The 72,089-nt window shown below is 36.1% G+C and overlaps 1 long non-coding RNA gene and 1 pseudogene across 1 annotated transcript; one reads left to right on the forward strand and one right to left on the reverse strand.

Moving 5' to 3' along the window:
* The first annotated feature begins 12,285 nt into the window (after positions 1-12,285).
* LOC105488618 (uncharacterized) lies at positions 12,286-28,377 on the forward strand. The gene is made up of 4 exons (XR_011620503.1): positions 12,286-12,376; positions 14,072-14,149; positions 27,558-27,756; positions 28,191-28,377. It is a non-coding gene; the product is annotated as an uncharacterized lncRNA (long non-coding RNA).
* A 20,136-nt stretch (positions 28,378-48,513) lies between these two features.
* On the reverse strand, positions 48,514-52,097 carry LOC139362244 (uncharacterized; annotated as a pseudogene).
* Positions 52,098-72,089: the final 19,992 nt, after the last annotated feature.

Consider the following 72,089-nt stretch of genomic DNA (forward strand, 5'->3'; position numbering starts at 1 on the left):
AAGTTGCTGAGTCTAAGGACACTTTGGCCACTCAAAGTGGTGGGATTCCAGGTGCCAGCTGCCACTCCCAGCCAAATATGTATTAAATGAGCAAATTACCTTCCAACAGAATAAATTCCATAGTTTGACCTCCAAAATCTTCCAGGAACAATGACTACCTGAACCTTTAATTTATTTCGATTAAATTCAATGCAATTATATTCAATTTAATCTAGGTTTATTGAGTGTCTATAATTTTCAAGGCTTAATTCTCTTCTGTGATACTTTCCATTATTTACTCCTAATTAAACCATTTTTTCCAATGAGCCTTTTTTTTTTTTTTTTTTTGTCTGTACTATAAGGCCGTCTGTGAAATATACTTACCGGCATCTCTCCTCTTCAAATCCATCATATCTGCTAAGGCTCAGATTAACTACAACCTCCTCCAGGAAGGCTGATTTGATTATTAGTCCATAGCAATGTCTTGATCTTTCTACTATAATAGTTCTATACTAGGGATTTTCTTAAATTTCTTGGTATCTTTTGAGCTGTACTTTATTATTTGTGGTCTTTGTCTTTTATTTCTTACTAGATACTCACTGATTTCTCAATTTTCCTCATTATCGAATTCAATGCCTTGTGCATTTATTGAACTGAATATTAATTTGTGTTTAAGATGAAAAATTAAGAATGTAGCATGGTCTTTAAAATCCAAATGGGCAGTGCAAATGTCTGTGCCCACTGAACATGAAATTATTGTGCTACAGACCATCTGCTGAGAAGTAGGAAGATTCAAAAGCATTTCGCTGTTATTCTCCTAGATAGAAATTAATAAATTTCTCCTAGAGGTCACTAAATGCAATGGCAGCAAGCTTTTCCTTACGTGTTTCAAAGAATAATTTATACAGAAAACTATTTTATTTCATAATTTAGTGACTAAAAGTCAAATATGCTTCTTTTGAATTTAAAATTGTCTTAGCTTATTAAGTTCCTGTACTCTCTTTTATAAACTGTTGCCATGGAAACAGCATTTTAGATGTTTTGTGTTCCCCTAAATGTCACATCTGCTATCATGCTATATATAACAACATCTCAGGCACTGATACAGATACAGACATCTTTACTGCTTATGAAATCCAAATTAATATTTTATAATATGAATATGCTATCCTTTATACTGGTGACTAATATTTGGAAATCATTTGAGAAACAGTAAGACATTTTTGATTTAACGGATTTAATGCAGATATCTCACATTCTGAAAAACTGAATTATTTTGAATTATTTTTGTTTTACTAAACTGTTATTTTCAAGTATTCAGCAAGTTGCCACATAGTTCTGTTATTTTGAAGTGTCTTGTGAACTGACACTTGTCTTTTAAATTTACTCATATAAATAACTGCTCCTTCAAGTTATGTCAGTTCTGTTAAGGGCCTTCACTCTTCCTTAAATTCCTACTTTAGACTTTGTACTTTTCACCTACACAGTGAGATGATGGAATCCATCCATTCACCCCCATTCTGCCATATAATTATGTTCTTAATCCCTTTCAGAAAGACATTGACTTAGCTGTTTATTTTTCTTTCAGACAAAGAGTATGTCATCATCACCAGGTAAAATGAATAGGAGCCAGAGATTAGATGTGAAGAATCCTGACTGGCAGTGGTTGTGTTGAAATATGAGTTTTCACCATTCAGAGATATCAGCAAGAATGAATACCTGCAGGGCCTTTTCTTTAAAATCAATTATGTGGCCAATAGCACAGATTCATATTTTCAACCTGGGTCAGCAAATCTGTTATTATTCAAAATCCTTCTTTTAACCTGGTGTCTGCCCTGGAGTGAATCTTCTGGAATGTGAGAACTGCACCTTTCCCTGCAGCTAGTTCTGACTGCAGGGTCCACATGATCGTAGGTATTTTAGGAAAGACTGTGCATTTAAACTAGTCCAGAATTAATTATTCCTTCTATGAGTGGCTTTCTGAGTGAACAGAATTAATTATAAAATACATTTACTTAGTAACAATCATCATATGAATACTTTTGGGGAAACTCTGCGTTTGAAAAAAATATGATATTAGACAAGTTTTTAGCATAGTAAGGTATGTAAGATGAAGCCAAATAGCAGAGTAAATCAAAACTTGATAAGCATCACAAAAATATTCAAAAAAGTTCTTGGGAATTCGGTGGCTTATTTCTGACTGAGACATCATGGAATAGCATGAGCATTGAGGTAGAGTAATGGATAGCCTTGAGGCTTGAGAAGATATTGATGTGAATTACCGACTTGACAAGTCAAGAATTTATGATTAAGAGGATATCCTTTTAGATGTCCTTTTTGTCATGTTAAGTTTGATTTGCTCATGAAACATTCAGGGAGAGCTCCCCAGCCTGCAGTTATAAAGTAAAGCCGGATCTCAAGAAAAAAAAATTAGGAAAAAATATAAAAATGTGATGGTAAGCTACACTGACACATGGTTGAAACTTTGGAGACCATTAGATCCTGAAAAAGTGGTATCAAGATTGATGAGAAGATAGTGTGATGGTTTTTAAGGAAACAGAGAACAAGCAAGCAGCCAAAAAAAAAAAAACAACAGAAACAAAACCAAAACTGAAAACCCACACAAATTTTGGAAATGTATAATAAAGAGAAGGTGAAGAAATTAGAATGAAAACAATGAGAGTGTATAAGATATTAACAAGAGATGTGGAACCTTATAGAAAGGAAAGGGTTTGTCAATCATATCAGTTGGAGGATAAGGATTAAGACATGACTAGTAATACATTTGGATGTTTGGTGATGTTTCACATATCAGATTTCCTGCAGTTCAGGTGAGAAAATATTGTATAGAGCTATAGTTTAAGTAGAAGGTAGTTTAAGGAGAATGTATACATTATCATTTGAAAAAGTATCAAAGTAAAGAGAGAAATATAATAGACTTGTGTGAGTAGCAGAAATTGGAAGGCCATGGGGTTCAAGACAAAACTGAAGAAGGCAGTCTTATATTTTAAATTTCTGACTTCTCTTCTAGCTGTAGTATATAAATATGGCCTAGTTTGTGACTTTCTTGTGATCTGTGTCATTCTGGTATGGTTATTCTTTTGTAAGGGTAGAGTTTACGTGATCTCATATAATGGTGCATTCTTAACAGACCAAAAGAGATCTTAATTCCAGACCTATGGCTGCAAAGAGAGACAAGTTCTCCAAGTGTGTCTAATATAAGAAATTTTAATATGGCCTTAAGTAGCTAAGGGTGTGATAACACTCACGACCCCTGTACTTTATTGAATATTATCTCTTGAGAGCTATTTCTTTAATTAATGCTTAGAAGAATTTATCTTCTTGTTTCTATGCTCAGCTTTCAATTATAAGAATTCAAGATATTTTTCAATGGGAATCCAGCAAATATCTCTACCAGAGACATATTTTTGATGTTAAGAAATCCATGCAATGCAGCACACACAAACACATAAAAAGCATATTCAGGGAATATGCGCAGAAAAAGGAAGGGAAACTTCCCATCAGACTTTTTTCCTGTTTTGCTGATAAAACATATAAGGTTTTAATTAAAATCAAGTAAAATTTTCTTCCCAGACTTCAGGCACCTTAGAGAATCATGAAAATCTTTAGAACTTTGGTGAAGAATTTGTTTAAAAGCTTAGAAAAATGGCTTTATGAAGTCAGCTTGTCCTCTCTGCAACCTGAACGCAGCTCCTTCCCTCTTTGAAGCTTCCATCAGGCTCACAGCCAGGTGTGACACAGACCTCATTCCTCTTGCTGAGATCTGCTCTCTTTGTGTTTGTGCTGCAGGGCATGTTTCAAAACTGATAGATACACCAAGTTCTTGGTTCAGCCTGTTTTTAAAAAACAGAAAATTTATAAATGAGCTATCTGTCTCAGTCCTGAGGAAAAAAATGCTTGTTGGATCATTACTGATGGAATGTTCCCACCTTCAGTTTTCTATAGAATATATTTTGCCCACTTCCAGAACCTTGACTCATGAACTGGATTTTATAAAAAAGGAAAAAGAATGAGCAATTAGCTAAAATTGTTGCTTTGATTTATCCAGTCTGTTAAAGAAAGTATTGGAGACCTTTGAAAATCTACGTTTGGAGAAAGGACTTTAAAAAGTGTCATTCAAAATCCATCCTGTATACATGCATTACATAAATTCTAACAGTCCTCTGTTGCGTGAGACTCAAGAGGAAGAAAGGCCATGTTATAAAATACTCTACACTTCTGCTTTTCAATATACCAGAAAGAAGGTTCCAGGAAAGTGTTTAAAGGTTAAAATGCGCATAAACTGAAAATCAAGAAACATAAAATGAGCTTTGCAAAAAATTTAAATAATATTTTGTTTGAAATGCTTTCTAAAATGGAAAAAAATTATACAGCTTTTTTTTTTTTTTTTACTTTAAAAGGAATGAAATGAGATGGATATACTTTAGACCATTTATGGTAAGAAGCAGGTTAAGTCACAGCTAACTACTACTGAGTTTTACTAAATCTCTTGAATTATAGAAAATTAGAATAGCTTTAAAACTCTGGTTACCTTGCCTAATACGACTGCCATGAGAACTATAGATTTGTTTGCTTCAACAAACTGATACATTGTTAATTTATTTTCAAATATGTTTTTCTAATATTATCTATTATAATTAAAATCTAAGTTTTATTTTTACATAGAAACAAGACCTCAAATGGAGCAGGGTTAATTCCGTGGAACTTCAAGAATTATTTTTAGAATGGCTTCTACACTGTTATCCAGAGTGTTTTTTATATGAATGTTTAGACAATGTTATTGTTGCAGAGGCAGAATTGTTGCTTTTGAGCAGTGGCTCTACATGATTCTGTTGTGAGACATGTTCCAATCACATAAATGTGCATTATGAGGCAGAATCTTATCACTGTAGAAAACGTTATTCAAACCCAAATATTGTTAAGGAAAACAAAAAACCTCTTTCAAATATACCACAGTGTAATGAATGTGTCATCTATAAACTCCAACCACTACCTAATCTCACTTATCTTTGTTAGAAGCTCATTATTATAATTATCTAAAATGTTTAACTGCTTGAAACTTCCAAAACTTTTGAAATGAAAGATGGTATTTTGATTCTAGTCATTGGAAACTTTGTCATGGACATTAATTTAGGGAATGCATCTAAGATTAGTTATGAAGTTTTAAGATTCTAAATAAATTTCTGACCATAAACAGCACAGACTTTCTTGACAAGTTTAACATATGATCTATAAAAGAAAAAAAGTAAAAACAGAAATCATTGTCTAAATTTCCTGTGTTTTTAATTTTTAATTTCTCTCTTGCTAACATTGAAAATCTATTAGAGGCAAAAAAAAAAAATCCAGTAACAATTTTAAAGAAAGATGTTTTTCTCACTTCAAAACTTTCTTTTGTTAAGCACGTTTTCTGCCTTTCAGATATTTATATTTTGGAGTCTCTTTCAATTCGTTTTGTTCATGAGATTTCTTCTTGGATTCTTAACTGTCTTAATACATCTTCACATGATTTAAGTTTATTTAAAAAGTTTACAGTGCTTTGTTAACTAAATATATCCCAACTTTGTTACCCAAAGTTTCTGAAACTAAATTCCAGTTTTGAATATCATAATTTGAGTGAATAAAGTAAAAGATTTGTGAATTCAACAAAGATGTACTGAGTAACTATTGTGTTCAACATTTTTTGTTTAATGCCACAAGTGCAAATAAAAAAAATAGTCACACAAGAAGCTTATGAGGTATGTAGTTGGGGCATTGTATCAGAGAAACAAGTCAGAATAAGCTAACTGCCATCGTATAAGGGTTTTTAAATGATTGAAAGGATTAGGAAAGACAAATCTGAAGGAAGTGAAATTTGAACTGGTGGTCTTTAGAAATAAGTAGAATTTTGACATGATGTCTGGGAAGGATAAAGAGGTAGCAGAGATTCCTGGGAGTGGACGAAGCATGAGTAATATCTCAGAGGAGGAAAATGATGGGGCACACTGGTAGTCGAGCCTAACTGGATTACTGGATATTCATTGGGGAGCATCGGGATATAAAGCTGGAAGGGGAGATGAAGTCCACCTAGTAGAGGACTTAAATATTCAATTATATGTACTCAAAGATGTAATTGAGTGTCATTAAGGAGAGACCTAGTAACTTCCAAAAAAATAAAAATAACTGGGCACTGGTGCTTTCAGTGGATTAGAGCAGAAAGGCCTGCAGGCAAAAGGGCAATTGATGAGGATTTGCAGTAAGCATTGTAGTTTAAGTGGGATTGAAAAGCATTGTGGACATACCCTCTACAGACTTCTCAATTATGTGAACACGGTCGACGATGGACAAGTCAAAAATGACAGTGTTTTGACTGGGTGAATGAACAAATAGGGGCATCTTTAAAAGAAGCAGATTAGAAGGAGGAGCTCCTCTCTGAGGGAGGAAGTGCAGTTTTCTTTGGTCACGTTCAGTTGTGGTTGCAATGGAGGCATCCAGGAGACAAGGAGTAGCACTCTCTTTAAATTGTATATTTAGAACTTGGGAAAGAGGACATCTGGACCAGACCCATGGATGAGGGGGTCATTTTTGTAGATAAGATTACTAAAGGCAATAAAAATAGATGAGAACCTAAGAGCTAGGGCAAGGAGTGAAAAACACGCATACTGAGAGAGTAAACTCTGAGAAATATGTTTAAATGGAGGTGGGGTGAGAAAAAGTGAACTTACACAGCACTCAGAAAAGAAATGGCAGGCCAGGCACAGTGGCTCATGCCTGTAATCCCAGCGCTTTGGGAGGCCAATGCAGGAGAATAACTTGAGGTCAGAGTTTAAGACCAGCCTGGGCAACATAGTAAGACCCCCTCTCTACAAAAAATAGAAAGAAATTAGCCAGGTGTGTTGGCATGCACCTGTAGTCTCAGCTGTTCAGGAGGCTGAGGTGAGAGGATTGCTTTAGCCCAGGAGCTCAAGACTGCAGTGAGCTATGATCATGCCACTGCATTCCAGCCTGGGTGACAGAGTGAGACCTTGTCCCCAATTAAAACAAATAAAAACAAAATACAAAAAGGAAATGCTAAAATTGTTTGGAAAAAAAAAAAACAAAATGATCTTCTGTCATAGAGGCCAGGGAAAGATAAACCATAGAGAGAATAAGGTTGGAAAGAACTGTTAAAATCTTTATGGCTTGGAGATTTGGAAGCTGTAGGTACATTAGCAGGAAGAGCTTTACTAGATAAACAGAGAAGAAGACAGAGCATAGGAAAGTAATGGAAAGAGGGAGTGGTGTGGTGCCAGGAGTATTGGAGGTCAATACCTTTCAACTAATTTTACCAGGGAGAAAAAGACTGAGAGCTTGAAGAAACAGCAGAGCTGAAGGATTGCATGAATCTATTTATTGGATGAAGATACCTGAGCATTTAGGAAGACAATGCATAAGAAAGTCACAGAGTTAGAAGATATAAGAGAAAGTATAGTTGAATAACAAAGTTCTCAAACAGTGAGAGACACAGAGTACAGGAAGATGAACTACATATTAGAATACCATTTCTTTTTCATAAAGTGAATATACAGAGGTGTGTGTGTGTGTTTGTGTGTGTGTATTTGTAAATTAAATGGGTAGTTTTTTTCTTTGTTAGTTGATGGCCCTATGTAAGAGACCCCAATCTCAGTAAAGTAGGGCATAAGGTCCTGCTGATTTTATTGTGATCTGCATAAGGCTGATGATTTGTGGACAAGATTTTTAAAGGTGATATAAGAAGCATCAGCCCAGGGCCACACTGAAGATATGTTGTTTCTCGATTTTTATTATTATTATTTTCCACTTCATTAGGGTTACAAGCTTTTGATTATGTCACAACATATAAATAGTAAGTTAATTTTTTAGTGAATCCCCTTAGTGAAAACAAAAAGATAAACATTTACTGACAAAACTACTTATTTTTTTCCCTTTTGGTAATTTTGGTTAGACTTTAAAAATATTTTTCACTTGAGTTTGCTTTGTGCATATGTTCTTTATGTAATTATTTAATTCTTAGAATGGATGAAGTCACATATTACCAACATTAAAACAATTAGCCATATAATATATTATGGTTATCCATTTAAATAAATGGTGTGTGTATATGTATATCCATAAACAACATGTCCTTAGACTCTTTTGTAATTATTCGTTCATATTATATGTTGTATCTAAATTAATTTGACTTCCCAAATCAGTTAATTGCTATGATCAAAATGGCCATGATAATTTAAATATTGATAATTGCCATGATAATTTATTGGGTATTTCTAAAGAATGCTATTAGATATGTTATAGTCAAGAAATTTTATTAAAAAGTTTTTAAAATTTGGACTTGAAATTACTATACATGCATACAATATGTTAAAAAGTAATGAGAATATATATAAGATCTAAAAATAATTTCTTCTTGACCTTTGAGTTACAAATGGTTTGATACTGTTACACTTTCCAAAGACAGCATTTACACTTTAAATACTGATTGAACCATAATTTACAGAATCAGCATAAACAATTTTTGTCAATATTTACAAATATCCAGTTCTCTTACACTCCTTAAGTCACAGTAATCTATATTTTCTAGTCTTCCCTGTATCTAAATGGATCAGTGTGATTAGGTTTTGGCCCATGTAACATGAGGAAAAGTGACATACTCCTGCATTTCCATGCCCAGACATGAAACATCCTATATAATCTCCCATGCTTTTTCTCTAGTTTGCTGGGTTCTTAAGCAAAAGTCATCCTATGAAATTTTCCATGCTCTTTCTCTAGTTGATTGGGTTCTTAAGCAAAGAACTCTAAGAAGTTGGAGATAGAAGGATATCAAATCTCTGATACACTGTTTAGAGAAGAGCCACCTACAAGAGACACTGGATGAAGCTCATTGACTTTGGGTTTTGTGCTAACAAGAAATAAACATTTCACATACTAAACCACTGTAATTTTAGGGTTCTTTATTATAACAGCTAGCATTGCTTATCCTGATTTAGACAGAATATCTCAGTAAATGAATTCAATTTATTACAGAAAAAGGGCTTTTTTGTTTTAGTTTTTCTAAACTGAAGACTTTTAAATAATGTTTATCCCTAAAATAAGCCTGGAAATTATGGGAAGAAATAAAGTTAAACATATAGGGCTCCCTGGAATCTAATACTGTAAATTTTCAAGAAGATGGCCATGGAACACTTTGATATAGTGGCATCTTTATTAATATCTATCAGAACAATATCCTCCAAAAACCGGTTTTCAATAAGAAAATGGTGATAAAATAATTTTACCAGGCAAGTTTATGAAAAGGTTAACTGTTTTTAATGGAGCATAATGTTTACTTATACTAAATATACTTTTTTGACATTATTTTAGAAATAATTGTATTGAGAATATCTTTATCATGTATTTAAATGATATACAATACTAAAATATGAAAATATTCCGTTAAGTAAGTTTTATACAGTGCAGCCAGATGACAAAATTTAAAACAAACCAATAATACTAAGACCTAAAGAAGCATGTTATAATCCAGAAGTGGAATGAGCCATCATAGCCAACAATATTCACGCAAAGAACATTCATACCTTCATGTATTCCTCACATTATCCAAGATGTTTTCAGTATTGTTTTGAACAATTTTATTTCTCAGTGATTAAAGAGAAGATAGATAAAAATAACGTAACCATATTTTCTATTTTTAATTTTGTGATTTTTTTTTACTGAACTTTCCTTTGAACAGCAAGATAATACCATTTCTATACTCAACACTGTGTCACCGAATGTGCCCCTTGCCACATGCTGACACCTGCATAGGAGAATAAAGAATCATTCAGCCAATTAAAAGAGACAATTCCCTCCATTCCATTTATAGGCCATGTGCAGTTTTAATGAAAACAGCTAAGAAGTATGCAGATTCATTCCGATTATCTTCTTATCGTCGACTGACTTTTATCTAGAGAAGAAAAATGTTTTACTTTGTAAACTTCCTCTAATGGGATACTTCCTCTGTTGCAGATTCGGGGGAAAATACTATTTCAACTTAAAAATAACACTTTCGCCTCTTCCTTTTAAGGGAACATATTTCTTCTCTGTATTTTATAGGCTTTTCCAAGGATTTTCTTTTTCTGTGAAGTTTTTTCAACTCTCATGTCTTTGAATTCACATGTTAAAACTAATTTATAACTTAAATGGATAAGTCATAATTTAAATGGATAAGTTATACTGAAAGTAAATACTCGCTAAACTTCGTAGTACTTTTCAGTGAGATAAAGACAGAAAGATATGCTAGGGCTGAGGGAGAGAGAAATTGTAAGAATGCTAACCACAGGTAGCTAACTTATACAGCTATCACACAATAATAATTTCAACATTAATTTCAACTTTTCTTCTTCTAATTTGAAAATTTGTGCAGGTTGAATTCATCATGTTGATTTAATCATTAATTGAACATGCACAAATTGTCAAACTACAAGAATAAATGTTTCAGATATACCAGTAGACACTGCAAAGAACACTGATGCAAAATCTGCCTGCAGAACAAGGTCAGTTCAAAGTCTTATTGTAATCAATGTTTCTATTTATAGCTTAGCTCGATCGCAACTTGATGGTGAGATAGCAGTTTCTCATCATTTACACATTACACATCAAACATTTACACATTTTCTGCATAGATTGCTTTTTAAAAAGTCATATTGCATTTTAAATACCAAAAGAGAAACCAAGGGCATGCTGTTCTCCTTAATCAATCACAGTTACTGTTAACCATTATAAATACCAGTATTAATGTCCAATATTTTATTATGCTTCATCATAAACATTTTATTTTAAACCTGATTAGACAATGTACTAAAAAGTTAACAAGTGCAAGACAGATAATAGAGGTAAAATTCTAATTCAAATTAGCAAAGGAATTTATTGACATTCAGTCTAGAACTTAAAACTTAGCTTAAAACCTTAGCTTAAAAATTGCATGATTAAGAGAATTGATGACTTGAATTTCACCACTGTAAAGTTAGAGATTTTTAGAGTTGAAAATAATCTATGAGCACCAATCTCCTAATTAGTAATTGAATCACTCTGTAATGTCTCCCCAAGTGATCAGAGAAACTTCATCAATACCTGAAAGTTTCCTCCTGATACAGTTAGGGCTTGTTTCCCCACCCAAATCTCATCTGAATTGTGATCCTCAGGTGTTTATGGAGAGATCTGGGAAGTGATTGGATTATGCAGGTGGGTGCCCCCATGCGGTTATCATAATAGTCTGTGACTTCTCATGAGTTATGATGGTTTTATAAATGGTAGTTTTTCCTGTACTGACACAAACTTATTCTCTCTTGCCTTCTGTCATAATTATAAGTTTCTAGAGGGCTTCCCAGCCATGTGGAACCATTAGTCAATTAAACCTCTTCTCTTTATAAATTACCCAGTGTTGGGTATGTCTTTAAAGCAGTGTGCAAATAGACAAACACACCTTCATAGGGAAAATACATATATCTATTTCATTGGCGGACAGCTACATTTGTTTAAAAATTTCTTTCTTTTGTTGAACCTAAATTTTGCCCTACTTTTTCAACATTTAATGATTCCCACTTTGACTTGGGGAAAAACTGAGGAATCTAATCCATCTTGGTTAGCATGCCTGAAGACAGATGTATGGTACACTGAAGGCTTCCATTCTCCAGATTAAATCATCTCTTTCTTTAAAACAATTTATCTTGTAACATGCCTTATTGTCTCAGGACAACAACCATTCTCTTGTGTATGCTCTCCTGTTTGCAAAGCACTTTTCAAATGGATGATCTAGAATTTGATCCAACACTCAAAGTATAGTTTGACCCAGGCAATGTTTTATTTGGTGCTTCTCTGGTGCTACAGATGTAGCACTGTCTTCCTTGGGAGATACATTAAATAGAGGAACATTGAGCTTCCAGTTATGTTAAATCTGTACTATTAAGCCATCCATCTTTTTCCAGTACTTATGAAGTTGAATTATTGGCTTGAAATGCAAAAACAAATGTTAAATCTGTTAAATTTCATTTTCATTGATCTAGCCTATTGTGCCAGACCACTGATTCTTTTTGTCCATCTCTGACAACTAATAAAAGGGTTAGAAAACTACGGCCTGTGGACCAAATCCAGTTCACTGCCTGTTCTGTAAACAAAGTTGCATTGTAATACAATCATGCTCATTTGTTTATGAACTATCCACGGTTGCATTTCTGCTGTAACAGGGAAGTACTTATGACAAAGACTGTATGACCCACAAAACTTAAGATATGTACTCTCTTGTCATTTACAGAAAAAAATTGTTTCTCAACTGAACTGGTATATCAGCTGTTTCCTGCAGATTTAGTGATAATTCATCTATCTTCTCATGAAGACTGAGGATTACAAGGTCAGTTCACAAACTGGACATTCATAAACAATAATGAATTCATTAATTTGCATTAATTCATTTCACCTGATGCGATGGCAAATAATCAAACTGTCATCTGCCCAAGTTTCCTGCTGTCATGAAGAAATACTTTGCTGAAATTCAAATGTGCTTTCTGATACTCTAGGCACAACAGTTCAGTAATCTAAAACTAGAAATGGCTTGGCTGAAATGACTTCTTAGTGAAACTATGTTTGCTCTTAGAATGCATCAATTTCCTAAGTGCTTAGCTAGCCTATTTTTCCCTCAAAATGTATTTCTCAGAAATAGTACTTGTAGAATTTGAATAAAGAGTTTCAAAGTCAAATAAGTTGATGAAATGCTACATTCTGCACTTGATATACTTTGTTTGGAGTTACAATACACATTAGCATATTCAAAGGTCTGAGACATTATATAGTAAATATACTGGTTTAAATGATTTCAACACATTCTTTCCCCACATTACTTAACCATAAAACCTCCCTTTCTTATTATTCAGAAACTTTGGTGGAAGAAACTTTAGAAAAATTTGTAAATTGCTATGAGGATGAATATTAACACAGCCTCAGATGCTGAAAACCTATTTCTTGTGGGCTTTTAGACGTTTCTGGAAAATAAGCAGGAATAGTTTGAATTATGAGAATATCTCAGAATTTATAGTTCCATTTTAAGAACAAATGTTGGTTTTGCTCTGTTTTACCTGAATTTACTAGGCTGGATTTACATCTTTATGTTGATACAAAAGTGAGTAATATACTCTGATTTTATAAGAGCAGTTAATTATCATGGAAATAACAGGCATAAACCAAAGGCAAAAAACATAGTAACAATATGAAATTTTCCATGAGGGCCGGAGCTATTTCTGACTTATTTGTATACGTGCAATTCATTACCTTGCAGGTAGTAGGTACTCATTACATTGTTGGATGAATTAACAAGTAAGTAAAGGCTTGCATTTTTAATTATCATCATCCTACTCATTTTCCATTCAATAGACATATTTCTACATTACTGGTATGGTAGGAAAATTTCACTATTTTAAATTGGCTTTTCTATCAAAGATATAAATAAAAACCAGAAATCATCAAATTGAAAAAGCAAAACAATGAGTGTTACTCATTCTTTAAGAAACAAAAAGTCCCATTTGATACAAACAAAGCAGTTATGTTCAGTGTGTCTACACAGTCTTTGGAGGGCTTGAGGATCAATAACCATCAGGCTGTATGATTTTTTGGGGGGGCTGAAATTTAAAATATACATAAATGTGGAGTATAAAATTAGAAACAAATATGCAAATGTCTTAGATAAGGATCTACAGATTTTTATGAAAAGTTGTTTTGGGGAATATAATTTTAGTATTTTACTTTTACTTAAACATTTGATTATACTATTTTAAAAAGCATTTTTAAACATACTGTTTTAAAATATTTATCAATCACCATTATACCTTTTAGAAAACCTCTGTAATAGGGAAATCCATCAAAACGTTTCCCTAATAAATATTATGATTTTTAAGTTCTTTATGAAATGGTACTAACTTTTCAAACCACCTATGGACATTTTAAGTGTCATATTCAAATTTTAATGGGAATTTATTTGTTATTTACTTGAATCTGAATTGTTTAGTGAATATATGTGGTTGAAGAATTTTGTTTGTTTTTGTTTTTATTTCAGAAACTATGCTAGAAGCTGCTATAAGAGGACTGTCCCTTTTGATGGATCATGACATCTGACACTCCATTGGTCCTTAAGGTGAATTTGACTAAGTATTTAGTTAAATCAAAATGCTTGTTATAACATAGCCCTGTTATGATAACTCTTTTCTTAAGATAAAAACCCTTGTTGGCTTCTAGAAATCATCATTTTTCTTCTTTTTTTTTTCCTGAAAAAGACATTATTTTATTATTTTTTATGGCTGAGTAGTATTCCATGATGTATATATACCGTATTTTCTTTATCCACACATTGGTCGATAGGTACTTAGGTTGGTTCCATATATTTACAATTGTGCATTGTGCTGCAATAAACCTATGTGCGCAGGTGTCTTTTTCATAAAATGACTTATTTTCCTTTAGGTAGATACCCAGTAGTGGGATTGCTGGACAGAATGGTGGATCTACTTTTAGTTCTTTAAAAATCTCAGGCTGGGCGCGATGGCTCATGCCTGTAATCCCAGCACTTTGAGAGGCCGAGGTGGGAGGACCACCTCAGGGCGGAGTTGGAGACCAGCCTGACCAACATGGAGAAACCTCGTGTCTACTAAAAATACAGAATTAGCTGGGAGTGGTGGTGTGCGCTGCCTGCAATCCCAGCTACTCAGGAGGCTGAGGCAGGAGAATCACTTGATCCCGTGAGGCGGAGGTTGTGGTGAGCCCAGATTGTGCCACTGCACTCCAGCCTGGGCAACAAGAGCGAAACTCCGTCTCAAAAAAAAAAAAAAAAAAAAAAGAAAAAGAAAAAAGGAAGAAGAAAAAAAAGAAATCTCCATACTGCTTTCCATATAGGTAGTACTAATTCACATTCCTACCAGCACTGTATAAGCGTTCCCTTTTCACCACACCCATGCCAACATCTATTGTTTTTTGACTTTTTAATAATGGCCATTCTTCCCCCCCCCCTTTTTATTTATTTATTTATTTATTTATTTATATTATTATACTTTAAGTTCTAGGGTACCTGTGCACATCATTTTTTCTAAGAATTATTTAGTAACTCTTATTTTTCTTTTTATACCTATATATCATATTTTCCCCCTCAGTACTGGGCTTTGCCGTTTTACTATGGCAAAGATTTTATTTCCACCTTAAATTTTATTGTAAACTCCTTTGACAAATTTTCAACAAATTGGTTAAGGCATGTAATATTATTAGCAGTTTATATGTTGATTTCTGCTCTAGATTACAATCTCCTTCAACTCAGGCCCCATGCTTTATTCATCTTTATTTGTATCAGCATTTTTTCATGGTATCTTGCAAATGGTAGTTTTTCAAAAGTATTTTTTAATGATTAAGAAATAGCACATATACATAAAACCTCCTAAGCTGGAACCTAGCATAGAATAGTCACTCAATAAAAATTTGACGGCAGAAAAGATGCAACCTCGAGCTTTCCACATATCACTGATTCCTTCCTTGCGAGCTCTGAGACCTGGTCGATCATGGGTGTGCCCGCACATGCACGAAACTGTGCTTGGGAGCATGAGCTCTGGAGTGTCTGCATGAGTTTACTTCTTATCTCTTACCATATGCTGTATGAGCTTTGGTAAGTCATCAAACCTATCTGATCTGAGTATCCTAATCTGTAAAAGAACTCTAATTGGATTTCTGTCAGGATTAAATGTTTACAAAGCCCACTGCATGCAATAATGATTTGTAAAAAAAAATTATTATTATAGTTTGTCACCCACCCATATTTTAAATCACATTTATATTCCATGAAAATAGAGCATTCAAATATCATTAGTAATCACATTTTGTAGTGGTACTATGATTCCTTAAAATCCCAGTTGCCTGTAAAAACAAGCCTTGTGTTATGTATTCTGCCTCTGCAAGTCCCTAGACCAAGCACTGGGGCCTCTAATGGAAAGTTTCTTTTCTTCTTCATCTTTATTTTTTTTGAACCATCAGACTTTTGACATTATTCCTTCTGATCTACTCCTCAGATCTTATAACAAACATCCATATTTCTACATCCCAGAATAAATACTTATCAATATTTTACTATATTGTTTTACTAATATTGCTAAAGTCACTTTACCATAGCATCCTTAGTCCCATCATTCCCCCGGATAGTGGCTGGATTCCATAAGAAATAAATAGCATTGTTTTGACTTTGATTTTTTTTTTTTTTTTTTTTTTTTGAGACAGAGTCTCGCTCTGTCGCTCAGGCTGGAGTGCAGTGACGCGATCTCGGCTCACTGCAAGCTCCGCATCCTGGGTTCACGCCATTCTCCTGCCTCAGCCTCCTGAGTAGCTGGGACTACAGGCGCCCGCCACCACTCCCAGCTAATTTTTTGTATTTTTAGTAGAGACGAGGTGATTTTGATTTTTTAAATTACATGAATGAATTATACTGTCTGCACCATCCTTTTGCTTGCTTTTTTCCTCCCGCGTGTTATGTCTTAGCGATTTCCCCATGGGTTCCATAGATATTACTATAATGTTGATACCTACATGAATAGTGTAGCTATGACCATTAATGTCAATACCTATATCACTATCATGCCAGTATCACAGCCAATATTTTATCATTTAACATGTAATGTTTCATCTCATTAATAAATCCCACTTTATATAAAACCTCTTTTTATTGATCTTTTTTATTTATTTATTGGGTTGTTTACAGCTTTATAATTTTGCTAAGAATACTGTAATAACATAATTGCCCCTGGTGTACATGTAAGACAGTTTCTCTAGGTCTAGAGTCTTAAATGCATATTCAGATAGACTATCTGGAGCATATAATATCCCTGTTGTTAATTTTACAAGAAGATTGTCTTATTCTTTATTAACTAGATCACTATACTCTAGGTTACTTTGTTAGATTTTAATATGCCTGAAGCCAAGGCTAAGTTCTCAATCATTTTGTGTCTTCTATAGCACAAAAGCTGGCACAGAAGAGACTCCTTTCAGTGGGCTTTCTTTTTAACTTCTTTGCAGTTAATGGATAGAATTCAGAGAGTACATGTGTTGCATGGGAAAAATTATATCTGTATTTTTCTTAACCTCTAAGTGACACTGATCATTTATTACATCATATATATAATCCAAAAATACGTTCAAGCTATATTATTACTACCTGTGATTTTTGTCACTAACAGAAGTCACAGATACTTTTATATCACATTATTTCTGTGGCAGGTGCCTAAAATATTTCTTATACATACTACCACTTCAAAATTATGGTAATTATTAGAGATGCCACTATATTTTATTATTTGATGTCTTAACAAAAAAGCACACATATTAGAACATCACTATTTAAAAATATATTTTGATGACTGCATTTCAGTGTACTTGAATTCTTTTGTAATCCTCTGCATTTTTATGCATTACCGTGATAAGGAGATCATAGGATTCACTAGAGGTTTATGAAACAAGAAAGGTTAAGAACTTCATTAAATGTTAGTTCTTAATCCTTCTCTTTGCTTTTTTTCTTTCCCTGGCAGGCCTTACTTGAACCTCTTAATGTACTTAGGAATGTCAAGTCTGCAGGGACAATTTGCTAATTGAAAGTGAAGCAATGCCATTTCGTTGTTAGCCTGATGCTTAATGATCTGCTTTTGCTTAAGCCGAGATCTCCTTAGGGATCACAGTTCTGTGCATAGCATAGTCACATAATTCAAAGAGCCACATTACGGCTCTCAAATATAAGTAGAAATAGAAGGACTTAGGAAGATGTATGGTTCAGTTTCCTTAGTAACATCCCACTTAAGAAAACTGTCTCTCATTTTAATCTGTTTCCCCACTTAATGTCTTTAATTCCTCTTTAGTCTGATTATTTCAGGTGGATATTATCACATTCCTGAATTATTCAATAAATTAAGCATTATGTGTGCTTCTAGTAGCAGTGATTCTTTTTAAAGTATATATTTTTCTCCCTTTGCCATGGGAGATGTTTGACCTTCTCACACCAGGACACTATACTTTCTACTGTTAATGCTAAGACAACCAAGATACTGTGTCAGATAATTTAACCAGGAGATGACATCTAGGAAACCAGCTCATCCTTTTAGTACTATCCTATTTAGAACTTTGATGAAGATTAAACTCTGGTTACTCAATAACACTTAGTCTGCAACTAGGACCATGTGCTTAGTGAGCTTAGAAGCTTGCAGAAAGTCAGTCTTAGTAGGCCTCTCATTCTTGGCGCCACATAGTAATGTGACCTCTCATTCATTTTCTTTGATGTACCTCTTTCTCCAGTCTTTCTATCATTGTGCCTTCCATGATGACATCTCCCCATTCCTATTTGTCTGGTTCTTAGAGAAACAGAACCAGTAGTAGAAGTTCCATCATCCGTAGTTGGTATGTTAAGAGACAGGAGCGCTGATGGTGGAGTTCCAGTCTGAATCTGAGTCCAAAGCCAAGACGGATGTCCCAGGTCAAAGACAATGAAGCAGGCAGAGAGAGTGAATTATCCCTTAGTGAGCCCATTGTTTTTTTCTATTCCGGCCTTCAACAAATTGGATAAGGACTACCCACATTAGAAGGACAATCTTCTTTACTCAGTCTACCGATTCAAATGTCAGTCTCATCCAGAAACATCCACATAGGAACATCCAAAATAATGTTTAACCAAATATCTGGGCATCCTGTGACCCAGGAAAGTTGACCCAGAAAATTAACTGTCACAATATTGATGATTAGTGTAAGCCAGGTTCACTGTTAGCACACATTCCTACATTCTTATGTGTCTAGTGTTCTTCAGAGAATATCCAACATCCCCTCTCCTCACTCATTCCTTTTCTATTTTGAAACCTGGATCTTTTTAAATTTGACGACCTTTCCCTTGAAGTCCACTGAAATCAAAGTTGTTGAATCTTTCATACAACACAGGGGAAATATGGGTATCAATCCAACTCTCAATTGAAAATTGCAGATAATTACTTTTCTATCCTTCTTTCTCTGGGGTTCTTGTCATGCTATGTAACACTTCCATCCCATCACTTACCAGCTTCACTCTCCTCTATTCATTTAGAATTTTGGCTTCTAGCATGTATTCTTTTCATTGTTTGATAATGCCTCACTTGTATATGGCTCATGCCGGTTTCAAGTTTACTATGTTCTTTCTGGCATAAAATTTTGCTCATAGTCAATCTTAACTTGGAACCAACTCTCTTGAAGTAAATGTTGTTATTAGTTTAGCTGACCCATTTATGAAGCGTTAAACTCTAGCAAATCAATAATTAATTACATTCTTCTGTCAGTCCATAACTCTCTCCTTTATTCCTTTCATACCTGCTCTTTGTCTTCTATTGTCCTGTACCCATCTTTTTCTCCACTAACATTAGTAGGCATCCCTTCATGACTCTCTGATCCACCTGATAGTCTGGATCATTAATCAATATCTTTCTTGCCAATATCTTCAATGCCTTCACCCTCTAGTTTTCTAGAATACTATCTCTAAAAACTCATAAACTTCAATCATTCTAATTACAAACTTTGCCATTATATATATGGCTATACATATATACACATAAGGTGTGTATATATAAAATGGTTATATATATATGTATATATATAGAGAGAGAGAGAGAGATGTTATGTGATGGTTAAAAATAATATTTCTAATGTGGACTGGTGTTCTAAACACATACACTTTTAATGAACTGAAGAATAAAATTCAACCATTTAGTAAGGATAAAAAGAATCCATGATATGGCCCTTGATTACCTTTTTTCCTAGGCACAGTTCCTAATAAATTTTTGTTTATATTCCTGTCAAAACCTGTGTAGGATCTGAGATTTTACCCTATTTGCAAGCTAAGTTAGCCTGCCACAGTTTCATGGCTACTGAGAGAAAACATGAGAGCCCCAGGCTAGCGTGTACAGTAAAGAATTTAACCTTCTGCAAACGGAGGTCTGGTTTTTCCCTCAGCTCCTGGGAGGTAATCTCTAAACACTTGGAAGGTGCTGCCAGATTAAAGTATCTTCGTTTACCCGGGGGCATCGGAAGATGCCAGACAGTGTAACAACCTACTTTATAGGGGGGATTTGGGGTCATGTTGTATTATCTAAATTTCCACAGGGCCTGGAGACTGAGGCCAACCACATGGACAGTAAACCATATCAACGTGGTGCAACCTCAATAAAGACGTTGGCACTGAGGCTCAGGTTGGCAATAAGTCCATACACATCATTACTGGAGGGGTGAATGCTGTCTGTGACTCCCCTGGTAAAACATAACTGGAAGCCCCACGTTTGGAGTGCTCTTGCACTCTGCCCCATGCATGTCTTCTCTTGGCTGATTCTAACCTCCATTTTTATTTTTGCTGTAATACACCATAATATAACTGCTTTCAGTGAGTTCTGTGAGTCCTTCCAGAAAAGGTTCAAAACTGAGGGTCATCTGAGTGACCCTGAAACTTTACATTGGTGTCAGAAATGAGAATGGTCATGTGGACTCTTTCCTGACTTTATATGAGATAAAGAACTTTATTAGAAATCAAGGCCCAGTGAGCAGTGTGAGTTTCAAGTATGCACCAGCTCCTTTTGTCCCCCAAGTCCCATGGGGATATTATGGAGGGATCCCAGGTGGATGCTGCTCACAGAGTGGGCTTGTAGCATAGCAGAGGAACTCTGAAGCCAGGGAACATGAATCTTTTATACTGGATAATAAGCATGCCTTCCCAGAAGACACTGTCTGTATTTTCCAAAGCTATACACAAACTAGCCATTTGTTCTGGAAGGAATCACAATCTCTATCTTCTAATGTTATTTGCTATAAAAGGATCCTTGAAAAAGTAGTTCTGAAAAAAATGTGCAATTAATGCTTCTTTTGCGTGATGCACAGAAACAGGAGAAGCCCATGGAGAATTGTCTTCCAACAATTCTATGCTTCAATCACCAAACTACCTACACTTGTTTCAAAGTACCTTCCAGGTCATTTTTCTGTGTTGTGTTTACATTCCTTTTTCCTTCCCAAATACACCGATCATTGTAGAGAATATTATTCACATTTTAAGACTCTTTTCAAGGGTATCATACCCAAAGAATTCTTATTAAATTCCCCTTCACACCTTCCCCCTCTATCACTAAGCATCCTGCTCCTCTTTGTTCTCTAAAGTATCCTCTTCAAACTTCTAGCGCCAGAATAACATCACTATTTATCTTGCTTATTTAAATAATTTTTGTTCTTTACCGAAGCATACTGGAGCTACTTTTGATTTGTCCTTTTATACCTTCAGTATTATTGTGCCTGCCACATAGGAACTACTGGGAAATTACTTAAAATAAGAAATGATTCCATATTCTGATGGTAAGAAATTCTATTTGATTCAAAATGTTTAAAGCTTTGGACCACGCACAAGTGAAGTTGGTTTTGATTTTTCCAACAACATTCATGCGATTGACCGCAAAAATAGAATCAGTAACTCAAGGTTCTACTTTGTGTTTATTACGGTCGTCTTTACGAATTCCAAATAATACAATTTTAAAATTTTTTCTCACAACCACTTATTTCCTGGAATCTAGTCATTTCTTACCATCTCCACTTCTACCATCTGAGTTTAAGCCATTATTACCTTTTACCTGCTTTATTTAATGGCTTCCAGCTTGTCATTTTGCTTCTAACTTCCCCTCTAGAGTCTCATTACAGCAACCAAAGTGATCATTTAAAAATGTAAATCAGATAATATCCCTCTCCTACTCAAAACCTTGCAGTGATTTCCTTTTTCCCCCATAGTAAAAGTCAAATTCTGTACAATGACCTCTTAGGGCTTTTGCACTGGCTGTTTTCTCTGCCTGAAATGCTCTCCCACAAGTGAATCCACATCAACTATAACTAACCTTCTTTGACTTACTGATCAAATGTCACCCGCCTACTAAGTACCTGCTGGATTAAAAAGAACTATCCTAAATACACGATTAGGAATTACAAACTGTGCCCATACCACAAGCATTCTCGATCTCTTTTAATTTCATCCTTTTTTTTTTAAAATAATTTACAACTTTCTAACTTACTCTGTAATTTATCTTTATTTATTGCAAGTCTCCTGCAGAATATGAGCTCCATCATGGCATCGACCCTTGGCTACTTTTTCTATTAATGATTACAATGCACTTAGAAAAGTGTTTAGCACATAGTAGGAAGTCTAAGTATTTTTGTGTGAATGAATCAATGAATGATATGGGCAAGTTTATGTTGTTGTTGCTGCTCTGCTACTTTATGTTGCTTTCAGTTGGAAGAAAGGGCAGTGTGAAATGAAGTGAGAAAATGATGGATAAAAATACATAGGGAAGACTAAGTTTTAAGGCACACTCTGAACAATGTGGAACTACAGGCACTCAGCATCCTGACCACTTAATTCCCTTCGAGGACCACTTGATGGAAGTGTGTGTTAACATAGCATTAACTTTGTGATCATGTGAGAACTCGTCTACATTGTACATAGATAACAGTTTCTGGAATAGGATCATTGGTGCAAAGAAGGAAATGAATTTTAAGTACATTAAATATGCCATTATTTTAATGTTCTAATGTTACCAGTGTTACTATCGCTTAGTTATATAAACATACACAATTTTGTATTTATTTCCCTGTAAAGCAGGTTATCTATTTCCCACAATGTTCGAATCTGTTATTTTTTTTCCCTTGGAAACTACATAATCTGATTCTTATCTTTGCTCAGATAACTGTGGGAGAAATCAGAACAGAAAACTGTCCCAAGTTAGCAGTAGCAACACATAAAATAGGGTGTGTTTTTTTCCAGTAGTAGATAATCATGCCTTTGGGTATTACCAAAGCAGGAAGCATGATTCTGAGATCTTGATTTTTGAGGTATGTAGTTTTCTGTTGAAGACACATTTGACAGATGTAGGTATGTGGTAGTGAGAATGGCAAATCATGTTGCGTCTTTAGAAATTTAATTTTAATAGGTAACTAATTCTGAATAAATCATTGTGCTGGAGTATACATAATGTTTTAATATGTTTTTTAAGAGTGAGATTCTTGATATTTCCTTTGTGTGATTTTGATCCAATTACTTTTTTCACTTTTTTTCTCTTTCTTCAAGCAAAAAAAATCAGATTAAGTTTTAATTACTCTAGGAATTTTCTAAAGATAAAATTCTTCCTTTCTTTTACAAAATGCAACTGTAATGTATTTTATTGTTACTGTTAGTTTAACCAGTGGCAGTTTTTATCTATTTTCACATATTACATGAAGAGCTTATAAATGACTAAATAATCAAATTGTTGATTTTCTTCTGTTTATCGTTTTTCTCTGTGTTCCTAAAGGACAAGATAACAAGTTTAATTGCACTATGTTGATATATTGAGTTAATATCTATCAGGGATAAAACTGAAAGGCAATATTGTAAGCAACACCCGAATTAAGACCAGATAGAGATAATGTTCAGCAGTGTTAGGATCAAGTTTGTACATGAACATGTCCTACAAACTACTTGGTATTTGGATCTAATGAATATTTCCTACTTTGAAAGTAAATTGCTAAATATGCTTCCTGGCAATGCCTTCCTGGTGCCAGAACATACCGTGTTTTCTCTTTGAAAGATCATTCATAAAAAGATTGCCTTCAAATCAATTTGAACTAATCCTTACATGCTGGGTTCCATTTTTGCACACTGGAGAAAATAAACATTGAATTTAATACATTCATAAAAACAAGCATCTTCAAGTTCTCTTTTCTTAAATGCTTTTTTTTTTTTTTGCTTTTCCCTTTCCTTCCTGTTTCCCTCCCTCCCTCCCTCCCTCCCTCCCTCCTTCCCTTCCTTCCTTCCTTCCTTCCTTCCTTCCTTCCTTCCTTCCTTCCTTCCTTCCTTCCTTCCTTCCTTCCTTCCTTCCTTCCTTGCTTCTTTCCTTTCTTTTTATTTCTCTCTTCCATGTTTCTGGATTTAAAAGAGTAAAACAAACTCTCATCTTGTTCTGTCCCTCCTATAATTTCTAAAGGACAGGATCCTATTTACACACAGGTATAAATTCCTGCCCTTCCAACAAAGTAGAGTGTTGGGCTTAGTGGTGCTGATTTGTGTTGGAGGCTATACCTCCACGAAATAAAAATGATAAGGGCAATGAGGAAAAGATAATGATAAACCTTTCCTCACTTTATTGTGTTATTCATTAGCTGCACAGGTTAGACTGCTAATTTAGCAGCAGTGAATGGGAGTTCAACAGACTTCCAGAGATTGAAAGAGAATCTCTCAATATATGACCTGAGAATTCATTTCTAAAGAAAGGATGAGGGACCCTTTTGTTGTTATTCTTGTTATTGTTAAATTCTTGCAGTGGCTCAAACACTCAAAATCTTTTAAGTTTCATAACAATTATTTTTAAATAATAATATATTTGATAGAGTGTTGGGTGTCTAAAGAAAAATTTCAGATTATTAAGCATAGTATACACATTCTTACGATTTATATGTACAACCTCTAGTGATCATCATGATATTCTAGTGACAAGTAAGTGATGTGCCCCAGATAAAAGAAGTAGGCAGTGGCAGAAATGGAGCTCTCTCATGGGTCATCTGACCAGGAGTCAGATGTCATCTCCTCACCTTAGAATCTTCTAGAAGAATCTTCACTTCAAAGTAATGATTTCTTCCAAGGCACTGTTGGTCCTCATATTTTATCACCTACAGTGATACACCAAACATACAGGCATTCATTGTCATGTAAGGTGATTCATTTCATTGTAGGGAACCTCTAGTTTTAGAATAATTTTTAAAGTTTAGCTGAAAATACCTTCTTAAAGGAGTCATACTTTTGAGCCCAATTTTCTTACCTAACAAATATTTTCCTAAGTTAATTAAATTCCTAACTAAACACTGTGTTGCACTTTCACCTAGTCTCGGTGTGAGCAATCCTTCATAGTTCTCACCATCTTTGCCTTACACTTGACTTTGCAACCAAGATTTGAATCACTTCATGTCTCTCAACTAGAGTTTCATCCTCTGAGAATTGAGATAGTTGGATTAGATCAATGTTTTTAAATTCAAACTGTACTGCAAAGTAATTATTAAAGATAATAAGTGGGAGAAAGTATGAGGAGATAGTGGAGAAGGAAGGGAACAAAAATCTGGGTCTTGTTGGTTATATATATATAAAATATATATAATATATATATATATAGGCTCACACTTATAATCCCAGAACTTTGGGAGGCCGAGGTGGGCGGATTGCTCGAGCTCAGGAGTTCAAGTCGAGCCTGGGCAACAGGGCAAAACCCCATCTCTACTAAAAATACGAAAAATAGCCCTGCGAGGTGGTGTATGCATAATCCCAGCTACTTGGGTGGCTGAGGCAGGAGAATTGCTTTAACCCCGGGAGGTGGAGGCTTCAGTGAGCTGAAATTGTGCCACTGCACTCCAGTGTGGGTGACAGAGTGAAACCACGTCTCAAAGAAAACCCCAAACTAAACTAAAATTCATATTTTAGAGGGGTTTTATTAAAGAAATCAATGTGGCAAAGTTTCCTATAAATGCTTATTCCTCGTTATTCATTATAGACTTCAGACAAAAGGAAATATTTAGCTCAAATATCCACTCTCAAACTTTTCCTAAGTAGGACCGATCACAGTCTTTTTTCGTGTGCCCAGTGCATTCAGTACCTACTTCTTTTATATTACCTGTATGTTTGTATTGAGTTTTTTTTGGTCTTTTCCAATAGAGAACTTTTAGGAACAAAGACCTGTTGTTTTGTGTATCTTCATTCCTGCCTTATTAGCAATACTACCTACATGTTTCTCTTCCCTCAAACCATAGAAAGAAGATATCTTGAAAGACTGGCAACACATTTTTGGATATACTATATAGATTTTGGTTATGTCATTAGGGAATTACATAATCAAATGTAAAAAGGGAAGTGCATCAGAAACTCTAAAAGCAGTAGCACATGACTCATCAAAGGAAATTTAAAATGAATAATCTCTTCATATGAAGAAAACAAAAAGCAAAACTTTTAAACCTTAAAGCATAAAGGACAGATCAAATGAACAGAGTAGTGTCAATGGGGCTTGAATGGGGAGATGTGGAATGGAATAAAATGAATTGAATTGCAGAAAATGTCTAATTAAACTAATTGTAGTCAATATTTATTTTCAGTTTTGTAATTATTTATTTATGCTGTCCTGCTTCTGAACTCCCTGACTATGTCGGGGGAATACCTCCCTGCATTCACCTTGGTGGAATAGGTCTGGTTTCTGTATATACGAGCAGAAAATCCCAGATATCGAGGCCTCCCCTCTTGAAGCCAGGTTTTGGGCATTTGACCTATTCTTGGCTCATTACCTATTCCCACTTAGACATTTGCACCTAGAGGAAATGAAAGGAGAGACAGTGCAGAGGCAATAGCATTGCCTTTCAGTTGCCAAAGGCAGGAGTGGAATAAAGGCAGCAAATACATCCATGTCATATGGTAACTATGGCATGTATGCCAACCGTGGTGTCTGGGATGCAGTGGACACAGCAAAGTGTCTGGGTGAGCAAAGTCCTCACGCAGATATTCACATGGGCAGGTTTTGGCTATAAGGGTTTCTACTTATTTTTTGAAGTTTTTTTTTTTCCAGTCTTCCTAGTAATTTAATAAGCTACCCAGTTTCCTTTCAAAATATATATTTTTTCAATTAACCAGTCTGTTTTTCTTGAATGCAAGTAAGAACCCTAAGTGTCATTATCAAAGAAGTTCTAGGTAAGTCTAGATATGATTTTCTTGCTCTTAAAATAGCAGCATTTGTATATATTAATATATATTTTATATATATATGTGTGTATGAATGCTATACACAGACATGCACATATATATATTCAGTTACATATATACATATATATGTATATACACATATATACATATATATGTGTATCTATGTGTGTGTGTATATATATACTAGTGTATATATGTGTGTGTGTGTATATATATATACTAGTACAAATAAGATTGTGCCAAACCTCCTCTATGAACGATCTGTGTTTGGCATTGCAAATTGATGTGCAAATAAAAAAATTGTAGATTTCTAAACAATTATGACTCTCCAAAATATTTTTTCTCAATTAAAATAATTTAAGTTTCTCAATTTAAAGAGATGATATTTCAAGACAAATAAAATTCAAGTGCAGAATCATAAGCTAGAATGTAATATCTTATTTATTAGTAAAGATTTAATTGGCTGTACCCTAGGACACTGGTAGGACTAGAGATATCAAGATGAGTAACAAGTGGCTCCTAACAGAGTAAGATATTTATTTACTATAATACTGAAAAGAAATAGGTAATATGTATTGGGTCATTATACTATTCATATTCTTGATCCAGTAATTCTATTATTGGGAGTTTGTTCTAAAGAAATAACAGAAAAAATTATGTGAAAATATTCATTGTAGCACTATGCATGATTGTAGAAAGATTAAAAGAAAATGCAATGTTTAATTATAGGCAGTCTAATCATTAGCACTACTGAAAAAAAACACATGTTCTTCTTCCTTTCCAGGCTTGTGGTAAAATTGCATTTCCTTGCTCCTTTGAAGTTAGGTGGCCAAGCAAATGTGGATGACAGTTCTGTGCTTCACCTGCAAGCAGAGCTTTGAAGCTGTGTGTGAGTCTCCTCTTCCCTCATCCTTTCTCAGTCTGGATCTCTAACTGACAAGCTCTGAAGCAGAGGCTCCCAAAACCTGTAATAGGCATTCAGAGTGAGTGAGAAGTGAACCTTTCTGGTTATAAACTGCTAACATCATGGAGCTAAATGATACCACAGAATCGTCTATTTTGAGTTAATATATAGATTAAATAATGGTTTTTAATGATATAAGTAAAAAAAGCAAAACTTCAGCAAATCATATGTACTTATGAACAAATATGTAATAATTGGATAAAATGAAAATAGTTTGGATATGGCAGATGGGAATGTGAATTACATATTTATCTCTTAAACTTTTACAATAGGTTTGTAAGCTATCCTCTGTCCTTTCAAAATGTTTCAAATGTAAATTTAAAGTTATTTAAACTGGTCAAATAATATTACAGTTGAGTGATTAATTAAAAATATATTTTTGCTTATCTTTTAAAAATGCATATCATAATTTTAATTCATGCCTTGTTAATTATCTTCCTTACCCCAATCTAGGCAGATATCCACTACATTTTCAACAAAAACAAGCTTAGTTTGTGATTCAAATGGGTACTTCAGAAGGATTTCACTCAGAAGACAAAAAAGGACACAGATTTTACTCAGAGCAGCAGAATTTATGGAAATCTTAATTTGGACATGCATGTTTAGCGACAATCAATGGCTTCAAAGAGAGGCCTTATATAATACGGATCATTGCCTTGCATTTGTTATTCTATTAATAAACACCGGATATTGGAATTTGAATCATTAAGTTGTATGTCTAATATTAACTTCTAAAAAATGAAGGCAGGTCCTCTCTGCTGATGAACAAACTAAAATTCTTTCTTGTTTTGAGCATGAATAAGAGTTAGTATAATAATATGTGAGTTACTGAGCGTTAACAATTTTTAATGTGTAAACCAAAGTTAATTTGTTTGTAGAGTTTACCAAAAACTCAACTCAATGTACTGTACTGTACTTGGAAGTCCTGCTGACATATGATACTTGGCAGTGTTACAAAGTGGCTCTCTTGCTTGTGCAGATACAGGCAGTTGGCATTTTTGTTTTGCACAGAACAAACTTCACACAGTACATCCTAAAACCTGCTTCGTGTAGGTTGTGGCTTTCATTTTATTTTTCCTTCCATTATAAATCACTGTTAGTTTAATTTTATCATTATTAATCCAAATTTTTGTGAACTTTTCATTTAACTTATACTTTGATGCTTATTTGTAATAATAGAAATTTTAGACTTTCAGACATTGGCACATAAATGCAAAAATGAATGATTCCACTTTCATATTTTCTTGAACAATGGCACCAGATAGTCACTGACATTTTAAAACTGTAAAATAGGCAGAAAAATGAGCTATATGAGGGAAAAGGTAAAATAAAAGAGGATTAATGTTTGATAATGAAGCTATGTTACACTTTGGAACTCTTTATTATACTTATTTAATCATCATTCGAGTTCTTGATATATAGTAAAAGAGAAATTTAGATCTTGTGATTAGCAGATATTTGGCAATATTTAAAAAAAACAACAAAACAATTATTCCTTGTTAGATTCCACTCTAACACAAATCAAGCAGCTGATTAGCATAATTTTCCATTTGGCCACACTCCAGGTAGTCCTGTGAATGCCTGTGTGCAAGAAGGATAGCATTTGCTCTTCTTACATCTGCCAGGTGCTAACCTCTCAGCACCTCTACAGAGTTCTGGGACTCTCCAATTGGAGTCAGATTTCTGTCATCTCTATTCATACCATACAAGTCCAAATGCAATAAGTACCTACCCCCTAGACATATTTCTTTTTTCTTTCTTTGCTTTTTCCTTTTATGTCCTTTTAAATTTAAGTTCCAGGATACACGTGCAGAACATGCAGGTTTGTTACATAGTTATATGTGTACCATGGTGATTTGCTGTACCTATCGACCCATCCTCTAAGTTCCCTCCCCTTGCCCGCCACTCCCCAACAAGCCTTGGTGAGTATTGTTCCCCTCCCTGTGTCCATGTGTTCTTATAGTTCAACTCCCATTTATGAGTGAGAACATGTGGTGTTTGGTTTTCTGTTCCTGTGTTAAGTTTGCTAAGAAGGATGGCTTCAAGCTTCATCCATATCCCTGCAAAGGACATGATCTCATTCCTTTTTATGGGAGCATAGTACTCCATGGTCTATATGTACTACATTTTCTTTATCTAGCCTATCATTGATGGGCAGTTGGGTTGGTTCCATGACTTTGCTATTGTAAGTAGTGCTGCAACAAACATATGTGTGCATGTGTCTTTATAGTAATATGATTTGCATGCCTTTGGGTATATACCCAGTAATGGGATTTCTGGGTCAAATGGTATTTCTGGTTCTAGATCCTTGGGGAATCACCATATTGCTTCCACAATGGTTGAACTAATTTGCATTCCTACCAACAGTGTAAAAACATTCCTATTTCTCCACAACCTTGCCAGCATCTATTGTTTCTTGACTTTTTAATAATTGCCATTCTGACTGGCTTGAGATGGTATATCATTGTGGTTTTGATTTGTATTTATCAAATGATCAGTGATGTTGAGTTTTTTTCATATGTTTCTTGGCTGCATAAATGTCTTCTTTTGAGAAGTGTCTCTTCCTATCTTTTGCCTACTTTTTAATGGGCTTGGTTTTTTTTCTTGTAAATTTTTTTAAGTTCCTCGTAAATTCTGGATATTAGACTTTGTCAGATGGATAGATTGCAAAAATATTCTCCTGTAGGCTGCCTGTACACTCTGATGATAGCTTATTTTTCTATGCAGAAGCTCTTTGAATTAATTAGATCCCATTTGTCAATTTTTGCTTTTGTTGCAATTGCTTTTTGTGTTTTCCTCATGAAGTCTTTTCCCATGTCTATGTCTTGAATGGTATTGCCTAGGTTTTCTTCTGGAGTTTTATGGTTTTGGGTTTTACAGTTAAGTCTTTAACCCATCTCCAGTTAATTTTTGTATAAGCTGTAAGGAGGGGGTCCAGTTTCAGTTTCCTGCATATGGCCAGCCAGTTTTCCCAGCACCATTTATGGAATAGGAAATCCTTTCCCCATTGCTTTTTTTTGTCAGGTTTGTCGAAGATCAGATGGTTGTAGATGTATGGTGTTATTTCTGAGGTCTCTGTTCTGTTCCATTGATCTGTATGTCTGTTCTGGTAACAGTACCATGCTGTTTTGGTTCCTGTACCCTTGTAGTATAGTTTGAAGTCAGGTAGCATGATGCCTCCAGCTTTGTTCTTTTTGCTTAGGATTTTCTTGGCTATACAGGGTCTTCTTTGACTCCATATGGAATTTAAGGTAGTTTTTTCTAATTCTGTGAAGAATGTCAATAGTAGTTTGATGGGAATAGCAATGAATCTGTAAATTACTTTGGGGTATGGCCATTTTCATGATGGTGAATCTTCCTATCCATAAGGATGGAATGTTTTTCCATTTGTTTGTGTCCTCTCTTATTTTCTTGAGTAATGGTTTGTAGTTCTCCTTGAAGAGGTACTTCATATCCTTTGTTAGCTGTATTCCTAGGTCTTTTATTCTCTTTGTAGAAATTGTGAATGGGAGTTCATTCATGATTTAGCTCTCTGATTGTCTGTTATTGGTGTTAAGAAATGCTTGAGATTTTGCACATTGATTTTGTATCCTGAGACTTTGCTGAAGTTGCTTATCAGTTTAAGGAGTTTGGGGGCTAGGGTGATGGTATTTTCTAAATATAAAATTATGTCATCTGCAAGCAGAGACAATTTGACTTCCTCTCTTCCTGTCTGTGTACACTTTATTGCTTTCTCTTCCCTGATTGCCCTGGCCAGAACTTCCAATACTGTGTTGAATAGGAGTGGTGAGAGAGGGCATCCTTGTCTTATACCGGTTTTCAAAGGGAATGCTTCCAGCTTTTGCTCATTCAGTCTGATACTGGCTGTGGGTTTGCCATAAATAGCTCTTACTATTTTGAGATATATTCCATCAATACCTAGTTTATTGAGAGTTTTTTGTTTGTTTGTTTTGAAACAGCATCTTGGTCCTGTTGCCCAGGTTGGAGTGCAGTGGCAGGATCTGGGCTCACTGCAACCTACACCTCCCAGGTTCAAGCGATTCTCCAGCCTCAACCTCCTGAGCAGCTGGGATTACAGGCGCATGCCACCACACCCTGCTAATTTTTGTGTTTTTAATAGAGATAAGGTTTCACCTTGTTGACCAGACTGGTCTTGAACTACTGACATCAGGGGATCCACCTGCCTTTGCCTCACAAAGTGCTGGAATTACAGGCATGAGCCACCACACCTGGCCTGAGAGTTTTTAACATGAAGGGGTGTGGAATTTTATCAAAGGCCTTTTCTGCATCTACTGAGACAATATTATGGTTTTATTTTTGGTTCTGTTTATGTGATGGATTACATTTATTGATTTGCATATGTTGAACCAGCCTTGTATGCCAGGGTTGAAACCAACTTGATTGTGGCTTCAGTTTTTTTATGTACTGCTGGATTTGGTTTGCCAGTATATTATTGAGGATTATTGCATCAATATTTATCAGGGATACTGGCCTGAAGTTTTCTTTAATTTGTTGTGTTTCTTCCCAGTTTTTATATGAGAATGATGCTGGCTTCATTAAATGAGTTAGAGAGGAGAAACTTCTTTTCAATTGTTTGGAATAGTTTCAGAAGGAATGGTACCAGCCCCTCTTTGTATCTCTGGCAGAATTTGCCTGTGAATCCATTTGGTCCTGGGCTTTTCTTTTTTGGTAGGCTATTAATTACTGCTTCAATTTCAGAACTTGTTATTGCTCTATTCAGGGATTTGACTTTTTCCTGGTTTAGTCTTGGGAGAGTGTATGTGTCCAGGAATTTATTCATTTCTTCTAGATTTTCTAGTTTATTTGCATACAGGTGTTTATAGTATTCTCTGATGGTAGTTTGCATTTCTGTGGGGACAGTGGTGATATCCCATTTATCATTTTTATTATGTCTGTTTCATTCTTCTCTCGTATTTATTAGTCTAGCTAGTGTTCCATCTATTTTGTTAATTTTTTCAAAACAAAAAAACAGCTCCTGAATTCATTGAATTTTTGGAAGGTTTTTCATGTCTCTATCTCCTTCAAATCTGCTCTGATCGTAGTTATTTATTGTCTTCTGCTAGCTTTTGGATTCATTTGCTCTTGTTCCTCTAGCTCTTTTAATTGTGATTTTAGGGCGTCAATTTGAGATCCTTCTAGCCTTCTGATGTGGGCATTTTAGTGCTATAAATTTCCCTCTTAACACTGCTGTAGTTGTGTCCCAGAGATTCTGGTATACTGTCTCTTTGTTCTCATTGGTTTTAAAAACTTCTTGATTTTTGCCTTAATTTCATTATGTACCCAGGGGTACAGGCAAAAATAGCAGGTTGTTCAATTTTCATATAATCGTGTGGTTTTGAGTGAGTTGCTTAATCCTGAGATCTAATTTGATTGCACTGTGGTCTAAAAGACTGTTATTATTTCAGTTCTTTTGCATTTGCTGACTAGTGTTTTACTTTCAATTATGTGGTTAATTTTAGAATAAGTGCCATTTGGCACTTAGAAGAACATATATTCTGTAGATTTGGGGTGGAGAGTTCTGTAGATGTCTATTAGGTTCACTTGATCTGGAGCTGAGTTCAAGTCCTGAATATCCTTGTTAATTTTCTGTCTCATTGATCTAACATTGACAGTGGGGTGTTAAAGTCTCCCACTATTATTGTGTGGGAGTCTAAGTCTCTTTGTAGGTCTCCAAGAATTTCATTTATGAATCTGGGTGCTTCTGCATTGGGTGCACATATATTTAGAATAGTTAGCTCTCCTTGTTGAATTGTTCCCTTTACCATTATGTAATGCCCTTCTATGTCTTTTTTGATCTTTGTTGGCTTAAAGTCTGTTTTGCCAGAGATGATGATTGCAACCTCCCCCGCTTTTTTTTTTTTTTTTTTTTTTTTTTGCTTTCCATTTCCGTGGTAAATTATCCTCCGTTTCTTTATTTTGAGCCTATGTGTGCCTTTGCACATGAGATGGGTCTCCTGAATACAGAGCAAGTAAGGTTCTTGATTCTTTATCCAATTTGCCAATCTATGCCTTTTATTTGGGGCATTTAGCTCATTTACATTTAAGGTTAATATTGTTATGTGTGAATTTGATCCTGTCATCATGATGCTATCTGGTTATTTTGCACACTAGTTGGTGCAGTTTCTTCAGAGTGTCTTTATATTTTGGTGTGTTTTTGCAGTGGTTGGTACCAGATTTTTCTTTCCTTATTTAGTGCTTCTTTCAGGAGCTCTTGCAAGGCAGCCCTGGTGGTAACGAAATCCCTCAGCATTTGCTTGTCTGGAAAGGATTTTATTTCCCCTTCTCTTATGAAGCTTAGTTTGGCTGGATATGAAGTTCTGGGTTGAAAATGCTTTTCTTTAAGAACGTTGAATATTGGCCCCCAATCTCTTCTGGCTTGTGGAGTTTCTTTGGAGAGGGCCGCTGTTAGTCTAATGGACTTCCCTTCGTAGGTGACCTGGCCTTTCTCTCTGGCTACCTTTAACACTTTTTCTTGCATTTCAGCCTTGGGGAATCTGATAATTATGTATCTTGGGATTGATCTTCTCATGGAGTATCTTAGTGGTGTTCTCTATATTTCCTGAATTTGCATGTTGACCTGTCTTGCTATTGTCCAGGGGAAGTTCTCCTGGATAATATCCTGAAGTGTGTTTTCCAGCTTGTTTCCATTCTCCCCATCTCCTTCAGGTACTCTAATCAATGGTAGGTTTGGTCTTTTTATGAGGTCCCATATTTCTTGGAGGCGTTGTTCATTCCTTTTCATTATTTTCTATCTAGTCTTGTTTGCATGCCTTATTTCAGTAAGGTGATCTTCAAACTCTGACATTCTTTCTTCTACTTGGTCAATTCGGCTATCGATTATTGTGTATGCTTCACAAAATTCTCGTGCTGTGTTTTCCAGCTCTGTTGAGTCATTAATTTCCTCTCTAAACTGGTGATTCTAGTTTGCAGCTCCTGTAATCTTTTATTAAGGTTCTTAGCTTATTTGTATTGGCTTAGTTAGCTAGTGTACTTTTTTATTACCCATCTGCTGGAGCCTACTTCTGTCGATTCATCTGTCTCATCCTCTGACCAATGTTGTGCCCTTGCTGGAAAGATTTTGCAATTATCTGCAAGAGAAGAGGCATTCTGGTCTTTTGGGTTTTCAGAATTTTTTTTGTTGATTCTGTCTCATCTTCATGAGTTTGTCTAGTTTCAATCTTTGAGGCTGCTCACCTTGAATGGGGATTTTGTGGGGGCTTTTTTGTTGCTGTTGATGCTGTTGTTGTTGCTTTCTGTTTGCTTGTTTTTCTTTCAATGGCCAGTTCCCTCTTCCGTAGGGCTGCTGTGGTTCGTCGGGGGTTCACTTCAGGCCCTATTCTTCTGGTTTGCTACTGTGCTTAGAGATTCAAGGAGGCAGGAGAACAGCAAAGATGTATATCTGCTCCTTCTGGGACCTCTGACCTCAAGGAGCTCCAACCTGAAGCCAGTAGGATTGCTCCTGTATAGGGTGTCTGACAATCCCTGTTGGAGGGTCTCACCCAGTTGGGTGGCACGGGGATCAGGACCTGTTTAAGAACACACTTTGATTGTCCCTGGTAGAGGGGGTATGCTTCCCTGGGGGAAAACCCACTTGTCTGGCTGCCTGGATTCCTAAGAACCACCAGGAAGAAAGGCTAAGTCTGCTGGTCTGCAGAGACTGTGACCACCCCTCTCCCTACGGGTTCAGACCCAGGGAGATCTGGGTTCCATCCCTGAGCCTCTGGTTGGAGTTATTGGAGTTCCTGCAGGGAAGCCCCACTCAGTGAGGAAGGATGAGTCAGGGTCAGGCCTGAAGTGGTACTCTGGCCCCAGTACACAGCCAGTGTGTTGGGCTGTGGGGCATATGTCTTGGGACCAAGCTGTCTAGCCTTCCTGGCTCCAGCCAGGGGGAAGAAAAGTGACCAGGAGCTATAGAGATGGATGCCACCCTTCCCCCGCCCAAGGAGCTTAGCCTGTTAGGCAGTTGTGAGTCCCAGTGCTGGTTGCTGCCCCTGCCCCTAGGAGTTCAAACTACTTACAGAGCAGGCAGTTACAGCCGTGGTGTGGGTTGTCCCTCCCTTCGGAGCTTGGTAGGCTTAAGCAGATTCCAGCTGAGAGGCTGTTGAGAATCTCTGTGGCTCCGGTGTTGGGATGCCAGGCCCTGGTGGCATGGGTTCGCAAGTGGGATCTTCTAATCCATGGGTTACACAGTTCCGTTGAAAAAGCACTCTTTCCCCATCTGGGTAGCATACTCACTCACGACTTCCCTTGGCTGGGGTCTGGGGGCTCCCCTGCCCCGTGTGGCTCCCAGGTGGGCCGCCACACCACACTGCTCTTGCTTCCTCTCCGTGCATCCCCTCAGTCTCTTAGTCAGTTCTGATAAGAGAACCTGATACATAGGTTGTGGGTGAATGATTCACACGCTTATTATGGTTCTTTTCAATGGGCGCCTCCAAACTCGCTGTTTTTAGTCAGCCATCTTGGCCCTGCCTCCACCCCTAGATATATTTCTTCAGGAAATAAGCACCAGGATGTCAGATAATTTACTTTCATCATTTTATTAAGATGTATATGCAATATGATACTGAAATAGACCTGTAGTATGATATCATTATGATATGATATTGAAATATGTTATTAATAATGAAAAATCCATTACAGGAAATTTATGAATGTCAATTTAGCCATTCTGTGATGGAACAATTTTACTTGTTACTCTTCACAGAACATTAACTGAAACAATGTCTATTGATCATCTTTCAAGTGACAAGCACTTTGCCAGTCACTGGGGACACCGAGGTGCATACACACAAAAAATTTCCCCTGCCACATGGTGCTATTGACTTAGGAGACATGATAGTTAAATAATCACAGACTAATATAAACTTGTAACTGTGAAAGTTTACAAAGAGTGGTACACAGCGCTACAAATAGAACTTAGACTTAGGAAATCTGGCTCGAGGTAAGAACAGAAGGAAAAGTAAAAGTTACCTAAGGAAAAAGAAGTGATGGGAAGATTTTCTAGGAAGAGAGATTAGTGTGCACAACGTCCTCATGAAGAGTAGAAACTTAGAAAGCCTGAGATTCCGCAAGAAAACCAGTGTAGCTGGGCTCAGGAAAATGACATGAACATTGTATCAGTTGAGGTTGGAGAAGTAACTTTAGTTCATATATTACAGAGCTGTGTTGACTCTGTCAAGGAGATTTGTCTTTAAACTGTGAGTAAAGATACATGTCAGACAAAGTTCACAAAACTGTTCTGACATCTCTATTTCAGTCCTCATAGGTGCTTCATAGGTGCTCTAGACTGGAAACATAGAATGAACCATTTTGGTAGGTAGAATGGCCCCCTAGAAATGTCCATGTCCTAACCCCTGGCACCTATGTATATGCTATGTTAGATGGCAGAAGAGACTTTGCAGATGTAGTTAAGATTATGGGCCTTAAAATCGAGATATTATCTTGGATTATATCTTTACATTCAATCTAATCACAAGAGCTTTAAGTGCATAATTTTCCTTGACTGGAGGCAGACAGATACAGCAGAAGGGAAAGTCAGAGGTTCCACCAGGGAGTAGGGATTGACACTTGGTTCTGAGATGTAGGAGCCCACATGCAGGAATGTACTGAGACTTCAAGGAGCTGAAGGTGGCCCTTGGTGGACCATCAGCAAAGAAACAGGGACCCCAGTCCTTCAATCAGAGAAACTAACTTAGTTCAACAACCTGAGTGAGACTGGAAACAGGTTCTTCCCCAAAGTCGTGTCTACACCTTGATATTGATTGTATGAGACCCGGAATACAGGAGCAAGCTGAGCCTTCCTTTGGCCACACTTTTGACCCAGAGAATCTATGAACTAATATATGAGCATTGTTTGAAGCTTCCATCTTTGTGGTAATGTGTTTGGGAGCAATAGAAAAGAAATACAAACATAAATGATTCAAAGTGTGTGGCATAATGAGTGGATGCAGGGAATTACAGTAGACCTACTGGCTAACATTTTTAGAAATATGGATGAGTCATGGCGGTGACTTGTCCTAGAGTGCTGGTGAGGTGATAACAAGTGAAATTGTTTCCAAAATAATTAGAAATCAAATCTATAGAACATGGTAAGGAATTGATCATGAGTGGAGAGGAAGAGGCAGTTTCAAGGTTATATAAAATGTATTAGCTTGTGCAATAGAGTTGTTGGTGGTGTTATCACTCAGGAAATACTAGAGAAATATCAAGATTTTCCTGTGAGAGGAAGGGAGAAGGGAATCCTGAGTCTAGTTTTGGATATGTAATGTTTGAGATATCTTTAAGAGAAACAATAGGAGACTTCATGCAGGCAATTAACGTATATTGATCTGGAATTCAGAAGAGAGGTATGTGATCTATATTTAAATTTTTGAGATCTCTTCTTGTCACTTAAGGAGAGAATATAGCATGATAAGAAGAAAAAGTTTCTCAACTTGAATATTATGGGAGAATGAGATTCAAAACTGTTACATAATAACTGAAGGGCTTGGAGGAAAATTAGATTAGTATGGCTTCATGGAAGTCAAGGAAAGCAGATGCATCAAGAAAAAGGAAGTGAATGACACTGTTGAACATTGCTGAAATGGAGGATAATAACTTCTGAAATACTGATTAACATGCAGATTTTATCAGGAACTTGTTTGGTATAGTAATGAGAGTAAATACCAGACTAAACAGTTTGAAAATAGTGGAAAATGAAAAAATGCAGACATAAACTGTCATGAAACCTAACTAAAATCAGAAGACAAAGGTCTTTCATTGAGACAACATATATTATCCTGCCTAGGTACACTATGTTTGGGTTAAGTAGAGTAAGAATATGTGCCCCTTTTCGTCATGCCCTTCTTTCTCATGTTTGAAGATCTGATCTTTTTTCCCAGTCCCTACATTTTCACATCTTCAGACTTAAAATTTCTAATGCCAATATCTACTTAGCTTTCTTTTCTTTTCTTCTTCTTTTTTTTTTTTTTTTTGTTTTTTGGTTTTTGGTTTTGTTTGTTTGTTTGTTTGTTTTTTGTTTTGTTTTAGACAGAGTCTTGCCCTTGTCGCCCAGACTGGAGTGTAATAGTGCAATCTCGGCTCACTGCAACCTCCACCTCCTGGGTTCAAGCAGTTCTACTGCCTCAGCCTCCTGAGTAGCTGGAATTACAGATGCGCGCCATTACGCCCGGCTACTTTTTGTACTTTTAGTAGAAATGGGGTTTCACCATGTTTGCCAGGCTGGTTTTGAACTCCTGACTTCGTGATCCGCCTACCTCAGCCTTCCAAAGTGCTGGGATTACAGGTATGAGCCACCGTGACCAGCCTTAGCTTTCTTTTACTAACATCTTGGTTATTTACTCAATGGACTCTCTCCAGATTGTCTGTGTGTCCATCAAATTGTAGACCCCTAACCAGGAGTCAGTACTCCATTTGTGGTATGCTAGTTGTAGAATACAGCAGGGTGCTCATTTCTTTTTTTCTGAATGTTCTGTGTGTAGGGCATACTTACAGTAACATTTTCGGCTATTGTTCTACACTGTTGACTCATTTTGACCTTATAATTGATTAAACCCCACAGACCTTCTTTTACTTTTCTTCAGTTTTTTTTTAAAGTAAATATTGCTCTTATGTATGGACAGCATAATCTTTAATTTTTACTATTTTTTCCCCTACTTTGGTGCATTTCTGTATGCTTACCTTTATTATTTTTTTGTTTGTTTGTTTGTTAACTATGGCCCACCATTAAGCTGAGCCAAGTATTTTTGGGTCCTCTGAAATACCGAATGCATGTGGCTACAGTAAATAGAGCACACTTGTCTGTAGCATGAAGCTACATGCTATCAACATAATTGATATCTGTGTTGATGATACCTTATTAAGGAGTGATAAAAGTCTCAAACAGTCAGAACAAGGTAAGGGGCCTCTGGCATACCTCTAGATAATCCTCTTCACATTAAATCTTGAAGAAATTAGAACAAAAATGTACAAAACACAATGTATTTATAATTATACTTCCTTGGACACACATTATTGACACTTCATATTACATCTTTACAAATATATTCAAGGGAATGAAAATCATATGCCTCTATCCTTATACGATAGAGTCAATACCTACATTTTAAATTCTTGCTAGAGACTATCTTTGAAGTCATTGAACAACCATGGTCTACCAAGACTGGTTACAAGAGAAGGATATTTTAAAAGACATTTATTTTATTCTTGATTATTTTGGCAATAGGTGGCTGCATACTCTAGCCTGATTTCTTAGTTCTTCTATTGAATTTATGCTAGTGAGTTGCATTCTTATTCATTGAAGTACATAAGGTATTTATATACACACCGTGCTCTTGTGTTGTCAGAATTTTTTAGAATGGCCATCCACAACATTAATCATAAAAAATTTATAGAAATAAATGAAGGAAAATCTTTATTTTTCTCATGCATCTGATTCATGTTTTAATAATGCAAAATGTGAATTTTAAAACTAATTGACTTTCCTACTTTTCTAGCCAAAAGGCTCAGTGCCAATTTTGTATCAATATTTTGTTACTTTAGGGTATCCTCTGGCTTACATTTCTGTGTTTCTTCTGGTAACCTTGCCTTCATCTAGTTAAATTTCCAGGCCTCTGATTTCATTTTTGGTTTTATCACAACTCACTTCAAATTTTGTTTATGTAGCAGCAGGATATACCTAACAAAATAATTTAAGGGAAACATATAATAGTATAAAACTGGCTCCTCAATAAATACTGAATGATTATTGGCTGAGAAATTCATACATCTCATCATCCTGAGTTTGTTTGAATTTTTGCTGCACTAAGATTCGCATATTTGATCTTTTCCATTGTTCCTCACCCTCATTGTGAAAGATGAAGCCTGGAATACGGGGTATGCTCAAGAAATGTTGGTTCTCATTTCCCTTCTCTTATAGCAGAGGCTGTCCTGGACACACCTGAATTATCCTTTCATTTAGATTTCATTATTATGAGCAGGTTCTAAGGGATATTACATAATCTATGATTTTGCATCTGATCTCATGATTCTTTCATTTTTTAAGATTAAAAAGATATTCTTTCAGTCTAGTAATATATCTTATAACATTAAGAAATATTACTTAACATTTCCCCTACATTTCTCCTACCAATTAGAGCTTTTGATAATGAAGGAAATTCTGAAATAGACAAGAAAAATAGATTGCTAGGTAAAACTATCTGAAGATTCTAGTGTCTATGCAGGTAAGCCCCTGGACATTACTTTTCAACTTAAACTTGGAGAGCTTAATTTCTCCTAATCATAGAATATTATAAAGTTGTAGCTCTAGGAATAATACCGTAGGATACATAAGGGTAAATACCTTAGGAAATAAGAATTCAGAAGACAGAGTAGCAGAGAGAAAAAGGAACTAAGAAGAAAATCAGATGGCTTCAGCACTACTTACAGTGGGGGCCAAATGAATTTTTGGAAGAGAAACAATTAGGTTTAAATTTCAAGTAGTTTGTATTGTTGCAGTCCAACTCATCCCCCACTTTTATATTTTAATAAAGTCTTCTATTTATGCATAGACTTTGTGTATTTATGTACTTGTGAATAAAGGAAAAGATCTAAATTCTATATTTAAGTTGCCTTGGTATAGAAAAAATTAGCTGAGCGTGGTGGCTCATGCCTGTAATCCCAGCACTTTGGGAGGCCAAGGCGAGTGGATCATGAGGTCAGGAGATGGAGACCATCCTGGCTAACACGGTGAAACCTCATCTCTACGAAAAATGCAAAAAAAAAAAAAAAAAAAAAAAAAAATTAGCTGAACGTGGGGGCGGGCGCTTGTAGTCCCAGCTACTCTGGAGACTGAGGCAGGAGAATTGCTTGAACCTGGGAGGAGGCGTAGCTTACAGTGAGCCAAGATCCCGCCACTGCACTCCAGCCTGGGCAACAAAGCCAGACTCCGTCTCAAAAAAAAAAAAAAAAAAAAAGGTGGGGGGGTTCAGTTGTGTTGGGATCTAAGCAATTCAAATCATAGTAATATCTGAAATAAGAGCGCTGGTGTTGGAAGTTGCCACACTGTAACTCTCTGGAGGTGAAATTTCCTAAAAATCAAGCACTGGAGATTCCATCCATTTTGTCAATGATATATTTAAGGTGAACTGTGACCCAGATGATGTTTGGCTTGTACTGGGAAATGGTTTTAGATATTGAAAAATAAGTGTATTCCAGTAATCAACAGTCACTCAGAAGCATTTAGGGAATACTCATTAGCTTCCTAATACTGATAGGATCCTTAACAGTACTAAAGCTGCTTGCCCTTAAGGACCACAGAAAACAATTGGGGACAATATTAATTATTCACTAGAAGCAATTAAAGGATAATTAAGTGGTAAACTGTCGCTATACTTGAATATTTTGTCCCCTTTAAATATGCATGTTGAAACTTAATCCCAAATGTAACGGCATTGAGAGGCACAGCTTTTGAGAGGTGATTGAGCCAGGAAGGCTCCTCTCTTATGAATGGGATTAGGTGCTCTTACAAAAGAATTTGATGGACGGAGTTTGCCACTTTTTTTCCCTTCTGCCTTCTGTCATCTGAAGACCTGGTGTTTCTTCCCTCTGGAAGACACAGCATTTAAGCTTCCATCTTGGAAACAGATACTGGACCCTCAACAGACGGTAAACCAGATGGCACCTTGATCTTGGACTTCTCATGCTCCAGAGCTGTGAGAAATAAATACTTGTCCTTTATATGTTACACAGTTTGTAGTGTTCTGTTATAGAAGCACAAAATGTACTAAGACTAACTGTGTTACATGATTGAAAGTGCAAGGGAAGACAGAAGTGATTTTGTTTATAACATCTCTCACAAAGTTTGACTTCATTATCTATCTGTTGTCTCTAATATTTGGCCTAAGGTTTTAATTTGATGGCCAATGTGAGACTCTTTATATGTGAATATGTTTGTAACATCTCCTGCATTTCACAGTCTTCGAATAGATGTTGAACTAGAGTAAAAGGATTTGCAGGCTAGTGGAAAATAATAACACATTAAAAATGCAAACGTAAGTTGGATATGGTTTTAAATTTGAAAATCTGGCTGACTCAGAATCTTGTATAGTAGTTGTTTTTAAATGAATTGGAGATATTCAGCTTATGTTACCAACATCCTGTGAATTTTATAACTGACAATCTCCAGCCTTACAGCAACACTTGGGAAACCAATAAAACCTTGAAATGTGTGCGTGACGAGGAAGACAATATTTTTTGAAATAGTCCTGAAACAAGGGAAATCGTAGTATTTGAAGAGGTAGCCAGGAAAAACATAACTGGGTCAGGTTAGGTCAGCCAAATCTATGGTTTTGGAATTAAAGCATTGTGGAGTCATTTTCGAACCCTTCATTGTGGGTTCCAGCAAGTTTTCATCAATTCATGGCATGAATTTGGCTCTATGAATAACTTTTTTAGATCTTGAAAAAATATATTTGGGGATTTCTAAATTGCAATGGTATTCAATAAACCGAAATTTAATAAGTGCAGCACTGATGGGAAAAGTTTGCTGGGGATGATATCACACCAGAATATTCTACTGACCTCAAAGACTAGAACAAAACTGCTTCCCTCTAACTCTGGCAACAGAGGCAGCTGTACCTTCCTCCTTTTCCAACTATCTTTTCTTTTCTTCATTTACCATAGCTCTTATTAGCATCACCTTCTCCCATGCATGTTTCTTTATTCTCTCTGTTTCTTTTCTCTGGTTCTGTATGTGTACTGACAAATGACAGTGTAAGTGATAGCTTATTAATCTTAAAATGGTTAAAAGAGAAGACTGTACTGTTTATTCATCCTTCTCCATCCATTTCACACCCTATATTTCTTGTACTAGAAGAATGAGATTGGAAATAGAAGGTTGTAGAAATAGTCAAGGTTTCTGGGTAAAATGATGTAAGATAAAGACACCTCATAATCAATGCTAACAATTGCTAATTATTATTTGATTGCCAAATTGCTATAAGGTAGAAGTGGAAATGTACTACACAACTCAAGAAAGTTATTTTCTACTTGAGGTATCAACTTTAACACCTTTGAAAAATTAATTGAAAATAAATGCTAGATTTCCAAATTTATATGAATTTCTTGCTGTTTGTGTTAATAACAGGAATGGGATCAATGTAGAAGTCTTTTTTTGCTTGGTGAAAGAAGAAAGTCGCTAGTATTTTCACAGGTAAAGTCCTCAGGGCAAATTACATGTTTATTAACTTGCTTCCTTTGTGACGAGGTGGGATCACGTGGAATTGCAACAGACTGTGGCAAAGTTGGACATGACTGCCATAAAAACCTCAGTCTTTCTGCTTCCCACAGTCAAGAAGGAAAAGGTAAACATCATTTCCAATAAATGTCTTTTGTTTTCGAAGTAGAGTTATGTCACCAGTGAGAGAAAAAAAGGATAGATCTACTAGTACTTCTCATTTTGTATCTGTGAACAAGAAGCATGTGTCTTATGTTATTTCATACATAAAAAATGTTTCATGTGCAAATGAAGTATAAATGCTAACGTTTTAGCCACATTCAAAAACATTTATTGGTAGATTAGTGTTGCCAAAACTGCTGCTGTTGAACCCTCACATTTAGCAAGGATAGGGCAGAAAGATAGTTATCTAAGTCTTCTTTTCAGAACCATTAAGAGATAACTATCTTATCTTCTGATTGCCTTGCAAATTATTGCTACATTAAAAGAAAGATTTTAGATAGTATGTGGAGATACAGAAATCGTTGCATTTAAACTTTCAAGACAATGATACTGCACTTGCAGACTAAAAGGTATTTACCACTTCTTAAAGCACGTGATGTTTCTACACTGTGCAGGTAAATAGTGGATAAGTAGCATGTTCTAGGTGTCATTTTAGAAATGAAATCACATTTATGGGTTATATCATCAAAGGGAGTTCCTTACAAATGAGGCACATAGGAGAAATGATGCAGACTGAAAAACATTTCAGAATAAGTTCTCTTTTCAGAGGAAAATTAAGAATACTGTGTGTCAAAATGAATGAAAGTGGAAAATATTACTCAAAGATACTGTTTGATGACTGTCCCAGGGTACACAGTGGCTACAAGAGAAAACATAAAAGAGTAAATTCAATAGTGGTCAAGCTAAAAACTTGTACTAAAAAGACATCTGCCTGCCAAAACACAGAATACTAACTGGTTCACAAAACTCTCCTGGGAAACACAGTGGTTTATTTGTAAAGGAAAAAAACAGGTGAATTCATCTTCTCTAAATTATGCATTTAATCTAAGCAAATATCTTGTAGAAGAAATGTTTCTTTCCTGTTAATGATTATTACTTTTTAAATATATTTATCTATCATATCATAGAATCTTTTAGACTTGTGAATCTATTTAGGTAATATTTTAAACTTCGTTTCTCTTAAAATTACCAGAGGAAAAAGCAAGTATTGTAGGCCAGTATGTGCTTAAGCTTCTTGTAATTCCCAACTTTGGGAGGGACACATATTTTAAAACATTGTGTTCATGAGGAAGTTTGAGAAATAAAACTATTGATGTAGTCTATTTTTAATAGTAGGTTTTTGTAAAATGAAACACACACACACATACACACACACGCACACGCATACACGCTCTTCTTTCCTAATAACAGTGCAGATTTGGAATCTCTTTGAAAGTAGGGACAGTTTTATATATCTCTGCACTTCTCCTACCATTCGTCACAGGGGTAGGTTTTTAATAAACATTTGTGGAATGAATAAATCAGTTATATACTGCAAGCTGTGGCTACAAATGTCCAGTGTAGTGACAAATCACATTGAGTAATTTTCTTCCATTTGGTTTTACTATCAATAGGAATTATACTATCTCTGCTTTGCTGAAGTAATATACCTAGACAAAATACAATTACCTTTTGAAACCTCAGCTTCCGTAAAATGAGAAGTGTTTGGAAAGATATAATACTTTGAAAACTGTAAAAGCAATGCCATTTTTTCCTGCTTAGGTTTAGAATGGTTTGAGGAATGTATGAATTCTGTCATTAATGACTGGTAACTGAAGAAATTAATTTCACAGATTTATTGCATTGCATTTTGATGGACTGAGTAAAGACAGAGCCAAATTAACAAGAAGGCAATTCTGTGAATGTGAATGTCTGTTTCTATCTGAGATTAGAGTTACATGGAATTTGGGACACCATTTCTTCTAGCCCCAATGAGAATCAGATAATGTAGAGCTTCTGTTAACACACTGAGTCAGAATTCCCCTGAAATGAGTTGAGAAAACATTTGGCTGAAGAAGGGGTGTTTATCTCTTCAGTAGTGCCATGGAATCCTTGTACAAATTCGCTTCCAACAATTCAAAAATCAAACATTCATCACAGTAATAATGTTAAATGCAGGACATAATGTATCCTCATAGCCTTGAGAGATCAGATGTGTGTGACTGCACCTGATTATAATAGCGCATAATCTGAGCTAGAATGGAAAGGTAACTCTTTTCACAGGTCATTTAGATATTCGCTCAATGAAGATTGTCTCTTTCCAACATGTGCATGCTTATTACAGATAGTACTTGTGTTTATGTGTGAAGAAGATGAAGTTAAGTGCTACTTGGAATTAATGACTGTCAAGAGTCCCCTTGGAAACTAACAATATCTATTTAAACATTTCAATTTCAATAAATTTTTTTGTATATCTTTCCTATTAATATATGCAATTTCAATGGAATACTTTGGTGAACTTTGCTTTTGATCTCTGTTAGTTCTGAGGGACACTTTAGAGATTTGCTGCCTCAATTCTGCAGATTTTTCAGTGGGAATTTGGATATGATTTTTACTAACTGGGAGAACATCTTGATGACTGTAGGTAAATAATTGTTACTAAAGAGAGATATGTCCTAGAATGATTTACTTCATTGCTGTTTATCATTTAAGACACTATTCTCAGATTCCTGTTATTCTGTTTGCTACACAGATATTATTATTCTATATTACAGTGCCCCCATTGCCAATCATCTGATTTTTCAAAAGTGTAAATTTAGTCATAGAACCTTTTTTTTCTTAGTCTGTGTGACTCTTTTTGAGTTCAAAATTCCAAATTTCTTAGGATATCACATTCAAATCTCCCTCATCTGTCCATAGATAACTTTGCATCTTGTTTTCTGCCATTCTCCTAAGATGCAATCTTCGTAGTCTTTCTGAGCCACTTGCCATCCTCCAAACATAAAATTATCTTATGTTCTGATATATTAAATATATCAAACATTAAGTATATCAGAAATATTTTGCTCTGATATATTAAATATGTCAAAACATAAAAACCCATCTATTTGTTACAAGCAAAAACATAAATAAAATGTAATGTGTCATTAACATCTTTCCAAGATAATATACTGAAATTGGTTTTTCTATGTTTTGTAGAAATTAAAAAAATTTATAACCTCTACCATTTGTTAAGTGCTTATTAATTTCTGTACATACAACTCAATTAATCTTTATAATAACTCTATGATGTTGGTGATTTTTAAATTATTCTGACTTTACAGATGAGGAATTGGAAGTACAGAATCCTTAAGTGACTTTCCCAGTTGGACACAGGACAAGGATGGGTGTAAAGGAGAGACTAAACTATGATTCAGAACCAGGTAGTCTGGTTTGGGAATAGATACTTTCTCTATTCCAAAAGAATATTACAATATACTCCTTAGAAACATTTTGCCTAGAAGACTAGATCTCTAAAAAGAATGTATAATAAATAATAATAATACCATAAAACTTACCTCTCAAAGGTTATATATGTGTTAAAGAAAATTAAAATGTGAAATTTGGTTAGTGAGATATCTTAATAACTAAGCTATACAATTTGATTTCAATTCTTATCATATAGTAACAGACTCTAATAATGGATTTTTAAAATGATTTATTCATTCTTTTGAAGCTCCTTTATTTAAAAAAAAAATTGAAATAAAAATAAAAGACCCAATACATTAATAGTAAAGAGAAAAGAAAAGAATTTGGAATAGTGTACCTTAAGATAAGGTAAAACACTGTATATTAGTCAGGATTATCCAGAGGGACAGAAGTAATAAACTTCCTAGTTTATTAAGTATTAACTCACAAGATCACAGAGTCCCCCAATAGACTTTCAGTGTGAAAGCTGAGGAGCAAGGAGAGCCCGTTTGAGTCCCCAAACTGAAGAACTTGGAGTCTGATGTTCGAGGGCAGGAAGCATCCAGCATGGGAGAATGATGTAGGCTGGGAGGCTACGCACATCTCGTCACTTCATGTTTTTATGTCTGCTTTATATTCACTGGTAGCTGATTAGATGGTGCCCACCCAGATTAAGGGTGAGTCTGGCTTTCCCAGCCCACTGACTCAAATGTTAATCTCCTTTGGCAACACCCTCACAGACACAGCCAGGATCAATATTTTGCATTCTTCAATTCCATCAAGTTGACACTCAGTATTAACCATCACAAGTCCACCCCTTGTCAACGTGAACCCATACACATCTGAGATCATACATAATCTTCAAATAAAGACAATAATAAGGTTTATAATTACACCTAATATAATACAACCATCCTTCTTACAACCAGAAATGTACCAATCCCCAACCCAAATACTATTATATAAAGTTAACAATACTTAAATACTGATGTGGTCAACAAATCTTATGTCACATGATAAAGGAAAAAATAAATAAAATGAAGATATTTTCTTAGTACAAGTGTATACATGCACAAACATGTTTTTAAAAGAGTGAGGAAATACTCATGACAATTATAGCCCTCATTTCTGCAGCTGGTCATGTGGTCACAGCTGGTATTGATGACTACCTTCTTCTTCTACCCATTCTGTATTCCTTTCACTTTCAGCAAGCATCTCAGCAGGTTGTGTTTTTTTACCTGGTGGAGTAACCCAGCCCTTCAATCTGGAAGGGTCTGGGCCATTTATAGTCCTGCCTGGATTGGGCTGTTGTAGTTTCCCATTGACCTTAATCACAGGGCATGGTAATACTAAGAGATGCCCTAATGGATCTCCTGTATTCCATGCATACTCTTCCTTACTTCCATTCTGGAGTAGTAGACTGATTTCAACGTGATAGTCCAGATCCATCACCCCAGTCAACACTGCAACTCCCTTCTTAGCCTGTTAACTTAAAGGTAGGAGGAGTCCAAAGTGTCCAGGTGGCAATCTTAATTTCCAGTTTAATGGAATCATTGTTGTGTCTTCTGCTAGCAACATTCCTCCCTCTGTAACTAAGACCTCTAGGCAGCAGAATGTAATGTCACAGGAACAGGAAGCAAAACTTTTGCTAGTGGATCACTAGTAGTGATGGTGAGTGGTGCCACTTCCACTTCCACCTCTTGATTCTTGGACCCATGAATCCTGGCTACAAGAGAAACAGTACCATATATTGGACGCTGATTCAGAGTATACATGGCCTTCTGGAGAACTTTCCCCCAGCCCTGCAAAGTATTGTCACCTAGTTGGTGTTGTAATTGTGACTTCAAAAGGCAATGCCACTGTTCTATCAATCCAGCTGCTTCAGGATAATGGGGAACATGGTAAGGCCAGTGAATTCCATGAGCATGAGCCCACTGCCACACTTCTTTAGCCATAAAGTGAGTACCTTGGTCAAATGCAATGCTGTGTGGGATACCATGACAGTGGATAAGGCATTTCGTGAGTCCACAGATGGTAGTCTTGGCAGAAGCATTGTGTGCGGGATAGGCAAACCTGTATCCGGGGTGTCTATTCCAGTGAGGACAAACCTCTGCCTTTTCTATGATGATAAAGTTCCAATATAATGAACCTGCTTCCAGGTAGCTGGCTGTTCACCCTGAGGAATGGTGCCATATGGAGGGCTCAGTGTTGATCTCTGCTGCTGGCAAATTGGGCACTCAGCAGTGGCTGTAGCCAGGTCAGCTTTGGTGAGTGGAAGTCCATGTTGCTAAGCCCATGCATAACCTCCATCCCTGCCACCATGGCCCTTTGCTCATGGGCCCATTGACCAACGATGACAGGGGTGGCTGGAGAAAAAGGCTGAATGATATCCACAGAAGGAGTCATTCTATCCACTTGATTATTAAAAATCCTCCTCTGCTGAGGTCACCCATTGGTGAGCACTCACATGGGATACAAATATCTTCACAGTTTTTGACCACTCAGAGAGGTCCATCCACATAACTCTTCCCCACATTTCTTTGTTGCCAATTTTCCAATCATGCTCCTTCCAAGTCCCTGACCATCCAGCCAAACTATTGGTTACAGCCCATAAATCAGTATATAATCACAAGTCTGGCCCTTTCTCCTTCCATGCAAAGTATACAACCAGGTGCACTGCTCAAAGTTCTGCCAACTTGGAAGATTTTCCTTCACTTCTGTCCTTTAGGGATGTCCTAGAAAAGGGCTGTAGTGCCGCACCTGTCCACTTTCAGGTGGTGCCTGCATATCGTGCAGAACCATCTGTGAACCAGGCCCTAGTCTTCTCTTTCTCTGTCAACTGATCATAGGGAACTCTCCATGAGGCCATCAATGCAGGCTGGGGGAGAGAAGGCAGGGTGTCAGGAGTGGAGCCTATAGGCATTTGAGCCACTTTCTCATGTAACTTCTTTGTGCCTTCAGGATGTGCTCGAGCCTGATCACATATACACCACTTCCATTTGATGATGGAATGCTGCTGTGCGTGACTCACTTTATGGCTAGATGGGTCAGAAAGCCCCCAGTTCATGATGGGCAATTCAGGTCACATGATGACTTGATGACCCATAGTCAAATATTTAGTTTTCACCAAAGTCCAGTAGCAGGCCAAGAGCTGTCTCTCAAAAGGAGAGTAGTTATCTGCACAAGATGGCAGGGCCTTGCTCCAAACTCCTGGAGGCCTCGACTGTGATTCACCTATGGGGACTTGCCAAAGGCTCCAAACAGCATCCTTATCTGCCACTGACACCTCAAGCACCACTGGATCTTCTGGGTCATATGGCCCAGGTAGGTCTTAATGTATTATAATCTTATTTGAAGAGACCTTGAAATAAGCAGCTTGCACAGCAGCCTAGACCTATTGCAAAGTATTCTCCTGTTCTGGACACCACTCAAAATTGGCAGCCTTTTGAGTCACTCAATACATGGGCTGGAGTAGCACACCTAAATGAGGGATGTTTTGCCTCCAAAATCCAAATAGACACACTAGGCATTGTGCCTCTTTCTTGGTTGTAGGAGGAACTAAATTCAGCAACTTATCCTTCACCTTAGAAGAGATATCTCAATAGACCCCACACCACTGGACTCCTATAAGTTTTACTGAGGTAGAAGTTCCCTGAGTTTTAGTCAGGTTCCTTCCCATCCTCTGGCATACTAATGTATCACAAATAAGTACAGTGTTCTTGCTAGTTCTTGCTCACTGGATTCATTCAACATAATGTCATCAATGTAATGGACCAGTGTGATATCTTACAGAAGCAAAAAGCGATCAACATGTCTTCAAATAAGATTATGACACAAACCCGGAGAGTTGATATACCCCTGAGGTAGGAAAGTAAATGTATATTTCTGGCCTTGCCAGCTAACAGCAAATTACTTCCGGTGGGCCCTAAGGACAGGAATGGAGTAAAAGGCATTTGTCAAGTCAATGGCTGCATACCAGGTACCAGGAGATGTGTTAATTTGCTCAAGCAATGAAACCGCATCTGGTACAGCAGCTGCAATTGGAGTCACCACTTGGTTAAGCATATGATCCTCCACTGCCATTTTCCAAGATCCATCTGTCTTCTACACAGGCCAAATGGGAGAGTTAAACACAGATGTGGTGTGGGAATCACCACTCCTGCGTCTTTCAAGTCCTTGATGGTGGTACTTATCTCCACAATCCCTACAGGGTTGCAATATTGTTTTTGGCTTACTAGTTTTCTAGGTAGAGGCAGCTCTAATGGCTTCCTTTTGGCCTTTCCCACCATAATGATCCTCATCCTATCAGTCAGGAAGCCCATGTGGGGGTTCTGCCAGCTGCTAAGTATGTCTATGCCAATTATGCATTCTGGCACTGGAGAAATGACCACAGGATGAGTCCAGGGACCCACTGGACCCACTGTAAGTTGCACCTGAGTTAAAACTCCATGAATTACCTGACCTCCATAAGGCCCTACTTTAACTGGAGGACCATAATGATGTTTTAGGTCCCCTGGAATCAATATCAGCTCAGAGTCAGTGTCCAGTAGTCCCCGAAATGTCTGATTATTTCCCTTTCCCCAGTGCACAGTTACCCTGGTAAAAGGTCAGAGGTATCCTTGGGGAAGGATGGGAGAAAAGTTAACAGCATAAATTGTCAGTAGTGTAGTGGGGTGCTTCCTCACCCAGCCTCCCATTCATTCAAGGGGTTCTGGGTCTATAAACTGGCTTAAATCTGGAAATTGACTGAGGGGCTGTGATTCTCTGCTTTTATAATTCAAGTGAGTCTTTTGTCTATTTGATCTAGAAGTTTTCTGCTTATATAAATTTAGTAGGAATGCAGTAGGCTTCCTATCAATTTCACTTCTAGGAGCACCGTGACTAATTAGTCAATGCCAGAGCTCCACACGAGTCAGACTATTCTGATTGCTGCTTTGATTCTGGTGTCCAGTACGGTAGCTATGCCCACCTTGCCTGTGATGGTCGAGTGCTGCGACTTGGCCCCTGCCACCGCGGGATCCAATTATTTCCATCATATTTAAATTTTGTAATTGAGTGACTGCAATTCCCACCGTTAGATCTGACATACAGAGAAGAGCAATTACAGGGCTCTTCAAAGATGCAGGTACTGCCCTCACAAATATATTTCACAAGGCATTGGGCAAGGGTATATCTTCTGGATCTTTTCAGATGGGATGAATAGATCTAAAGTGACTAATCCACTCCACCATCCCAATCTCCTTAAGCATGTGGATCCCTTCCTCTACATTAAACCAAGGGAAATTAGGCATTTCCAGCCCACTTGCAGTGGATCATCTTTTAATCCATATTTCAGCTAACAAAACAAATAAACTATTAGAACCTTTTTTAACTCCCCAAAGTGCAACATTAAATGCAGAATCCCCACTTAGCTGGCAAAAATCAATAAATTCAGCCTGATCCAACTCTATGTTCCTTCCACCATCATCCCACACTCTTAATACCCATTCCCATGCCTTTTCTCCAGATTTCTGTTTATATAACTTAGAAAGCTGAAGCAATTCCTTTCCTCCTCTTAGGTCACACTCTCAACCTCACCTTTAGGGGCCCACTGGGACTTTAGTCTGGTTACAAGTCTAGAAGCAAACAGGGGTGTTGTGGGTGGCTCCTGAGGAGAATCAACATGATCTTGCCAGGCACCTGCCTTAGGGGAAGCCATCACTGTTGCCTCAAGCAGTGCAGGGTTTATCACCTCAGACAAAGGTGGAAAAGCTGACGGCAGCATGGGTTGGGAGGAGATGTAGCCATCACTGATCATTGGCAACGGGAAGCTGTTTCTTCCGGCAAAAAGGTCCATCAGAGTTTACAAACTCAGTGTCTCCATTTTCATCACGGTCCTTCCACACATCCCCATTCCAAGTTGCAGAGTCTCATTATTTTCCAATCAATGCCATCACTTTAACAGTAGACAGATAGCAAGGCTGTGCATGCACCTATCATTGCAGGTCAGCCACTCACATGATAAGAGCTTGTGTCTGCTTCTTCACAATGTTGGCTTTTTCTCTACAGGAGATAAGACTCTCACTTAGGGCAATCTTAGCAGATTTGAGGCTCAGTATCAGCTTCTGAAGCTGGGAGATAGAATCACCATGTTTATCATTTTCTTTCATCACTTTGTCCACTGAACTTAGGAGCAACCAATCAGCTTCATTATGTTCCTTGGTTCTCTACATATGGTCAAAGGCACTATATATAGAGTCACTAAACTTCTTGCCTCTCACAGGCAGTGAATTAGGAATGTCAAATGCATTTATTTTGCATAACTCTCTAAACAGTTAATACCAAGGACTATCAGAATTCTCCATACTATTAGAAGTAGAGTCCTTAGCATTTTGGGGTCTAATCATATTAAGCAGCCAACTCCAGAAACCCCAAAACCAATGAAAGAACTCCATCCTTAATATTCTGTTCCTCTACAACCACTCCTGGTATCAAAACCTGTATTAGGGTTGTCTCGAGGTGCAGAATTAATAGGATATATAGAGAGAGAGAAAGAGAGAGAGAGAAAATATATATGATATTATATATGTATTTTATATATATATATATATATATATATATATATATATATATATATAATTGTTAACTTACATTGTCACAAGGTCCCAGAATACATTGTCTACAAACTGAAGAGCAAGGAGAGACTGTCTGAGTTCCCAAACAGAAGAACTTGGAGTCCGATGTTTGAGGGCAAGAAGCATCCGACATGGGAGAAAGATGTAAGCTGGATGGCTAGACCAGTCCCATCTCTTCATATTTTTCTGCCTGCTTTATATTCTTGCCACACTGGCAGCTGATTAGATGGTGCCCATCCAGATTAAGGGTGGGTCTGGTTTTCCCAGCCCACTGGCTCAAGTGTTAATTTCCTTTGGAAGCACCCTCACAGGCACACCCGGGATCAATACTTTGCATTCTTCAATCCAATCAAACTGACTCTCAGTATTAAACATCCCACACTGTGATGAGCAAGGTACTGCTTAGAATTTCCTAGAAAGCAAAGTTGAAGGAGGGAAACCCTATGAGCATGTACAAAAAGGAGGTCCACTACTCATGATTGCCCTGGGCATCATTAAGGAGCTCATTCATCTTTCTGCACTACCCTTATCAGCAGGACTTTGGGTTATGACCACGGAAACAAGTACATGAGAGGTGTACAGAATTCAACCTGATGACATGTACTGTATGTAAAATGTGTGGCCTACCAGACAGGGAAAATGTAAAAAGAATACTGAATACAGAATTCTGCCCACACAAATCAGGTAATAAATTTAAGAGATTATGAAAGAATGCCATATGTATACAAAGGATCCAGTGGAATAGAAAGAAAAATGTTTTTAAAGCCAGACATGAAAATGCTCAAATGCATTATGGGTGTCAAAAATTGCAATATTCAAGGAAAGGGTAAAGACCTTAGTTACTATCTCTATGTGGCTGCCGGATTCTTTAGTAAAAGGAAGAATGAGGAAATAAGAGAAGAAAAACCAGGTAACAATTTAAAGGTCTGCAGCAATTTAAAGGTCATAGGGTTCCTGTTATAGATTATGAAAAGGAGTTCCATTGTCGGTAAATGTTGCAAACTGAATCAAACATCAAGTATTCAGCAGACATCACTGGCAGGTGAGCAACCTCAGTCTAATTATTTCCTTGATGAATCTTTTCATACTACCACAAAAGATTAGAATTAGACACACGTATGTAAAGGAGAAGTAAACCAAACTTTAAAAAGCCTTTCCATGTTAATTTTGGAAAACATTTGTGAGCATATGTTATGCTGTTTAATACGATTAACTGTTTAAAGGAATTTAACATATTAGACTTGCTATCTCCACTTTAAATTTAAAAACGTATTATTGATTAGTTGAATGTAGACTTGAGGAAGTATGCTAAAAGATTAAATATGCGTTTATTAACCTTATTAAAAGCTTAAAATGTGTATAATAAATTTGACTATATGTGTCTAGCTCATTAAATTAATAAAATAGTTTTTTTGAAAAAGTTTTGTTTCTATTGGGGTCGAATAGAACTAAGAAGTGATGCAGGATTTTTTGCTCCTTAGTATGGCTAAAACCTGGGATCTTGCCTCACGACCTGGAAAAATTAGGCACACAAACACATTGAAAGATGAACAGAGCACAGTGTATTAAGAGAAAGCCCTCAGCAAAAAGAGAGGGGGCCCTGCCAACAGGCTCCAACTTCATGGATTGAATACGAGGCCACGCGACAAGGGCTGAAGAAGCCAGGCTTCACCCCACTGCATAATGCGCAAATTCCTGGTGGCTCCACCCCGTTCTCCCAGTGTGCAGGCAGGCCCTTAATCTGAGCCACTCCACATTGATTTATTTCCCTTACTGCATATGTGTAAAGGGACGGAATTTTTCACTGTGGGCATGTTTAGGCAAGCCCCTTGCGCACAATGACCTGGGAGGTATGTGGTTGTCTCCTGTCTCTATCAGAAGTAAGGGAATTGGCAATTATTAATTAAAGGCCTTATTGAAATAATAATTTCATTATTAGATTTATAAAGTGTAAAAACATTTGTAGTTTAATTATTTAGAATAGCTGTTTTTAATTTATATTTTTAATGATTTGAATATTCATTTTGAAAACTCCCTATTAACTATAAGTTTGTCAAAATCACATTATCTTTGTATATAGTACAGTATGTAATCTATGACTGTTCATTGGTCAAAATAGTGACAACAGAGCAAGAGAGGGCATGTGAGATTACACAAGTGTTCTTCCAAATAATAATTTATTTTTTAAAAGTTAAGTAATTTCATCAAGACTAAGTTTTCAGGCAGGTATTAATATCTGGAAAATTGTGCAATGGCTATAAGGCTAAAGTCCTCAGTAGCAATTTTTAAAAGATGAAGGCATAATTTTCATATGTCTTTTCTTTTATTGGAACTAAATAGAACATAAAGTTATATTATTAATTCTTAGCATTGCATGGAGAATTCAAATAACATAATACATATATTTCATGCTAGTGGTTTATGGATAACCTAAAGGAATAAAAAATTAATTTTCTGATATCTATACATTAGCTGGACTTTTGGGAGGAGGTCAATAGTAAATAACTAATATTGAAATTGCTACTACTGCTCAACATGGGAAAATTCTGTATTTCAGGCAGCAAAGTTGACATTTTGTGGAAAAATTGAAGATGCTGAAACATGTTATTGACTCATTTGAGTACTAGTCAATTTTTCACAATGGTGGGATAGGAACTTTTCTCTAGATAGGGTCAGTAAATGTTGACATAGTTTTGAATCTATTCAAATTATCAAGTAATGATTTAAACACTATTCTTTTCCATTTTAAAACATTAAAAAATGCTTGGAATGACCTTCAGGATGTTGAGAGCAGGAATATTCGATTATCTTTATGTATTACAAACATACTTGATAAAATTTGTATGTAAGTTTAATTTTGAACAGATTTAGCCTGCCAAAAGAAAGTTAGCTCCAAATGTACCCCCTCACCCCGCCAACAGACAAATAATTTATTTGACAAGTTGAGTTTAGTTATTTGGTATATTCCATCTTGAAAGACAGTCTTCCAAATGTATACTTTTTGTTTTGGGCATAGATAATAAATTGTTTTAATTTTTTTCTGAGAGTAACTGTACAGTGGCTTTTGTATCTTTCTTTGAACCATCACTGTGCTATGGGATTAAAACTATGACATCAGTATAGAAGAAAGTGATCATCTTATTCCAGTCTTCCTCAGTCACCTTCTTCCACAGTACTTTGTGGAAACTTGGTATGCCAGACCCAGATGCAGCACAGATAGGGCTAAGCATGTAAAGGAGAAAAGAAAACCTATTCCCTCTTATCCTAGTTCGTAATGAATTGTCAAAAGAAGAAAAAGCAAGAGTAACATGTGCCACGCCGCCCCCACAACATGCCTCAAGTTAAAAGCCCAGGAGAGAGTAGAATCAAGTGTGGGAAGCAAGGAAAGAAGGGCTTTCAAGAATCCCACTTTACATATAGTATTCTGTGGGCAGACCACCTCCCAGCTGCCTCACACAAACCTCAGACTGGTGATACTTGAGCTGAGGATGACTGGCCTTGTCCCAGATAATCTGCAGGAATCTCCAGCTAACAACATTGGTGTAACTTATGTTCCACAGTAACTTACTGTCTGTCTTCTCTCAATGGAGATAGTATCTCATGGTCTTGCCCAGTAGCTTGTCTCCCCTTCAGCTATTGATATTCCCGTAGACATCACTTAGGTCTGTGACTTTAATATGATTTCTCTGCTGCTGGCCACTGCACCCAGTGTTCTAGTTTTGAGAAAACATTGGCCAGCTTCAATGATTCCCTCTCGTGAGAGCTACTGGCCAACCTCTAAACATCCCCATGCCCTTCAGAAGCATGAGAAGAATTTTTGTTTCATTTTTATCATATAGGAAGCAAAACTTCAGTCTTCTGTCAGCTTAACAATAAAATTCCACTGAATTTATTCTGAGGTTTGTGATGATTTTATTTATAAGCATGTAACTACATCCACAGCTGATTACAAACCTGTAATCTTAATTAGAGAGCCAAGGTACATCAAGTTCATGGATGCAATTCCAAGTGAAATAAAGAATGGCAGAGAATCAACAGAGGAAGTAAAGAAGAGAGGACTCATGGAAAATAATTATTAAAGTTCCTGCCTGGACCCTGGCATTTTTATATAGGTGAGCCAAGATTTAGCAATGGCAACTGAAGCTAGATGTACAGTAGCCAGAGAGAGATTTGAAAAAAGTGTACCCTGGAGGAGGACAGACTCTAGAAACAAGCCTGAAAAAAAAACTCTGTAGCTAGTAATGCATAAGACAGGACCAGCTTGAGAGGTCTCGAAAAACTGGGGGTGTAATCAAACTTTCTCATGAGGATAGACACCCATTTCTCTCTCAAGCCAAGTCTCTGAGGCCAGAGACTGGTGAGTGACTTAGGGATTCAAAGAGGAATGGAGAGGAGGACAGGGAGAAATCCTTCATACAAGGGACCAGATTGTACTTCTGGCAGCCTTTGAATAGAGCCAACTGCTCTCTCTAAGTCCTAAACCCACTCAATGTTTGCCTGTGGTCACATCTGAACTCTCAGTAGACATAGAGCCAGGGTAGAGGAAACTGAGTCTTGAGAAGGATCACAGCATCATTCAGTGAGTCATGAGACTTTCAACCAGTATTCACAGTTGACTATTAAGCGGGATAATACAAAGGAGAAAATATTTTGGATAAAGACATACCGCTCGCCTTCTTGGAAGGAAATGGACTCCAAGGTCATAAGTAGTCATTGCAGGACCACACTTACTTACTAAAGGGATCTTATAACTGTAGGATAGTGTTCTTAAATACTGTATATTAGTGTGTGTTTCTCATTTGCACTAATGTATATTTCATATTTTTTCTAATCAAAATGAGGCATCCTTCCACTTCAGTGGGAATTTTCACTGTTACAACAGAAATGCAAAAAGAAAGAATAAGCTAATACTAATCATCACCAAAACTAGATGAATGCAGAGAAGATAAGCATATCTATTTTGAACTTAATATCACTACCAGCTATCAAGTGCTTTGACCTCCATGTGCTGTGCAAGAGGACATGCATCCAAATTGTCTAAAAATCTTTATTTGATTATTTTAATCGAGAAGAGGAAGGAGAAAATCTACGACATAGCCCTGTATTACATCACTTGGACAGGAATTTGCTGTGCCAAAGTTTTGATTCTCAGGATCCTGATCCTAAAATAGTGCTGTGAAAAGAGTTTGAATATGCATGAGAATTGATGCTTCCATCACAATCACACTGGTGATCCTGGAGACAGCTATTGCCTAGGTATAAATCTTTGAGGATGGATTGAAAAATGTTTGGCAAACCTTATATTTTAAGCATTTTCTCAATTCAGCGAAACATTATACCAATGATTAACTATAGATTAGTTATTTCTAAAGTTGCTTTGCTCCTCAAAGATGGCAGTAAACTATTATTATTATTCAATGTATTAAAAAGGTTGACATGTAGATTCAAAGGAAATGTTTGGTTGGTCATTTTGGGGTGCTAAATGGATGCAGACACAGACAGAACAAACCACTTGGAAGCAATAGGAAGCATACATGTCTATGCCATGATTGGGTTTTCTCTTTGCCCCAAACATAATTTAAACAGCTTGGGTGGCAGATCTTAGCAAGTTAGTATTTTTAAAAACACAGACTCTAATGATATGACCCCATATCAGAAAGGCTGTTGACAAATATTTCTAAAGAATAATATTAAAAATTGGGGGAAAATATCATCCATATATCACTGAATATTAAAAATCCCTGTTACTTAGGCAGACCATAATTTTCAATACTGAAAAATATGTAGCCAATAAATTAATGGGTAGGTTATAATAATATGGAGATCTTATAGTATAACATTAATAGAAAATCCCAAAATTTATTAATAAATAGGTGCTATTATTATAATTACATAAAGCAGACAAAAGATAACTGTATAGAAATTTTTTAAAATCCCACATAACAATTAAATGACTATATGTACTTCTCTATTTACAATGGTGTTACACCCTGATAAATTCATTGTAATTTGAAAAATTGTTGAGCCATCGCAAGTCAGGGACCTTCTGTATATTAATGTGGCTTTGTTTTTAAGACAAGGAAATATTGTTGATTTGACTCTTAGTTTTCTATCTTCCAAAATTTCTGTAAATTCAAAATTTTATAATGATAAAATAACTTTAATCACTGAGATTAGAAATGTCTATTTTGAGATGACAGTGTATCTGTAGTTTTTTCCCTCCTGGCTTACCAAGCAATAGCTAATATAATAGCTATGGGTATTCTGGAGCCCAATAGTTGGCCTTCTTCTGTCACCTACATCTCTCTTTCTCTTCACCTCTACCATTGCTTGAATTTTATATTTGATTGAGTGTTCTGTGTCTTCAGATGGCCTCCAACTCTCTCTAAATCCACAGCCACATCTCTCCCTTCTCTCCTATCTGTCCTTGGTAGTGGTGGTGTATGCTTCATGCTTCAAAATAAAAACTTCTTTTCTTCTACATATTAAAATCCCTTGGCTTCAAGAGCCCTCTTCTTGTTGTCTTGGTTCTAGTATTACTTTTAAACATTATAACTAAAAACAAATATTATCATCATCTTAGGTTTATAATTATATTAAAATATTGTTGGGCAAAGGCTAAAATTAAGTAAGCGAATAGGCCCAAATTAAGAGTTACGTATTTGTTTTTGACTTGAAAATCATAAATATACAGTTTAAAGGAATCTTCCTAATAAGGATACTATTACATTAAATTTTGTATGTAATTCCAGTACTTTGAGAGGTCGAGGTGGGCAGATCACCTGAGGTCAGGAGTTCAAGACCAGCCTGGCCAACATGGTGAAACCGTCTCTACTAAAAATAGAAAATTTAGTCGGGCGTGGTGGCATGCTCCTAATTCCAGCGACTCCAGAGGCTGAGACAGGAGAATCGATTGAACCCGGGAGACAGATGTTGCTGTGAGTCAAGATCACACCACTGCACTCCAGCCTGGGTGACAGAACAAGACTTCATCTCAAAAAAAAAAAAAAAAAAAAAAAGACTTTTGCTTAGGTGTGTATGGGTTAATGGCTAAACTTCCACCCTGCTCTGCCACCGCCCTCCACCACCCCCCTGGCCCAGCTACCGGCCCCAAGTGCACACACATACAAACACCAAACAAACAAACAACTCATGAATTTGGTGTGAACAGGACAACTAGAAAATATTGAGGAAAAATATAGAAGGATCCTTAATTCCTATTGCTTAACAGATATCTTAAGTTTTTGCTCCATTTTAAAGAAAATGAAACCAGAAATAGCTAGTTACTCAATCAGAAGACTTGTAAAGACTTTGGCACCTTAAGAAAAGACTGAATGAATGAACATTTATATTTTAACATAACATACAATATTAACAGCATGCACATTGCATCTTTTATTATACCTTCATGAACAGATGATTTTTTAGTTGACAGAATACAGGTTATATTCATAGAGGAATTTAACCCAAGCATACAAGCAAGGAGAAGTGAGGTTTTAATCTTAAGAGTTTTATACGTATATATACCTCAATAAAGAGCACAATATGCTTGCTCTCTGCTTAGTCATTCCATTTTGATGCAAATTTCCTCTATGAGCTGATCCTAATGGTGACAAAAATAACTGAAGATAAACAGTGGTGAAATAGCTAACACTACCTTCTTTTTAATTTGCATTTGTTTTAAGCTTTCAAAAGGTAGTCTTTCAAGTCCGAGAAGGAAATAAAATTAAAACAGCAAGTAAAAGAGAGTGAATGATATTATAACTATGTGGAAGCGCTAGAGTTAAAACTTTAAATTCCTGCATTCTTTTGAGAATTTTCAGCTATTATGTATATGTTTGTGGGAATAAGAGAGACTTGTATATATGAACAACACATTGTATAGTCCCCAGACTTTTCTAGTAAGCTTACATTTAAGAAAAGAAAAAGAAGCTGTAGCATACACAAAAAATGAGATCAGTATTCTCAGTGCTAATTATATAGGAATGAAGAATTCTTACGCTGGGTCAGAAACAGTCTATGGAGCCTATGTTTCTTAGCCAAGAGCAACTTCATAGAACATGCTGTTGAAGGCCTGCTTACCCTGTCTAAAATGGTTTTCTAGCCTGACCAGATTCTAATATATTTCAGAAGTTTTTCAACACTGTTATTCAAGAACCTACACAAACTCATTGCATGCTTCTTTATATTTTTTATTAGTAACAATTTCTTAGGATAATGGACTCCTTTTGAAAAACACCATTTTTATTGTTTGTTTATCTCAAATACCTTGTTTACATTAAGTGGCATTTTGAGATTTATGCAAAAGGTCTCTTTTTATTTGTGGGCAGTATTTTTTTTGCTTTACATATTTTTTTGTTATTTGTTCTTGACCTTCATTTTTCAGCTGTAAAAGAAACTATTTTAAAATCTCTTTTTATGTTAATCTCTCAACCCCTTTGCTTTGCATTTACTTTCCTTGGTGGGTGTGTGTGTGTGTGTGTGTGTGTGTTTGTGTCTATGTTAATGGTATAGAGAACACAATTATATGTACAGCATATGGGAACACTGAACTAATTGAGGATAGTTGCCCTGGAAAAAATGTACAGCTCTAAAATAGATCTATAAATAGATCTTAAAGTAGATTGTATAAAGCATTAAACAACACCACTGAGATTTATTGGGGCTATATCTTATACAGCATAACCTAGCATCTCCTGGCTGATACAGACACATTGCTATTGCAAAGTAGATAATATCCTACTCAATCAAAAGATTTAACAGGTTAAATACTATATATTACAATTACAAAATCAACTTAAGGACCTTGGTTAAACCCCTCCTTGACAAAGTGTAATTCAGAACATTATTGAGAGCTAAGATACAAATATATAATTGCCAAAATCCCAGGACTTAAAGCAAGTACATTTCTGTCATCCTCACTTTACTTATGGGTATAATCAATGTGTATTCCACAAGGTCATCACATGAATCACACAATATGTGTAACATAATGCCTACTAAATAGGAGATCAATTAATGTTAGACAAAAAATTAACTAACTTACTAACCAAATAAATATCTTGGAATATTTTCCATTTTTAACCATAGTAACATATTATTAAATGAAAAAAAATTCTTACTATATATGCATTTTTAAAAATCTTGTAAAATAAATCTTAAATGAAAAAAGGTTGCTGTTAAAAAAATAGTTTTTTTTTGTTTGAATTTCAGAGCTTCAAAGTACATAATGTTATAAACATGACATTGTTTGGATCAAATACAGTAAGCTTGGTAACCTAATGTGTTGCATTTGAAAATGTATCCAACCTAACATTAAAGGCAAACTCAACAGAAGTTGGACCATTTTAAGTACTAATCTACTAGACCTTTTCAAATATATCTTCTGAAACTCCCTATAATTATGGCTTTGTAACACATCATTTTTCTCTTTTATTAGGAACACAACAGTAGTTAAGTTGCATGTAATTTTTTTCTCTGAGACTGTTTTTAAAGCATGTTACTGTAAATGAATGCATAAAAGAAGAAAAGATTCAACAAGTTATTTAAATAGAATATTCAAGTGTGAGTGTATGGTGTTAGAAACAAAACACATGTTTTTCAAATTAGAGTGTTTTAATATTTCCCCCCTTGACTTGTATGTTCAAATTAACTAAACTTAGGCTACATACATCAATCTTGAGAATGTGAGATTTTAAAATTTACATTTATGGAACATATTCTAGCAATATAAATCAAATTTAATTATACAACAAAAATCTTTACTATTGGAAAATGCTTAATAATGAAAGTCAAAAGTGAAAAAAGCACATCTTCAAACAAAATTTATTGGTTTGCTAATTTCAGTTGATATATAATGGAAGAGTGCTTGCGTTTTTGGTAGCAAGTCTTATTTTGATATATTCATTTCTTTTAAATAGGTCAAAATATAGTAGTTAAAATAAGCAATGAAATGAGTAATATGAAAATTTTTTCCTGTTTTGCTTTTGTTTATATTGAGTGAAATATATTGCTATTCAAGAAAACCTGGAACTATTCTGAGTATTGTCTTTGTATTGGGCTCTTATTGCTGCTGCAACAAATGACCACAGATTTAGTGACTTAAAACAACACATATTTGTTTATTATCTTAGTGTTCTGGAGGACAGAAACTAAAAAGTGAGTCTCAGGGGCTAAAGTCCAGGTGCTGGCAGAGCCGCATTCTTTCTGGAGACTCTAGGGGAAAATCATTTTCTTTCCTTTTCAGCTTCTGGAAGCTGCCTCATTCCTTAGCTCCTGGCCCCATCCTCCATCTTCAAAGCCAGCAGTGTAGCATCGTCCAATTTCTCTCTCTCTAACTCTGCTCCCATCATCCCACTATGTGACTATACTGCCTCCCTCTCATAAGTATTCTTGTGAATACACTGGGCCCAGGATAATTATTATTCAGGATAATCTCCCCCTCTCAAGATGCTTTGATCACATTTGCAAAGTACCTTTTGACACATAAGGCAACACAATTGCAGATTCCAGGGTTAGGAGATAGACGTCTTTCATGGGTCATTATTCAGTCTACCACATCGCTTCTTGATTTTTCTGAAAAATCTAGATATGCGAAGATGTAGGGCCTTTATCAAATAATACTGTATTTTAAAACTCAAAAAAAGCCCCACAAAATCAATATGTTTCTAATTTAAAACTATTATTGCAGATTTATTTTTAAAAATCTCTAAGTGAAAAAGTGATATATTTTTTACTTAATAGTCATGGGTTCCATAACTTTTCCATTCTTCTCTGATAAAATGCTGATTCTGTTGATGGGAGCTCCCTCAGTTTCAATGCTGTCCTGGGCAACTCACCTAAAGGCAATTAATCCATTAGAAGACTTGTGGCTTATAAATTAACTTAAAATTGGAATAGAATAGAATAATATTATTCTTATTTGTTGGAATTTGGGTGGACAAATATGGAGTGAATTAGGTAGCTTGAAACAGAGATAAGGTTGTCACAAAAATTCAGAACAACTAATTAAATGTCAATTTTAAATAAAAACATGCAATTTCATGGTTATGTCCCAAATATTGCATGAGACATACTTACAGTTAAAAAAAGTGTTGTTTTATCTGAAGTTCATATTTAATCGGCTGTCCTGTAATTTTATTTTCTAAATACAAAAACTCTATAGAGATGACAATAGGACTAAGTGGCCATGAACTAGCTGAAGTTATAAGGGAATTTAAAATTATGAGGAAGCAGAAGCAGTGGCAGGTAGTACAGTTTGAGGGTAAGCAGAGGTCCTTAGCTTGCTTTTATTAAACAAGCAGGAAGATAATTTGCAACAAAACATAAAAACTATAGCTTTTATAAATCTTTCAGAAAAAGTCAAACACTGTGCTAGCACTGTGCAAATGCAAATAGGTAATTCATATAAAAGATACAAAGATAGCTAACAAACTTGTGAAATATGTTCAACTGCTTCTTAATTGAGGAAATGACAAGAGAGTGAGTTTTTCTAAATCGAGTTTTATAAGTCAAGATAAAAAAGATTGACATTGCTCAGAGGTATCAAGAACGTGGGACCATTGGGCCTCCTGTTCGTTTTTTGGTAAAAATTTAATTGTTATAATAATTTTTAGAGGAGTATGTGGTGATATATATCTTAGAATATGCATGAGTAGTTGAAATATATGGCCATAAGTCAGGAAACCTCCTTTTACCTTTCTTGGGATGATGTTGAAGTACTTAGGCACCAGAGTAGCTTGGACTACAGGTGTGAGCCATCATACCTCACAAAGTTTTAAAATTTTCTGAAAGAGACAAGGTCTCAGTTTTTTGCCCAGGCTGGTGTCGAACTCCTGGCCCAAGCGATCTTCCCACCTTGGCCTCTCAAAGTGCTGGGATCACAGGTGTAACCCACTGCACCCAGCCAGGTTTAGTCCCTTAAATCAACATTTTTTGTACAATGAAATCTCACTAGCCATTAACGAGATGAAATCAAAGATTCATCCCCACATAGAATCCCTGGATAGAAAAGGAATTCCTTTCTATATGTCTCAAGTCCATCTTATTCTGAGTTTTAACTTTTGTTTCTTTAATACAAGCCCCCAACTTCTAGCCTGTAACTGGTTTTCCAAGAACCACCTTTGTCCACCAAAAATTCCTTTTGCATCCTAAACTCAGAAAATCTATCTCAAAGTGCAAATCTGAACCTTAGAATAGTCAACACTTTCCCCTCCCTCATACTTCTTCTTGCTTGGAAACTTTCATCAGCTTCCTCTTGCTCTTAGGATAAAGACCAAAAAGCAAAGACTGAAATCTTTTATATGGCTTATTGACTACCAGTTCAGCCTTTCACACCACATTGTCTTCACCGTGTGTCCGATGCGACCTGAACTTCTTCAGTTACTGGAGCTCATGATGCTGTCTTCCTGACAGGCTCCAGACCTGACCTCTCTCTGTTCTCTATTTGATTGGTTAGTATTACTCATTGACCATACCCTAACTCTGCCCCGGCTAACTCAGGAAATTCTTCTCTAGTCATTGGTAAAATTCCCAATTAAATAAGCATTTGTAGCGCTGTGGTGTGTTTCTCTTTCTTAGCACTAACCACATTGGAATGTTATGTCTTACTTGCGTGGTTGATTCATGTCTCTCTCACTCACTAGAGACTAAGCTGCATGAGTGCGTGAATCATGTCTGGTTTTCCCTCTATTATGGGTTGTATTTGAAAAAAGCTCACTGAATGAAGGACTGAAACATTGATTTGTTTTCTACACATGATGATGGGCTGGGAGCAATGTAAGTAGGCATGAGGGAATTTCCATCTCAAGTTTATGATAGAGGGTTAAGTCTCCCCACATTACCAGTGATTAAAGAAGGGAGATGCAAAGTGTCAGCTTAATATCACCTTTTCTTAACCTTTATCTGGCCCCATTTTAATAAGGTCTTTTCAAGCCATTTTCATGACTTATGCACCATGGTTAAAGCTACCCTTTTTCAGATGAGTTGTACCCAATGTGGGAGAAGACAAAGTGGAATACTTGGTGCCAAGTTTAAACTGATTTGAGTAAGACTATAGTTTCATAGTCTATGCTAACTTTCTGCCTAAAATGCTTTGCAAATTCAGCATAAAAATGCTATATCAAGCATGTTTGGAGTTTTCTTGAGCCATGCACTGGTGCAATATAATCTATTAGTTTGATGAAATAAATGGAAATAACTTTTAAATGGAAAATGCTTTTTATAAGTATGGCTACCTGTTAACTTTGTTGTTTTCCCTTATAACTCTCTCTGAATATAAGAGAGCAGTTCCTATTGTATATTTTCTCTCACTGTCTTCCCAAGCCTAGCAATCTAATTCAATTCACTGAGGTTGAGTCGACTAGAAATTTTGTTTCTTGTCTTCATGCTTTTATTCTAAAGATAATTTAAAAATTACAAAATAGGTCTGGAAAATGTCTAATGATGTAGTTTGCTGAGTATAAAGAAGTATTAAATTGGGCTAAAAGTCAGGAGCTTTCATTATGTATTCAACATACTGAATATGATATGGTGTTTGGTATCTGCTGCCAGAGTATTGCTTCTAGACAGGCTAATCTGTACACCAAGAATGACACCCTGTGGCTAAATATATCAATAGCAGAATGCTTACTTATTCTCCTCCTTGTCTTTTAAAAAAATAGTCATTGTAAATTGAGATTTATATACAATTCACTTTAATAAAAAATTATTTTATGACAAAGTCCCTTAAATGTTTAAAATGGATTGAAGAGGGCTAGCATGAATAAAGAAAACATTTCAATATTTATTGCTCAATGTATGTGCTATCTATGAGCTATGTCAACATATATCATTAACACATAGCAATAATTCATTACACAAGTGGGTAGGGATTTTTCTCTTAAAAATAGTTCATAACATTTCATTGTGTTTACAACTTGAGGAGTGTATTCATTTCTATTGTCTTAACTAGAGTCTCAAGGCAACACTGAATAATCTCTAATAGCCATATTAGTATTTCTATGTTTTACAATTATAGACATGGAAGGTAAATGAGGGTTAAAATAATTTTCATTTTCTTTCTTTTTCTTTTTGAGATGGAGTCTCGTTCTGTCGCCCAGACTGGGGTGCGGTGGTGCAGTCTCGGCTCACTGCAACCTCCGTCTCCAGAGTTCAAGGGATTCTCCTGCCTCAGTCTCCTGAGTAGCTGGGACTACAGGCATATGTCACCATGCCCATCTAGTTTTTTGTATTTTTAGTACAGACGGAGTTTCACGATGTTAGCCAGGATGGTCTCGATCTCCTGACCTCGTGATCCACCTGCCTCAACCTCCCAAAGTACTGGAATTACAGGCGTGAGCCACCACGCCTAGCTCAGATTGCTTTTGATTCTGAATAATTTACTTATAACTTGAATGTATACCTATAAGTTAATATTATAACAAAGTGGAGTAAGATTTTTTTATTACAAATGGATCTAATGTAGTTTAGCCATGTTATAAACATGATACAGAAAAACAGAGTAATATAACAATGAAATATACAATTACATAAACACATTTTAATACATTAAACTAGAAAGAAGAAAATTTCTTATTTAAGAATCATTGTTTATTACCCCTGCATTTAATATCTCATGATATTCCTAATACTGCATTCTTTTTACTTTATTACTTTTTATATCTGTTTTACATTTTTATTTTAAGTTCTCAGGTACATGTGCAGGAAGTGCAGGTTTGTTACAGAGGTAAACAGAGGCCTTGGTGATTTGCTGCACAGGTCAACCCATCACCTAGGTATTAAGCCCAGCATCCATTAGCTATTCTCCCTGATGCTCTCCCTCCTTCTCCTGCCTCCCCACCGCAGGCCCCAGCGTGTGTTGTTACCCACCATGTGTCCATGTGTTCTCATTGTTCAGCTGCCACTTGTAAGTGAGAACATTAGGTCCTTGTTTTTCTGTTCCTGCATTAGTTTGCTGAAGATAATGGCTTCCTTTTAATTTGATATTAAAAACCCCAGATTTTCTTTCATTCCTTGTGTGCCCTGAGTGTTTGGGTGAGGAGGAAGCAGCCTCTTGTAGAAGCTTGTCTATATAACTTCTTCTGCCTTGCTGTCCCTGATCTGCTACTTATTTGGAGTAGCTTGGAGAGTAAGGAGGGCTATGGGTGTGAGCTGGGAGCAGCAGAGATCAGACCAGTGAGGGAGTTGTATGCCTCTGATAACTACGAGCAAGCTCTGTCTCCCTAATTATCCTGAGTTCCTTGTGCAATCAAAGCTAGAATTTCATCCTTTCTCCTATAAAACAAATATTTTAAATCCAATTCCTGGATTATGTTATCCAAATTTGAAAAACCTCGAAAAGCTTTTTATATACTTGCTTTAAAACTCAATGTATTTCTCTCTAATTACACTTTAAGTGCAAACGAAGTGCCTGCCTAAAGGGCTTCCATAGCCTGACTGGCTTCAGAGTTGAATAAGTGTTTAATTTTTACAACTGATACACCTTGTCCAGAGTACAGATAAGACTTTTGGAAAAAAATTGTAAAACTACCAGCAACATGGCAAAAAAGTCATTGTAAAGAAAGAGTCAAAGAAGATAATAGGAAATATAAGTTATGTGACTAACCCAATTCGTGCTCTTATTTTGCTGTCCTGTCTTAGTTTACAAAAATGTAATAAAAAATGAAGTAAGGTAGTCCATACTGAAACTATAAAAATCAGTCATATTCAGTGATTCACAGAATTCAGGGTTTCAATATGTACCTTAAGATCCTCAGTGTTGCTTAAGTTTACACCAGTAACATAACATCCAAAGCAGTTTCACAATTAATTTATAAAGGTTTCCCAAGTAAGAAGCCTAGTAACAGAGTGCATAACCTCCCACAGTCTTAAGTTTGAAACTAAAGGCTGCCAAGACATGAACAAAGCTGTGAGACTAAGAGGATGCACATAGCGAATCCCTGTGAGGAGACAGACCAAAGATAGCACAATTAGGCAAAAGAGACAGTTTGTAAAACTTGATCATATAAGCTGCTGACAACCACTGGAGCTCAATTAGGCCTGGAATTTCACTTTGGAATGGCTAGAGTTTAAATTGCCAACTACTCCCAATCCACATTTATACTTATTTTATGAATCTATACTCTGGCCCAATTGCTGTAGTGGTGAAAGCTACACACCTGGTTGTAAAATAAGGTATGAAATATGTTTTCTAACCAAGGGGAAAGTGGTCACCTCAGCAACAAGATTTAATTCACTGTAGCCTCATCATCTATAATATACGATGACATCCAGGCTCAGCTGCCAACTACTGATATTAATTATTGAGACTTGATTGGGGTTAACCGCTTTTGCTTAAGGTTTCAGCATTCTCTAATTTCAGCTGTCTCTGTGATTTGGTGCTCTAAATACTTATTAGAAATGACAGGATGTGCAAAACATGAATCTAGAAGGACCCAAGGAATATTATCAGATAGGATCATCCTGTCTAGTTTATCTACACATGAGATTCTCTCAAATTTAAACTTGAAATTCTTCCTCTTATTTGTTTCCAATCTATGTGCTTATGTAAAGGCAATAGGGTTCCTTTTGCCATATTTTTGAAACCATAATATTATAGGATATAACCTAATGGCTTCCTCTACATTTTGATGCATAGCCCAGAAATTATGATATCATTATTACTAAAAAGACATTATGATATTTTAATATGGTTCTTAAATGGCATCATATGATACATGTCTTAAGTATTCATAAGCAAATATGTTTTTATAGTTTGAAATTAGTCAACTTGGGCTGCATTCAGAAAACAGCAAAAATGAAATAAGTGATAAACGTTATATATTACTTAATGAAAATTATCCCACTACATTAAAAAAAGATTTTAAAGTTTATTGAGTTGGTCTTTAAGAATATATTTACATATGTATTAAATTACACATGAAAAACTAGAAATGTTTTGATTTCATGACTAAGTAATTTTATTTACAAATAGTCTTATTAAGGAACCATTAAACACTGTTGTAATTGAAGAATAGTTTTTTCCAGTTAAAACCAAATTTTCAAAATTAATAGTAAGTTGACCCATTTCCACAGTCTCCATAACTGTCTTCCAAACATTTTTCAAAAATCTCAAAATGACAAGAAATATTTTACTTCAGTACAATCAAGCAAATAAAACAAACTTAGAGACCATGAAGATAAACTAGACACATCATCATAAGCACAAAACATTTTTTATGTCACAAAAAATATATTTGAGCTTTCTAAAGACTACTAAATAACACATTTGCTTCCTTTGAAAATAACATAGCTTCATTTAAAAAACACTTAGGAGAGGTTGGTGTGGTGACTCACCCCTGTAATCTCAGCACTTTGGGAGGTTGAGTCAGAAGGAATGCTCGAGCTTAGGAGTTCGAGAAGAACCTGGGGGAGCAACATAGTGAGTCCTCATCTCTACCAAAAATAAAAAAAGAAGAAAATTAGTTGGATGTGTGTGCCAGTAGTCTCAGTTACTTGGGAGGCTGAGGTGGGAGAATTGCTTGAGCCTGGGAATTTGAGGCTGCAGTGAGCTGTGATTGCATCACTGCACTCCATCCTGGGTAGCAGAGTAAGACCCTGTCTCAAAACACAAACAGAAAATACACACACACACACACACAAAACAAAAAAACAAAACAAAAAGAAAACAGGAGAAATAATTATTTTCCTAAGATGCCAAATTCCTTAAATGGATGCCTATTTCTGTTCTCTATTGTTAAGCAAGTAGGCTTTGTGACGTATTTGTTACATAAATGGAGTAAGGATGCCCCCCTTTTATATTGCCCTAAATTGTTTACTTCTTTATAGCAAGCTGGAACCCATTAGCTCAAAACCTCATGGGTACCAAATTCAAATTTTTATGTATCCAGTTGTTTTAAATGTAGCCCGATAGAATTTTAGCCATTTAGAATTTTACAAAACTGTTCCCATTATCTGTTGGCCATAGACAAGATGATTAACCCCAGCGCTATAAATGATGACAGACTGCTGCTGCCCTTTGGAGATCCCTGACCCAGAGATTCCCCACCTTGCTACTGAGTGACATTATTTGCACAT

The sequence above is a fragment of the Macaca nemestrina genome, chromosome 3 (genome assembly GCF_043159975.1).
Source record: "Macaca nemestrina isolate mMacNem1 chromosome 3, mMacNem.hap1, whole genome shotgun sequence".
Classification (NCBI taxonomy): domain Eukaryota; kingdom Metazoa; phylum Chordata; class Mammalia; order Primates; family Cercopithecidae; genus Macaca; species Macaca nemestrina.